This window comes from Tetrao urogallus, assembly GCF_951394365.1.
Source record: "Tetrao urogallus genome assembly, chromosome: 7".
NCBI lineage: Eukaryota > Metazoa > Chordata > Aves > Galliformes > Phasianidae > Tetrao > Tetrao urogallus.
In genome coordinates, this window is record NC_136820.1 from 5,279,629 (window position 1) to 5,330,163 (window position 50,535).

Sequence of the window (50,535 nt, forward strand, 5' to 3'; positions counted from 1 at the left end):
AACAGCATATTGTTTCAGTGCAGTCCTTCACATTTTCCAACTTAAATAATGGCATCTATAAAAACCATGCAACCATGCAATTGGAAAGCACAGGTCCCAAGCCATAATTAACAATTTGTGATCGCTTTCAACAGTGCTGTATGCTTTTACTGAAGGACTCTCATGCGGTGAGACTTATGCTGTAGGACTTACTGCCTTAATCATAACAATCCAAGATAGATTGACTGATTTAGTTTCACTGTTTGCTGGGGAAAAGGAAGAAAGAAACAGCAAAGCCATTTTTTTAAATGGTAGATGAGAGCGAGGACATTCAAGGAGGTACTGAATAGGACTCAACATCTGTGCTTCATTAAGGTGCTTCATTTTGCCTCCTCACTAAATGTTACAGTTTCCGTAATTAACAAAAGTTTGAAACCTGACTGTAATTGTGCCCACTGCGTAAAGAACTTCATACGTTCAAAGCCAGCAGATTTCAGATGCCACTGGATATAACTATATGATCAAATGGAAAGCATGTCAAGATTATTTTCAGGTACTGAAGTATTTCAGTTCTGCGCATAAATCATACCAAGGTCAGCACACACTTAAAAACTGAACTTGAATTACACATTTATTGCTCAGGATCTCGCAAACTTCAGTGAACAGTTAAGAAACTTCAAACTTCCCTTATCTGGTTCAATTTGCAGTGATAAGTGTAGCATCAACGTGGAATCATAGAATATCCTATGTTGGAAGGGACCTACAAGGGCTTCTGGCCCCACACAGGATCACTTGTGTGTAAAATGCAGAATTATTTGAACTGAAATTCTTCCCCCTGGAACTGAGACAAAAGGAGTGAGATAGCACGAAATCTCTAACATGACGGATCCAATCAATTCATTCATGTTTCTTCCTCACATCATATACTGCATTTTACCCTTTTTCCTATTAATTATGTCTTACTAGATTTTATCATCTTAATACTTGATACGAGTGTTCATTTTATAATATTTGGATTTAAGACTGGTTCAAAGAAAAGGTCAGTACAACATCCCTCAACATAGGACAAGATTTTACAAAACAAGCCAGAACATTCTTACCATTAACTCACTAAAACCAGCCATTGCATCAAATAAGGTGCATTATTATTTAAACACATCTTTGAACATCAGCTTTCAAGCGTTTCTTCAGTCTATCAGTATATGACATTCACTTTTGATTACCTGAGTTTAGAAATTTAGATAAAGAGCATCACTTTGAATTGTCTTCCAAGCTCATTTGGTGTCTAAATAGTATATGGCATTTCCTCACTGTCTTTCCATATAGACCTGCAGAGATATTCCAATCAACAAGGAGGCTGGAAAGAAGTACGTGAGTCTGTTGTAATCATCTGAAACACTTCCATGTACTGCTTAATTCAGAATTCAGCTTCAATTACATCTGCTGTGCTAACCATATTAAACTTCATTTTAATACGTAAGAGCAGAAATGTAACACCCATTAGAAACGTGAGAACAACTTCCATCTTTTTCTTTTTTATTGAACCACATATAAGTACATGTCAACAGTTGGCGTAAATTCCATAAAAATACAGTACCTTTTTGTGCTGCAACACTAGTCACAATGTTTATATAAATATTTTTTCTCCTTCCTTGAATTCAATCAACATTTTAAAAATCAACTTCCCAAAAGCCCCCCCTTTTTTTTTTTGATATTTTCCTTATATAAATTGTTCCAAAATCTATTCTGTAAAAGTTAAAAAGCTAGTGTATTTTCAGCCATTCTCCCTCACCTTTCTCAATAAGACAGATTTTAAAAAAATAAGAAGTCTTAGAATACTGATTAGCTGTTACACTACAACTCTATCATAGGTTCCCATTTAATTATTCCTTTTATACATACGATAGATGCTATTCCTATAGCATCTAATATTACCAGATGCTAGTAGGGCTGTAATAGACTAGCCATGTCAATAGACTGATGCCAGAACAAACAAAAAAAAAAAAAAAGAAAAAAGAAACATGAGACTCCAGAAGGTCTTAAACTGCAGGATAACCATTACTGTGATACTTCCCATGACAATAAATATACAGAAATTCTATGTCTATTAAAGAACTGCAGGTGTATAGCTATCTTGGGAAGCGAATGCTAAGTCCTTTACTACCCATAATGTTGGTGTGACACCAAGATGACAGAAAAAATGAAGAACCACACACCACTGTTTGACTATACTCATATCACAGTTGGGTTAAATTCAATTTTTCTTGAATGGTAATGATAAAATCCAGGCAGGATCTAATAAAAGGGGGGGGGGGGGGGGGAAGAAAACAGAGCATAAAGTTTGAAAGTCGTTTCTTATCAAGTTAGGCGCTGAAGGTCTAGTTAAGGCAGTGAAGAATTTATTTTAGTATCTTTCTAAGGCTATTAAACAGATTTTTTTTTTCCTGAATAAAGCATTTTCCCTTAAAAAATTCCATTTATATTATGCCAGCTTATTCGGAGTGCATAAGAATGCTAAAAATCCTTAGACACCAAAAAGCTAAACTATTGCTTGCTGCAAATATTACCCTTATTAGTCTTCATTTTTAAAATCAATAAGGTTCCAAGAACATGCACCTAAATAATAAAGTTTCAAATCCACCTACAAACTCTTTCATTTCAAAAGCAGGCTTAAAAGCATGTGTCAAGTGATCCAAAATGACAATGTTCTTAATTCTGTCAAAGAAAAAAAATGAACTTCTCCCCGACACGACAAGTGAGACTAAGCAACTTTCAAGAGAATTTCTACTAAGGACCACCTCGTCCAGAAGGGCGATGGCAGCAAAAGGAATGTGAGAAATGTGATGCCAGATGCAATAGCACCATCCTTTGTCTTAAGCTGCTAGCACCAAAGCTTTAAGAAAACTTGCTTTGCTAAGACATTCTGACAGTCCCATTTCACAATATCATTGGTTCTGAGAATGAAGGTACTTTCCATAGCTACTTTTAACTCCTTTTGGATCAGTGTTAAATAAGATGTGCAAACATATAATCATTTGCATAGCAAATCTCAAGGGACTGACCCTGAAATAGAAATCCAAACTGCAAGGTTAAGATATTTCTATAATCAGAATCACTTAAAATGGTAAAAAATAAAATACACACTTTTCCATTTTAAGTCTAGTAAAAAAATGTGTTTCTCCTTTAGAATCCTCATAGTAACTAGGTTTAAAAAGGTTGAAAGATCGATGCTTCACTGCATTGAAATGTTACTCGTTTGGAATCTTCAAGACTCTGTAATTGCTGTTCTCAAATACTGTGATGAAATATGGCCTGGAATCCTGGCTCATCAGGGTACATAAAGGAATTCGGCCACTATTAGCAGGATCTTCCACATCCCAAATTTCAGGCATGCTGCAACCAGGCCTAGAAGATATTTAGATACGAGAAATGAAGAAACGCCATTAGGGAAAAAAAAGAAAGAGAGAAAGAGAGAAAGAGAGAAAGAGGAGAAAGAGAGAAAGGAGAGAAGAGTAGAGAAAGAGAGAAGAGAAAGAGAGAAAGATGAGAAAGAGAGGAAAGAGAGAAAGAGAGAAAGAGAGAAAGAGAGAGAGAGAGAGAGAGAGAGAGAGAGAGAGAGAGAGAGAGAGAGAGAGAGAGAAAAGAAAGCATTTAAACTTGCTGAGTTGACTTTTTAAACCTTTCTATGAATACTTAATTGTGCCTTCTATTTGAAGTTAATGTTTATAGTAGAAATTCTTCTCAGATTACAAAGTCAATAAATATACTAGTAATTCATTAAATTTAATTGCTTTTGTGGTTACATAACAGCAATGAATTTAGAGGGAACAGCACATACAATGAAAGAATTCCTACTATATAAAATGTATTACCAGAGACCCTTAAAGCTTCCTATTAAATGGAGGGTGTTTCTTACATTCCAGACATACATAAAGAAAACTCACTAATTAAAACACTCACTAAATAAAGCATCTTAAAAAAAGTACTACATCCTTGTTTTTTGTTGTTTTTTTTTTTAATTAAGGCTCACAACCAATATAAATTCTCTGCAGTTACCTTTCAATGTTAATATTGCTACAAGCTTCCTAACCTTGCCAGTGATAACACCAAAGAAATAAAATAGACTGATTTCATTTTATCCTTAATGCAAATAAATTCAAGTGACCTTGTCACAAAGGCTCAGAAGAAAAATTAAGAAAGGTAGCATACCTTTTTCTTAGAGTCTAAATGAGACAACATTTTCAGTGACCACCACCAGTCATAAAATTCTGGTTCTCAAACCATGTTCTGCTCTGCACCTTGTAATCATTCTGGGCTTTTATTATACATTTGTGTATGTTCTTGCCATCACTGAACAATTGTTTCCTTTGTGAACTGTTGTAATTTACAGTGAAGTTTAAGAATATATAAAACACAGCTTTTCAGGTGCACACGAAGACCATGAAGTTGCTAAAGTTGATCACACTTCTCCAGCTAGGAGAAACTGGAGGAAAATGTATTATGGGCACTTTTAATAAAGCACAGATTAACATTTGAATGCTACTGCCTGATCCAAATCTCATAGGACATATTTGGATGGTGTATAATTCCTGTGAGAAAGGCAGAGATTACTCACTTCTTTCTGCTTACGCACAACGACTCTTCTAGAATGTAGTAATTCACTCCTAATTTTATTAATTCTTTTTTCACTTCTTTTGCAGGTTTCCGGCTGTACATGGAATACACTATTTTAGTTCTGGCCCTGCAGAAAGAGAAACATCATTAAAATTTAGCTAATATAGCAATAAAACATACTCTTTAATTTTAGGTTGCACAGGAAGGTTTTTTATTTCATAAAAGGGCTAAAAAAAAAAAAAATCCTAAAAAAAATCTGCTTTGATGCAATGATTTCCTCACAAATGCAATGACTCCAAAACCAGTATACAGAGCCCTCTGATGTTTCTGTAGCAGGAAACAACCACGGTTACTTTGAGTAGAAGATGTGAGAACATCAAGAGCAATGCATTTGAAACGTAATATTCAAGGCTAGATACAAAGATACAGAAACAAAATTTACTACATAAAATGATGCCATTCCTACTGCATATTACTCACATTAACAGAATTAGAATTTTATATTTTTTTTTTAATAAAAAAGATCCTCAGCTTTGATATTCACCTTAACCCTGCATCCTCATAATGCGGATGGTTTACAATAGGACGAAGTGCTGACAATTTAACACTTGCCATTGTAGGCATTGCTCCTGCAAAAACTGCATCTGAAAAACAGAGTGAAAGGCATGTTTGAAATCAAGACTGAAGCAGTAAAAGCAGAGAACTATTCTTGAAATAACTAAAATAGCAATCCTATAGAAAAGCATGAAGAGGTATGAAGTACTTAATCCTTTTGAAAAAGCCTTATACAGCATACACAGCACATGCACAAAATCATTTCTTCTTTCTAATTTTAAAACCTTGATGTCAATGTAAGTATTTAAAATAATTAAACATCTAAGATTGGAGTTTCAATATATTTTATTTTTCTTGGATTAGTAGCAGAATATATTAATTATGAGAATACTGGATTTTTTTTGTCATTTCTCACTCCGTTGTTAAACGAGCAATAAAATGTTAGACTTCTTTGGATTAAGTGCATTTTCTTGCTTTTAAATTTTTTGTTTCCAGATATTTTTATGATACTTCTTTTCTCTTTCATAAAAGAACAGAAGCAACCACAACACAGACACTTTCAATTATCCTCTAGCAAAATAATGAGCATGGACCCACATAGAGAACCAGAGTCACAAAGCAAAAACCTCCTTCAATTGGACTTTGCAAAACCAGTCTTGTTGTAGAAGCACTACACCAGCAGCCAGCACCTCTAGATTGGCAGGCTGGAGTCTAACAAAACTATTTTTTGTGGTTTTTTGTTTTGTGTTTTTTTTCTCTCCTCTATTTGAGGCAACTTCTATATGAAAGCCATATATGACTAAACCACTGTTTTTGAATAGTCCCAAGGCAAAGCCAAAGACAACAGCAATAGCTTTGCAGATCTTCATACTAAGTTCTATAGCTGCATCTCACAGTAAGCAGCAAACAACATACATTATTAAATAGTTTACCTTGTCTAGTATTGACTTGTATCCACTCTAGAAGTTCCTCCTGCGGCAAATTGCTAAATTCTCCCATGATGTTCCACTGAGTCTGAAGATTTGCTGACCCTTCTATTGCCATCAGTGCTAAAATAGCAAACACCAATGTTTTGGGCTGGATTTTAGAGAAGAGCCATCCAAACAACTGAAATACAAGAATTGATTATTTTCTTGAGAACAATTCAGTAATAATGTATGCAGCACAACTCATTTTTATTTCTCCATAAGGAACTTAATATGTATTAGAATGGAAGACACCTCTTCTTCTCTTGCTTCTCCACCACACTTTGGTGAAACCTCACAATAAGTATTTATGTTTACTGTGTATTTATCTTCAATACTACAAAAATGAAACTTGATACAAGTACAGCTTTTACAGTTCTAGTCAAAACGTCAAATTCTGCAAGGAGAATTCAGTAATGCTAACTGTATTCATACAGTATTTTATCTTCTACTTGCATCTAGAAGCAAAACCAGCGTCACAAACTTCTGAAAAATGCAAATAAAAAAGCAGAATTTGGGCTAATGTTAACTTATATCCCATTCCTCCCTTCCTTGAATTGAAAAGGCTAGCCTTTGCAATTTTCCCTACAGATTGTTTATTGTAGGCTTTAAGCAAATACTCAGACATGAAAGTGTGAGCTCTTTTTAGCTACTCTGAGAAGACTTTAGATTTCAAAACTATCAAATATTCAGTAAACATATTTCATTCCACATAACTTCACCCACTTTTTATTATTAAAATATGAAATGATAAAAGTTTCTCAGTAAGTTTATTACTAGACTATACCAATGAATACATGTGGGTTTTTTTTTATTATAAATGAGTGCTACACTACTTGAAATGATTTTGATCTCCCAAGCCACCTCTCCAAAAACGTACAATGTACTACTCTCATTCTCAAAGACTTGCTAACCACTCTAACAAGATTAGCACTATCCATGGCAATTTAATATGCCAGAAATGCCTCACTGCAGTGTAGGTCTGGATGGATGAAGCAAAATGAATTCATTTATATGTTATTCTACAAGGGTAAAGTTCATCTTTCACCAACAGTTGCAAAAATCTCAGTTCAATAATATGATAGAACTTGACTTCAATGGCTTTTTAAATCAAAGAAAACTGCTTTCCTGTCATGCTCTTGTAAAACCTCAGTAATATCAGAATTATCTGAATTCACCACTGTTATGTTTGCATAAAGAGCCCAGAAAGGTTGAACATATCTGCAATTTAGAATCAAAGAATCATAGAATAGCCTGGGTTGAAAAGGACCACAATGAGCATTGAGTTTCAAGCCCCCTGCTGTGTGCAGGTCGCCAACCAGCAGCCCCGGCTGCCCAGAGCCACATCCAGCCTGGCCTTGAATGCCTGCAGGGATGGGGCATCCACAGCCTCCTTGGGCAACCTGTTCCAGTGCCTCACCACCCTCTGGGTGAAAAACTTCCTCCTAAGACCTAAGACCACCACCACCAAAAAAAAAAATTAAAAGCAGTTGTTTTTTTTTTTAAACTAGATGCTGTTCCTCACGTTATTTTTTTATTACATAAATTTTATTTACTTATTTATGCTAAATATACACATTAAGTCTTTAAGTCTCTGCAACTATTCTTCTTTGCTCTCAGAATTTCACTTAGTATAGAAGAATTCCCCTTAACAGAAGAGGAAACAAATACATGCAAACAGTAACATCTCTATTGTCAATCAGGTGCCACAAGCCACAACACTGAGATACTGGAGAATATAAAGGCTCATGCAATGGCCTGAAAGAATGAAACAAAAAACTCCTCACGCTTACAAACTATTTCTAGTATCTTTTGCTTGTTTTTACATGCTGACTGTTCACATGTGCAAAGACATCTGTCAGACCAGAGAGAATCTAGCTCATCTTTTACAGGTATCAATCAGCACAAATGTAGGGAACATGCTGAAGAGGCAAACAACCCTCACAAACAGCAATATAAAAGAGCTATTTGTAGTTTACTTAAATCATTCACCTAAACTGTAGCACTCCTGAACATGGGTATGGACTCCTAAGGCTCAAGATAGGGCTACGATTACAGGCCTTGTCACATACAGTAGACTGTCATTTAGTTTCCTCTCTATGAAAAAAAATTGCAGCAATTTAAAGCCTTACCTTTCCTGGCATTCAACACCTATATTTTTTTCAACCTAACTATGACTTTTGGATGCTGAAAAGAAGGAAAAAAAAAAAAAAACAATGAAATCACTAGACATGAGCTATCTGGTCCAAAGGGACAGCTCTGTAGAACATTTGCATTGGTAGGTTTCTAAGAATCTTACTGTCACTTTACAGCTGTAGGGAACAACAGCACAATGACTAAGGGCCAAACTGCCGTGGAAGCAGAATATCTCACCTTGCACTCTTGTTCTCTCCCATCTCTGTTTTTAAATGCTACCCTGTCTACTAACAGACTAGATTGCAGTCAGTGGCACAAACTAAATTCTAAAGAACTGAAATAACTTGAAAACAAAATTGCAGTGAAATACTCTGAATGCATCCTTCCAAAATTCCTATGGTGACAATGCGAGGCATCCCATAAAAACCAAAACATAATGATTACTGGAAGCACCAGATATCATTAACTGTCATGATGGCCTTTATTATAGTAATAAACAAAAACCTACAATCCAGGATGAATTACTGCAGTGCAATTACAGAATCACACAATCGTAGGAGTTGGAAGGGACCTCTGGAGATCATCTAGTCCAACTCCCCTGATAAAGCAGGCTCCCTGCAGTAGGCTGCAAATTACTCAGATGCTTAAAAAAATAAATTAAAATAAAATTCATCAAAAGCAGACTTTCACTAATATGGAGAACCAATTAACTTGTGATACAGAAGAAGCAGAGGAGGAAACAAACTGATAGGGAATGATTGAATGTTTTCTGTTGCAAGGTATTTTTTCTATCTTTCAGAGATTATTTCTCCCCACACAGAAAAAAAAAAACCCACAAAAAAAACCAACAACCAAAAAGAGTAGGTCAAATTTATTGCTCTTCAGTTCTTCAGAAGATTGAGAACTGAAACTAAGATTCACACATTAGAAATTTCTGTAAGAGTTTTCAATAATAACAAGTCAGAAGAGCCCATCAATTTTCTTCTAGGAAAAAACAGAGATAAAACTAAAATAATTAAGAACAAATTAATTTTGTACTGAATTCATTTATAAAATAGACACTATCTAGAAATCACTTCAGAAGAAAATGACATTTTTCCTTTTCTGTTTTTCTGACTTTTAAAAAGAAGCTTCAAATTTCTTATTAGCACATTAACTGTCTTCCCCAGCCACTGCTAGTCTCCCCACTCATAGAATCATAGAATCATAGAATCACTAAGGTTGGAAAAGACCTAGAAGATCACCCAGTCCAACCGTTCACCTATTCCCAATAGCTCCTACTAAACCATGTCCCTCAACGCAACATCCAGTCTTTCCTTGAACACCCCCAGGGTCGGTGATTCCACCACCTCCCTGGGCAGTCCATTCCAGTGCCTGACCACCCTTTCTGAAAAGTAATACTTCCTCATGTCCAGCCTGAATTTCCCCTGGCGTAGCTTGAAACCATTCCCCCTGGTCCTATCACTAATGACACGAGAGAAGAGGCCGACCCCCAGCTCACTACAACCTCCCTTCAGGAAGTTATAGAGAGCAATAAGGTCTTCCCTGAGCCTCCTCTTCTCCAGGCTGAACATTCCCAGCTCCTTCAGCCTCTCCTCATACGGCCTGTGCTCCAGACCCCTCACCAGCTTCGTTGCCCTTCTTTGAACACGCTCCAGGGCCTCAATATCTTTCTTGCAGTGAGGGGCCCAAAACTGGACACAGTACTCGAGGTGCGGCCTGACGAGTGCTGAATATAGGGGAACAATCACCTCTCTGCTCCTGCTTGCAACACTGTTTCTGATGCAAGCCAGGATGCCATTGGCCTTCTTGGCCACCTGGGCACACTGTCGGCTCATGTTCAGCCGAGCATCAATCAATACCCCCAGGTCCATTTCCTCTACGCAGTCCTCCAGCCACACCGCCCCAAGCCTGTAGCGTCGCCTGGGGTTGTTGTGGCCGAAGTGCAGGACCCGGCATTTGGCCTTGTTGAACCTCATCCCATTGGCTCCAGCCCAGCTCTCCAGCCTGTCCAGATCCCTCTGTAGGGCGTCGCTACCCCCAGGCAGATCCACGCTTCCAGCCAATTTGGTGTCATCTGCGAATTTACTGAGGGTGCACTCGATGCCCTCATCGAGGTCATCTATAAAGATATTGAAGAGGACAGGCCCCAGCACCGACCCCTGCGGAACACCACTCACGACCGGTCGCCAGCTGGATTTGACTCCATTCACCACCACTCTCTGTCACTTCTCTCCTTTCCTTTCATCTATATTTTGTCCATAATATTTCTCAGCATCCACATTTGCTCATCTCCCTAATCTGTTCCCTTATTAAATTCAGCTCAGTATTAGTCATCACCTTTCACTCTTTCATGTTGGATACTCACTCTGTATGACGTGAATAACATTTTCCATAGAAGAAAATGACCGAGGCTGGAAGGGACCTCTGAGGATTATCTAGTCCAAATTAGCTGCACAAGCAGGACCATCTAAATCATGTTGCTGAGGACTGCATTTAAGCTACTTCTGAATAACTCCAAGAATGGAAACTCCACCATCTATCCAGGCACTCTGTGCCAGTGCTCAGTCACCCTTCAAGTGAAGAAGTTTCTCCATCATGAGACAGAGCCTGCTGTGTCTCTATTTGTGCCCGCTGCCTTTTGTATTCTAATTGGGCACCACTGAAAAGAGCAGCTTCATCCTCTTTGCACCCTCAGTACACACACACTTACTGATAAGATCCCCCCTATAGCCTATTCTTCTCCAGGCAAAACAGTCCCAGCTCTTTCAGACTTGCCTTGTAGATGCATATTGTAGTTCCTTTATCACCTTAATAGCCCTCTGTAGCCTCAGCAGTGCTTAGCAGTGCTAAGGATAGGAGATTACTTCCCTCAAAGTGCTAAAAATTCGCCTCTTCACACAGCCCAGGATACCATTTGCTTTCTCTGCAGCAAGGACACATTCCTGCCCCATGTTCAACTTGGCATCTACCAGAATCCCAAGCCCTTTTCTGCCAAGCTCTCAGCTGGTCAGCTACCAGCACATACTGCTGACTGGGGTTGTTCACTCTTAGGTACAGGAGCTTGCACTTCTTTTCTGTTAAGCTGCATGAAGTTCGCATCAGCCCACCCCTCCAGCCTGCTGAGGTCCCTCTGGATGGCAGCTCATGCACATGGTTGGTATACCAGCCACTCTTACCAGTTTTTTACCATCAGCAAATTCTGCCTTTATACCACACCTTTAATGAAGATGTTGAAGAGGACTGGACCAAATACTGACACTGAGGTATAGAGCCATTTAATAGACTCCAATCAAACTTCATATCATTAATCATGAGATCTGGGACCCAACCACTCAGCCAGATTTCCATCCACCTCCCTGCTGGCTTCCCAAATCATTGCTTAACAGTTTCCACAAATGCAAAACTTATAAAGAAACTATTTAGATACAGATTCAGTCAAACTCACATCTCAAAAATACTCATGCTGAAATACTGAAAGTCAATTCTAAGAAATTTAAACCTCAAAAAATTCCTAGTAACATTTTGTGATATTGGTACTTTGGGCAAGCAAAGTTGCAACTGAGTTAGGCACAGGACTTTTTGATTTTTAAGGCTGAAGTGTTTGCAAGGTGTAAGACCATATAAAACTGTACCTTTAAAACCCAGTCATACACACAAAGCTCTGAGCTCAAAAGGGCCATGAAAATACAGTGTAAACTAACTCCAACACTGCTTGAATAAAATCAGTAGTTGATCAAAATAGTTTCAAGAGCATATAAGCGAGCAGGCGAAATAAAATCTATAGTGTACCTCTCTACGCTCATGCTTAATACAACACATTAATTTGTATAATAATGCAGTTGGATAAGTTTAAATTTATTTGGAGAGAAGGGAGAACAGAACATCCGTAACCGTATTTTTAGACTGCAATTTAGTGTAAATGTGATACTCAGATTCAGCAATTACTCACAGAAATTTCTTTCAGAATAAATATCTAGCTACTAACATAAATACTGAGATAGCTACAGGACTACATAAAGATCTTACCTGTTTTGAACACACCAAGGAAGCCATAACACATAAATGTGGTGTCAAGAATAATTTTAGTCTCATGATTAAAATCGCTAGGACACCGTACGCCAACAGCTGCAATGCATGGAATACCACCTGCAAAAAATTAAGAAATGTTTGTATTTACATACATAAATATGCATGTATTTATGTATATGTTTTTATATGTATATATATATGTTTGTGTTTATGTATGTGTATATACACAGAGAAGCATAATATTTACATATTTGTCTCAAAAACTTCACTTTCAGTATAGCTCAAATGACAATTTTATCTGGAAAAGAGTCAAGCTGAAAGTAAAGATTTTCACATTTCAGACAGCAAACAGGACATTTTTCTGAAGTGTCTATAGGAAGTAGAGGTAAGAAGCAGGATGGAGAAGCACTAAGAATAAGAGGAGCTGGAGGGATGGCTGGCTACGAAGATTCTGAAACCGAGTGTCCTGGTTTCATCTGGGACAGAGATGATTTTCTTTACAGTGTCTGGCATGATGCTGTGTTTCTGCTTTAGGAGAAAAACATATTGATAAAACAACAGTATTTTAGCTGTCGCTGAGCTGTGCTGCACAGAGCCAAGAACAAGGGGAAGAGGGCACAAGGAGCTGGGGAGACAGAACCAGAACAGCTGACCTGAACCGGTCAAAGGGATATTCCACACCATACGACATAATGCAAAAAAAAAAAAAAGCCAACCTATAAAGCTGAAAGGAGTTGGGCAGTGGGGCAGCTGCTGCTCAGGGACTGGCTGGGCATTGGTCAGCACGTGGCTAGCAGTTGCTTTGTGCCTCATTCACTTTGTGAAATACATATATACATATATGCAATCTTTACCGATATTTCTTTCTCCCTTTTCTGTCTTACCAAATAGCTTTTATCTCAACCTATGAGTTCTATCCTTTTTTTCCTGTTTTCTCTCCGATCCCACTGGGAGGTGAGGAGTGAGAGAAAGGCTGCATGTTGCTGAGCTGCCTGTTGGGTTAAACCACAATGTAGTCAAGCAGTAAGAGGTAAAATATCTTATGTAATCTCTTTACAGAAGTGAAGAGGCCTTGCTAACACTTTGTTCTACGGCCTAAACTAATTAAATATGAAAAGAAAGAGGCAAATAGTCTTTGCTACTTACACCACTACAGGCAATTTGCTTTAGTATTCTCAAAGTTAAAAAGCAGAGGTATCACTCAACACTAATTCTACATTGCCTGTGGAAGTGGAAAACACAGAAGTGTGGAGAATGCATAGAAGCATTTTTACAATCAGTGCTTTAATTTGATTTTAATAATATTTGAATGGTGTGAGATTTTCCTCATGACACAAACCACAGTAAACTGCTCTTAAAGTTCTGCTGACTTAACCGAAAATAAAGAAATCCATTAGAAAGCTGCCACTCAACTGTAATCTTTGGGTAAGTTTATTAAAAGAATGACATCACAATGTTGTTTTTTTTTTCTATTATGGTTTCTTTTTTTAAAAAAAAATAAATATTTAAAGAGGAAATATTCATCAGCCACAAGATTATAGCATATGTATATTATACCTATTCTGGTACTCAGTCTACATAGGGAAAGCTGAAGATCAAGCACAATTTCAATGTTTTTCCATAGTGTCTAGCAAAAGCCTCAAAGCTTCTTATTTTGCATTGCCACCCCATCATTGGTATATTTTTATTCAGCATTCCACAGTTATTCTTTGGTGACATGCTGGACAAAAGTTAAGACAAGAATACAAAAACTGCAAACAAGTAGCTTAAAATAAACCACACATCAGCATCAGGATTGGAATACAGCTTGCAAATGGTTAAGTATTCATATTAACTTATGAATAAAATTATGCAGGAAAAAAAAAAACCAAAAAACTTACCTCACCCTGGATAAAACGTTCCTCTCTGAATATTAAAACAAAGAAACATCATGTGATGTGTTTATACCATACAGAAAACATTTTTACTTTATAGGTATCTGTAGTGGTTTTAAACAAATTAATTCAGTAAGCATGTGCCAGCTCCTGCACAGATTTACAAGGGCTGCTCTGAAAGTAATGCCTCCTGTTTTAGTTTGTTGGCTCACAACATCAGAGAAGGATATTTGTGGTTTGGCAGTAGAGGTTAAACTTTCCATCAATATCCCATCATATTCTGTTACCCTGTGACAGAAGGCAGCAGAGGGGCAGTCTGACCAAGCAGCATCTGACATGGAAGTAGGGATGAAGCAAAGGTGTGCCACTGAATTCCTCCACGTGGAGACATTTGCACCCACTGACATTCATTGATGCTTGCTAAATGTTTATGCAGACCAAACAGTGGATGTGAGCACAGTGAGGGGTGGGTGGTGTGTTTCAGCAGTGGCAGCAGCAACAGTGGGTCACCTCTGCTGGTGCAGATTTTTATTAGTGTGGCATGCAGGCTTTTGTTTATCTCTTATGCAAATGCATATTTAGTGGTGGTGACTGGTTTGAAAAATAGGTTTCTGTAGCAGAGAATTTTTTTTTTTTTTAATCAAATAATATCATCATGCTCTTTGTTGCAGTTACCATGAAAATAAATCAGAGGCATTACTTTCAGCATGGCGCACATGGTTTTTTGTCTTTATGACAAACTTTGAAATATTCTGCATATCATTACCTATCCTCCATCCTACATCTATATGGAAATCTGAATACTATTTTTTTCGTTACATTCAGGAATTATTTCATACTTGGAAAAGCTGATTTGGAGAATGAAATCTTGGTAATGCAAAAGAAGTAAAGCAATGGCACAAAAAAAAAAGCTAGGTATTTGTTTATTTAGGTACTATGTAGATTTTTTATTTACTTCTGAAAAAGCCAAAACCAAATGTGAATACACAGAAAATTACCTATACTTGTTTTTGTCTGTGAAGGCAAAATGGTGAAACCTGCTCACATCTGTTGAAATTTTGACAAAAGCCATTAAGATTCTGGAAAGCAGTGATGACTGAAATGATTGAGTAAAAAAATATATATAAAATACAAAAAAAAAAAAAAAAAAAGGAGAGCAAGAAGATTTGTCAGTTAGGGAAAAGACAATATTCCATTGGCCAAATTCACCCCTTTTGAGTACAAGTGATGCCAAATGCCTATAACAGACAGAACATGTAATACAGGCGTTTAGAAGATAAAGTAAAGACAGCTGGGATCCCTTCTCAAAATGAAACTTGCGTATCTTTACAACCTGGAAAAAAATAACAACAATGGGGAGGAAACAGCTTGCATTCCCTATTTACGGGCCTATTCACTTTTTTCCTACAAGTAAATACCAGCTTAGGAGCAGGGCAGAAAAATCAGTGATGAAATCAAACATTTGGTAGGATGTCTAACACTAACTTCAGCAGTTTAACGTAGACATTCTATAAAAATATCAGGAATAGCACATCAAAGATATTCAGTTAGTGACCTATACATAATCTGTGCTTGTCCTTTCGAATGGATAATGCAACATTTTAAGTTATTTAGCATATATCAAATCAGATCAACTTTCAGCAGGCAGATCAGCTTTACATTCACAAAGTACACAATATTTACCTTCCACACTGTTCTGGATGAGAAAAAGTCCACCTAAGATATTTCACTGCCTAAAGAAAACAAAACCAACAAAGATATGAATAAATTTTCAAAAGCAGAAGAAAACATTTCCAACATTTGATAAATTAAATTACACCTGAGCAATCTCATTTTAAGACAATGCTACAATAAAATGCTTCAGCAAAAAATTTTTTGAGGCTACTTCATTAGCCAAGCAGTCAACAATCATCCCATCTGTTCTTGTGTAAACTGTAACTTATTTTCACACAAACTATACATAATCAAATTTACCAAAACAGTTGTAAACTTTTGTTACAGTGCTCATCAGCTAAGTGACACAGATTTTTTTCTGGTGTTTAATATCAACTCATTGGCTCAGGACTGGAACTTTGGTAAATAACTACGCCAAGGAAATTCTGAATTGCATTCAAATATTTTTGAGAAATTCTGTTTTATTACCTCAAAATAAATAGTGGTCCCTTAAAAGCAAGGGAAAAGACTATTCAAGGAAAATGTGATTCTGTAAGTCAATCACTTACCCTTTTGACAATTACAACAAAGACCACCAGCACAACTGGTAGCAGTAGAGTCTTCGTGTATCGTATTGGAGTCTACAGTGGAAATAAACTGAATTAGTTGCTTTCTATTTGTCTAAGGTTACAACGATTGTCATTTTAAAGAAAGTATGATATAATATAAAACATTCTCCCTTAATTGAAACAAATTTAAACATGTAACAAGAACAAAGCAAGCTTTAAGAAACTCAAATTTCAACTCCAACCAGCAATCCCACTCACTAGAGGTCCTAATACAAATGTCATCTGAATATTATCACCCTTTCTTTTGCAAGCTATTCAAAGACTAGAAGCAGGTTGTATCTCAAAAGAATTTGAATACTCTGAGTAACCTATAAACGTTCTGAAAGCATAGCTAGACACCGGTGAACTAGAAAAGTCTACTAGCAGAACATTAAGAAGCTCTGATGTTCATCCACAACCTAAATCTACCACATCTTTGTAGTTCTCATCACATTTCCCCTCAGTCACTTAAAATCTTAAATGTGCAGAACTGTGACCTTCCACTTATCCGTGAACGAATGCTTCTTTTTAAGTAAAGACTTTTCTTAGACACAAAATCAAAACAATTACTTTTAGTCCAGTTCAATATTAAAACAATTTAAATTTAGCTGAAGTTCATTAAGTGTCTCTGATTTGACCAGTAACCACCTGGAACTTGAAAAGTCTTACGATGGCAGTCACAGCTCATAGGCATTTTAAGTTATGAACTGAGATAAAAAAAAAAGTTCCCTTTTCCATAATAATCTAATTTGATCAAATTACCTCTTTTTCCATGAAGTCAAACTCCGCAGCGCAGGTATACATTAATGTATCAAAATCCTTGTAGCCAATAAATTTAGCTTTTAATATATTACCTATATGAGCCTGGTAGGAAATACAGGGAAAGAAAAAAAACCTGCAGTAAGCAAAAAAAGAAAAAAAGAAAAAAAAAGAAAAAAAAGAAAAAAAAAAAAGGAGACTGTTCTCTGCAATTAAGTAGTTTAAAAGTATATGAAAGTATGTTTAATTAAAACAAAAGTTTAAGTCATTTACAATACTGTTATGAACGGACTTGAGTAGAGTAAATAATACATTTGATTGTAACATGTTGGACAAAAGAAAAAGCAGAAAGTGGAAGAGGTGATACCACTGTAGCTGGGTTCAAAAAGAATACAGTTTACATACTCATGTATCAAGATACGAGCTTCCATCATCTTGCCCCTACACCTAAGTAAGCAGCACCAGCATAGATTTTATAATAGAAGGAATAGCAGACTTTTATAATAGGACTTAAGTGCAGTTAGGAGTCCTAGTCACAAGCATTTCAGAACTGTCTTAAAAATTAGATTCAGAGGAAAGTGAACTAAGAGCCAAATAAATGAAACAAAAAAGTAGATAGAAGATATCCAAGATAAACAGATCTCAATGAAGCCATATTTAAAAGCTAACACAGTATTTATGAACTCAACAGTAAAGACACCTGTCTTCTCACAAACAGGGCAGAATTCCTCAAAGTCATCATTCATAATGAATAAAAAATAACATATGCAATCCCTATTCCATTTCTACAAAAGAAATCTCAGTATTTTAGAAAATGTATCATTAAGACACTAAAATTGAATGCATTTTTGATAAGAGACAGAGGACTTACATCATCGGCTACTCCAAATGCTAAGGATGTCAGGTATTTCAAGGTGACCGTCCCAACTAACCAGGCACATCCTTCAATGACCTTAAAAGACATTCAGAATTAAATAAACCTCTCTGCAAACTTTTAGGTAAAATCTTTGTTTTTAAGAAAGCTTATTACATTTAGTGATTAGTTGAAAGCACTCCTAAGTTATCACCACAATCTACAATTTTTTCTAATTAATTACACTTCCCAGATTAGAGGACACTGGAGCTTGTTGTGTTCTTTTTTAAATCCTACTACAGCCTCTCTGCTATTATCAGTTTATATTACTCTGCTAATCCAAACCTTTGAAGGAATCTGCCTTACAGTACCTCTTCAAGATAATCTCAAGAGAAACTGTCAAAGAAATATAGAAGAATTACATACAATCACTATTTTTAGTTGCATATCATGTTTATGTCTGTAACAGAAAAAAAGAAATTCTAGGCCATTTAGTTTTATTTAGTTCCTTTTAAGATTGTCTCAGCTAAGTAGGAAAACGTGGGTCAGCATCTTATATCTGACAGGGATCAATGGCAGATGCTTTCAGAAAGAATATAATAAAAAGATACAAGCCTATCTTTAACCTAATGTAACCAAGGTTGCATTCAGTCATCATATTTAAGGGCTGCATATGAACATGAATACCTGAGGGGCACCTAATCTTTTTCTGACTGCCTCTGCTTTTTGTTTCTTTTTTCACTTCCACAGCATAAAAATTCTCTCTCGTAAACTTACCATTGCATACAACATAAAATGCAACTATAATCTTATCCTACTCACTAGCTTTGTCATATTTACCTCAGCCTTACAAGATGCAGAATTCTAACTTACTTTAAAACCTCTACTTAGCAATTCTTTTTGAATACTTGTCACCATATTCTTTTTACTACAGTTTAACTTTGGAGAAGACCAGATTTTCCTAAACTCATTTAAGTAATTATGTAGATACTGCTTGATGTTACCAAGCTTATTCTAAAATAATGACAGTATAGGACACAGTTTTAATGACTCTGTATAGTAGTATCTTAACTGTTATTTTTGCAAGCACTGTTACTTCTTTTAACCACCTCTTTAAATGTCTTTTGTTTTAAAGAGTTTTTATACAGATGTTAGGTATTGCAAACAGATTTAAGTTGGTAGTATAAAATGGAACGTGCTGTCATTTCCAGGCTGCTTCAATTTTGTGAAATAAATGGATACTTCTACATCTTTTCTTCCTTCAGTAATTTAAAATGAATTTCTGGAAATAGGGACAATTTACTTGAAAAAGAGTAGTTTATCCGTATTTCTTGATTTTCAGCTGCTAGCAAATAAACTAGATGCTATCCCTCTATTTCACTAAATCAAAACAATAGGGCATAGTTCTTTTTCTGGAATTTAAGATGTATGAAATTCCTTACCCACAGGCACACTTGACTTCTGTTCCTTTTAAAGACTCGTGGGCTCAGTTCAAGAATTCCCTAAAAATAAAACGAATGCACATCTCCAGTTAAGATACAGCAACAACAAAGTGTTCCAATAACATCCAATGTTACAATACAAAAAATCATCCAGGATGCTAAGTGTCTATTTTAACATGCAACCATTTATTCAAAGCAAACTAACAAAACCACACACCAGACTACAGAATCAACACAACCTGAAATACAGGTGAATGCACAGTCCTGTGATTTCGCCCTGCAATGGCAAAACCCACCAAAATAAAAACTTCTACTGAAGTTATATATGTGATTAAGGAAAGACTGTTTTTCTTTTTAATAACCAAAATTCTGTATTACACTGTTCTACATCTCCTTAGATCAAATCCAACGCTCAAAAGATTTCTGAAGAAATTAATAAATTACTAGCTGAACAATAGACAATTTCCAAACAGGACAACAGAATAAGCAGGAAAATATTGGTTGTTTCTGTTTATCACTGTTTCTCATTTTACAATATACAGAAAACTTTAAGCTGACTTGATGAACAATGTAATTAAGAAAAACATAATTAACTTCAGTGCTTTTAGAAGTCCGTAAGTGGCATACACTGAGCTCCAAATTTCTAGGAGAGGCAGAAAGACTGATGAATTGAGGTATTTTTGTAGCACGCTAAAGCAGAAAGGTTCACCTGATCTTAACTCCCTTCCCCATGTACATAATTCCCTTCAGAAAAACCACTCTGAAACTGAAAATCATCAGGGGAGTTGTTTCTTGCTGGTTGTTTTTAACTTTTCAAGTCGAAATGAAAACAGTGAATCAACACGATGAGCCTTCACTGAATAATTTCACACCTGGGGAATGGCACAGCAGTTTCAGACAGTCTTAAACCACTGTAATACACATCACAGCCATCTGCACTGCATCTGCAGTTTCACAACTGATAGAAGAGCATTTGAAACAAAACTCCTCCTTGCTCATGTTTTCTTTTTGAAATTACTTTTGGTCAAATCTTATGACTGTGTTAACCAGAGCACATAATCCTGTAAAATTCAAGCTGACCTAAACAAAGAGAGCTGAGCCCTACCTCAATCTCCCTTATGAAGAGGTTTTGTTGGGGAAAAAAATGTGCAGTTTTTCAGTTCATATTTATTCATTCACCAAATATATTTAAAATCTGTTTGACATCTGAAGATTTTCTCTAATGCAACAGTTTCACATTTTACAGCAATGCTTACAAAACAGCACAGCATTACATTCTTATGTCTTATGATTTGTGGTCCTTAAACAACTTACCCAGATAACTACTAAAGATGCAGCATAATATGATGTCAATAACATTGAATTACCAAACATCAGAATAAAACACACTACGAGAGATACCTGAAAGAAGAAAAATAATTAAATTTAAAATAGAAAATTATTGCTAAATATAGAAATTAGCCCTATCACCAACAACTTGACATTTAAAGACACATCCCACCCAACAGCTGCAAGTTTGATAACTTGTTGAGAGTTATTCTGAAGAGTTGTTCTGAAAACACTGATTATAATGACTTAATTGTAGCAGACAGAAAAGTATAGAGTATTATATTAATTTATATTTAAAAGCACATATACATTAAAATATTGATCACAGGACAAACTCATCTTACATGAGATACCAGTTATGTTTTTGAAGTTATTCCTAACTTAATGCAATAACTAGAAGAAAAAAAAAAAAAGAGTACCTCTCTATTCTATTATCTAACAGAGTCCTGGACAAACAAGTTTGTTGCTTTCTTTCTTACAAACTGAGAATTGCAGTCAAATTCAATGAAACTTCATCATGGGCACAGCTATAGCACATCGAAAGTCAATACAACTTTTATGCACCACGCTGACCTCCTGCTGTGCTTTCTTATTAAGAGAAAGCAAGCTGCATTAATTTCCAAACTTAGAAAGCCATAATAACAATTAAATTAATTTGAAATAAAGCAATATAATAATATTATATGTTAATATAATAATAAAAATATCTTTAATAATTTTAATATATTATATAATTTTATAAATAAAATTATTATTATATTAATAATAAAATTTCTGCCTTCTCTTTCTGTGCACAGGAATAAGTAATAACAGCATAGTTATTAATAAAATATGCAGCCATTTGTATATTTTTTTTCACAGTTAGACTTGAATTTTCTACAAAAACTAGGGGAGTGGAGAGGTGGAATCATGAACTCTATGAACTTCATGAAGAAAGACTGGCAGCTTCCCCAATCTCAGTATATATCTCTATAATACAACACAAATACTGAATTTAGGCTTTTTATGGCACTTTGTCACCAATATTATACACTTATTGATGTAGGCCAAAAGGTACAAATATTTCATCCCAGTTCTGCAGAAAAAAATATGACTAAGCCAAGATGCTTATTTGCAAATTTCCCTTTTAAGCATGACTAGGAACACGTGCTTAGTGTCCCAGGCTTAAATTGGAATTAGGCTGTACAGAACTTATTACTGCCTTTCATTTACCAACTACCATATTTCAAAGAGTATGGAAAAAAAACACGAAACAGTTTAGCTCTAAGCTTCTTTCATGTGGTAAACATTCATTTTCCGTTCACTAAGTTTGCATAGCATAATTTTAGCAAAAATATACATCTAAAAATGGACACAACTCTTCAAAAAGTTGTTTACATCTTCCTACATATTTATGACTGTAGTCTTACATCTTCCTATATATTTATGACTGTAGTCTCTCTTCGAGGAGCAAAAATTCCTGGCAGCAGAACTCAATCATTTTCTTAACTTTAAAAACAAAGTTCAGGTATATCATGTTGAAGCTCAGTTGTCTTTTACTTACTGTCATCTCCTGCCTTTCTTGACTTTCTCATCAGTTTTACAAAAGGTTTTTTTTTCCCTCAAATTGATACCTTTTTTGTCATCCTTTCTGAACAGCTCTCCAAACAACCACAACATCTTTGTGCGATCCAGACTTCAGCAGTTTTCAAAACCCACTTTGAGCTGGGATTCTCTAATTTCGAACTGCAAACATCTCATTTATTGTTTCCACTAACCAAAGGCATGAAATGAGTGCTACCTTTTCAACTTCTTATTGCTCATGCTCTACTACTTAGTGTATTTTCTAATCTGCTGTTTGTGAATGCATCTTTGAATTCATGGAATAAGCAGAGATAGGAAATATTTTTATAGACCTTTTAGGTTGAAAATGGTTCTGGAGTTTGGAAATTCCAATGCATCAGACAGACTGTCCTTTCTGTCACTGTGATAGACACATTTAAGATCAAATATTTAAATCCAGGCCCCTCCAGCCTTTGCTGTTTCCTCCCTTGAGGCAAGGGAGGCCTTGCAAAGGGATCTAAATACATTGGCACACTGGGCAATCATCAATAGCATGAAGTTCAACAAAAGAAAATGCTGGCTTCTACATGTGAGATGGAATGATTCTCACAAGTACAGATGGGAGGTAGGTGCCAGTAGGCTCAGAAGGAGCCAGCAGTGTGCCCAGCAGCCAAGAAGGCAAAACGCATTTCAGGTGTATTAAAGACAGCATAACCTGTCGGTTAGAAAAAATGACTCTCCTGCTGTAATTAGTGTTGGTGCAGCCTCACCTTGAATACTGCATGCAGCCCTGGGCTTCACAGTATAATAAAGGACACCAAGGTCCTTGAAAGCTTCCAGAGGAGGCACCACAGTTCATGACATGGCTAGAAGGAGAAGCTGAGGACACTTGGGTTGGACTAGACTTGGGTCCTCCTGAAGAAGAGGAGGCTGAGAGGAGACCTCACCTCTCTCTGCAACTCCCTGAGAAGAGGAAGCAGAGAGTTGTCAGGCTCTGCTCCTGGGCACAGATTCCATGGTGGGAGTGGCACAAAGCCATCAACAGAGAGCCAGAGTGGATATTAAGAATAATTTCTTTACTGTGAGGGTGGTCAAACTCTGGAGAACAGCTTGTCGATGCCCCAGGCCTGGGTGCATTTGGGCAACACTCTTGTTCAGGTGCTTTAGCTTTTGATTAAATGGCTAGGCTGCTGGGCTTGATGATACTTGACAGTTCCTTCCAAATAAACGATTCTATTCTATTCTTCTATCTTTTCAATCATCTTATAACTAAGGAAAACACAATGCCTTTTGAAGTTCTGAACAGTTTGATAGGACTTAAGTTGGAGAAAAAATATATACCATATGAACAGAGAGTATCTTCTGTAATTTGCAGGAGTCAATATAACCCATAATACACACAGCAAACAATGAAGCTATCTAGAATCAAAAGAAAAAAAAAAGAAAGTTAAAACAATTTGCAGTGGTCAAGTTGCTCTAACAGATATGTATTCATACACAAATGTAAGTGTTCAAATAATCATACACAAACTTTCGTTGCTTTTTTTTTTGCTCAATAAATATGTCAACATTTTATAACTGCTTCTTTTAAGAAACATGAATTTTGCAGCTCTTAATAACAGTTATCAAACACACTTGAGCATCCAAGGAGCAAGTATTCAGCTTTACAGAAATGTAAGTCATCACAATACAGCACTGAACACATCATCTTTCACCCATGAGAAAACAGATTAAAAACAAAAACAAAACACAAACATAAGCATTAATTAACATCATCTAGCCCCACATTTTCAGCAAAGCATCCACAATTTGGTGATGAAAAAAAAAACTGGATTCACTGATTTGGTACCTTGCTAAAAACATAAGGAACAATCATGAAACTATAATATCAAATTTCAAGGGCAGCATCTAAAACTGGGTACAGCAATGCATTTCTTATATTTTACATTGTTAAATGGCTTCCTCATCTCTAGTTAGAAAATCTGCATACACAGTATATACAGATTGTTCAAAATTATCAACTCCAATCAACCAACACCTCTTCTGAGTGCAGCAGACAATTGAAAAGGTATGGAGGCATGGACAGGTTTTAAACAACAGGTTACTTTGCAGTCAATTTAAACATTAAGAAATCGTGCTGCGTGACAGTAACCTATTGCTCACATTAGCATTTACTACATTTCTTGTAGCACTTGTTTAAGTTACCTCAACTGTATGAACCCTCATGCAGTAAAATTATGCCACTGCTGTCAGGTTTTTTAAAATTAAATAGGAAACCATGTAAAATTATGCCAGCTGTCACATCCATGCAAACTTTGCTCTACTCAAAAAATTCTGAAGAGCCCAAAGCAATGCAAGATCAATGCCTTTTTTATTTTTGTATTTCAGCATACAAAGTTTTCTTATGTTCTGCGTTTGTTCTAATGTAATGATCCTATGCTGAAGGTTGCTTTTAAGGAAAAAGGAATTTGTTTAGTCCTGGTTAAAAAAATAAAAAAAGACTTTTAAATGGAGCAACTTTAAAGACTAGAAAAAACCTGGTGTGATAAATGGAGTGAATCTTCTTCCCTGACAGCAAGTCTAGCTGAAATGAAAGCATCAAGATAATTGTACACTCAATGACTGCCTGTACAAAATAGTCAATTTGGTTAAAGTAAAGAAAAAGACCATGCAGAGGTGAATATGGTCTTACCTGAGTTAAAAGAACAAACTGAGCAAACTGCCAGGGAAGCATGAAAAAGATATTAGAAACACACAGTGCAATCAAGCTTCCTTTATTAACATTCGGAATCCTTGGGAAAAAGAGACAGAATAGGTATCAGTAAGTTAAACTACACAGATATTTGCATATTATCAGAATGCATGGAATGAGAACAAAAGTTACCTTGGAAGTTAGCAAGCAATAACAGCCTTTGCAAAGTAACACTCAAGTAAATTTAGTATCATTTTCCCTCAACTTCCCAAAAACAATAGTTCTAATGTTTCTTAATGATTTGATGAGTCACCCTTTTCCAAGCATGTATTTTTCTGAGAGCATGCAATGCAGGAATTCAACCTGGAGCACTCTGCGTAGTCCACCCTCGTGTAGCAACTGCAGTCAGGTCACAACTACTTTTATTTCAGCCAGAATCACAATTATTCTCATAAAAGTCTGTATCTGACAGTGATTTCACTCTTCCAGCATTCTCTCTCATCTCTTCCGTATCTCCTCTCCACAACCTTCCGCCAGCGATCCTAGCACAGCATTTCAGGGCAATGACAAATGCACAAAACTCACCTCAGACTGAAAATAGCCTGTTTTCCATCTCCTGCTGAAAAGTTGTTGGGTTTTTTTTATTATTTATTTATTTAACTCTAGCTTAGAGATCATATCAGAAACATGCCATGATTCAAAATTCACACCAAGTGGCCTCCGAAAGATTAGGAGATCATAAACAGTCGCTGAAAAGAACCCAAACCCAACAGATTACACAAGTCTCAGCAAATTCTGTAAAATTTTCTTCAGTTTCTCCTAAAAAGTCTTTTGATTAAGTACTGGAAGTCATGCTGAGCATGATTCTAACATATTCTACACTCCGGTATAGAAAATGGTCTACCAATGGTCATTGGTAGGCACACAAGCTCCATTACTACTTCACACACCAGGATTTGAAGCAGTAGCACATCTATCTAATCAAAAGTGTCATAGTTATAGATACAGAACATATACACTGGGATCAGTGTATTTAATTTCACTGTTTTTTGTTCCATTTAACTATTCAGCCTTAAATGAACGTTTACCATTCAAATGATTTAGCAATCATTCTACAAACTACTCCTAATGATGTATTTTTAAATATTTGTGTATCTTTTATTTTGTATCTTTTTTCTTACCTAAAAAATACAAGATAGTGACAGATGAGTGATGCATTTTTGGTTTAATCACCAATAACTACAAGTCAGTATAACCTAATGAAGGAAAATCTGTGGTTATGCAAAATTCAGTTGAAACACAAATACACTGCAAATCTGATGCAAGAGAATTCAGTGGAAAACCCTCAGTATTAACAACCATGCTTGTTTTTCAAACCAAAGGCAAGACACAGTCGCACTGCAGGCCAGAAACAACCACAGAAAAGCAGGGCTAATGAACTCAAGAGCATCTCTGCATTATTATCATTAGATTGCTTGAAAGACTGAACTAATAAACACATGAACTGAAAGAACATAATAGCTTATGGGTGCTATTGCATTCACTGTTTCATAGCATAAGCTTATTCTAAGTGCAATCAACGTACCACTCTCCAAGAGGGACAAAACCAATTCCTGGAGTATAGCTTGCTTTCCATGGGATAGAAGTGACATCAACCAAAAATTCTCTTTTTTGTGTGTTTGTTTTTCTTTTTTTTTTTTTTTTTAATTCAGACATGTGTTTCCCAACATAGTAATTCTGATATTTATTTTAATCATGTCTTCAAGTTGAAAAAATTTCCTTTTAATAAATGAGTAACATGACTACAGCTCTACCAGTGCAGCATCTGCAATGTAACAGCCACAGGAAAGTTTCTATGTTAATGATATTCCTACAGCACGATAATATCTAAACAAATGCATTTAAATATGTTTCCTCCCACATTCCATTTTTTTAACTCACTTTCAGAAGCTAAATATAAATTGAGAGGTACCTGAGAATATAGGTCAAAAGCAACATCTGAAGCACAAGGAATGGGTATGAGAAACTTTCACGAAGAGGGGGAGTCCACATGACACGAGTGCACTAAAAATAAGAACTGGGTTAGCTGATAATGTTTGGTGCTGTACTTTCATAAAGCAATGCATCTGCATTTGAAAATGAAAGACCAGAAACTCTTCAGTAAAGCAAACCCCAAACTTTTTTTTATGTACAAAAAAAACTCAAAGGAAAACAAAAAGCTAACAGCACAGTAAACAAACCAAAACAAACAAAACACCCCACAAGAAGAAAACCAACAAGACAGGATGCAAAAAAGAAAAGGAGAAAGGATGCAGCTTTCAGACTTGAGGTCGATGATGCACTGTTTAACAAAAAGACAAATTACTACTCTTCCAAAACTAAGCGTGACAGATAGAGAACCTCAAAGAAAACAGCCACGAGAGCCTCTGCTCGTCTCTGCTTCTGCTGAACTTAACAAGTCATTCAGCTAACTGACATTACTCCCAACTTCAGGCAGTCACTTGCCACACCTACATGGACAATGTAGTGGGGAGAGGAAATACCAACACACTCTTCACCACACTAGACCATTCAGGTTACAAACATTTTACATTTCTAGCAGCAGCAAGACAGAAAATTTTTATAAAATCTGCTCTCCAGGATAGGCTAGTAAAACCAAACTGAAGTTTACAAAGCTATTCTAAATTGTTTCCTTCACTCTTTAGCCTACTGAACTCAAAGATAATGCAATTAAATCAACCCAATATCTTCTTCATTAACTTCTTTGGGTTTGTGACAAACAGCTCACCTGCTTCACTGATATTCTGACCCTTATACTCAGCTCTTTAGAAAATGGGACTGGTCATAAAAAAAAAAAAAATTATAACTTCAAAGTTAGGAACATTACTTAATACTAATTTACTACCTAAAATTTATGTTCCTATATGATTAAATAACATCCTTCAGATTATTTCAATTCTGCACAGTGTTCTTTCAGATGCATAAGCAGCCTACCAGCAGGAAATCATATTTTAAGTGGAATCTGCTGTTTAAAAAAACAACAAAAGAACACAACACACCAAACCACTCTGCATCTGGACAAATGAAACACAATCACATTTAAATCCAAGGTTTACAAGTGAAGGTAAGCAAAATCTTTGATTATGACTACATAGCTAGCACCTAGATGGCTTTCACCCAATAATTAGCAGAAATAGTTTGAACGAAATACATCTTCAAACTGTATTTACTTACTGTTGCAACAGAGAGAATTGTGTTCATCCTATTTAGCGTGCAAAATTTTTGCAAAACTACTAAGCATGCTTTGACAAATTATTTCTGTGGCTTTTCTTCCACAAATGTAGCTTACACAATAGTATTAGCCACTCTCCTTTGTCTTACTCCATTTCCCTTAGACAGCAATTTATCACTGTAGGACAAACAGCATTGAACCTGTGCCCAGGAAACACACAAACACAACCTACAGGAGATAGGGAGGTACTCCTATAGCCCGAAATACCATTTTGCTTTGTGGCTATCAGTTAGCATGATACAATCTGAAATAAATAGAGCAATTTCAATGCAGAAAGCACCTAAGCCCCTCTACCTATCTTCTGTTGCACACAAAACAAAGCTGACTCTGTAAGTAACAGAAGGCAAAAAAGAATTAGCATAGGCTTAATCCCCCTTCCTCTCTGCAAAAAAGAAAAATATTTTGATGGATGTTAATATATACTCCTGAGAGGACTGCTGAAAAGAGAGTTGTGTTCACAAATTGCAAGAAGAGATGCAGAAGAAGCCTGGTAACTTCCTATGTTAAGGAAAATGAAAGGGTTGGTCCATTCAGAAACCTTACATGAAGGCTTAACCAGGGGATAAAATTGTTTTGAGTACACAGCTTTGGACATAAGCATTATGGAAGAAGAAAATATTTCAAGGAGAGGACATTTTTGACATACCAATGGATAGAAAATGGCTATCAATAGATTCATACTAGAAATGAGAAAGATTCTTTATTACTGAAGGGCAAAAACTTAACACAGACAATAATGAATTTATGAAACCTTACAGCATGTTTATACAATCTTGTCCCTTCTACTTTGATTCCCAGAACCTTAAAGACATTTTTAAAAATATTTTTTTATCAAAGATATTACCACTTGATTATCTGCTTATTGTTCTGATATTCCACTAATATGTTAAATTAATAGTGTAAAACAGGTGCTTAAAAATGTAAAATAAATGAAAAGTTGTCTGCCAATTACCATCAAAATTAGTACACACAATTGTGAAAGATTTATGTCTATTTACTGTCATCTGAAGAGAGAACATGAAGTCTCTTAGATTGTGCCAAGTAGGACAGCAGAGCTCACTGTGCCATAGTGTGCCAAAACAATGTATACTCTTGTCAGCGCTTTCTAGCAAAGGATAAAATACTAATTCCAAATTATCATCCAAAAAGAAAGGCAGTAGAACAGGGGTTTATTTGCACTATGTGAATTCATGAATTTCAGATAAAATACATAGCAATCTAAAGAAAACTTCCACTGTTTCTAAGGCTTATGCACATGATGCATCTAACATCTAAGTCCAATTATGTCTGGAACAGAGAAGAAAGATTTTGATGTTCTGAAACTTGAACTTGTTGTGCTACTAAGACGTGAATCTCAGAATTACTTTACACTTCCCTTCTGATTTTTATTTATTTTTTAAATCTGAAGTGATACATTACAGTGCTATACATCATACAAATTGTAACTTATTTTGCATGCAGTAATGTCTTACTCCTATTAGCCTTTTACATTCATCCTCATTTAAATCAGCAGCATAATTGTCTTTAAGGAAATGAGATCGATCTTACTTTTCAATAAGAGGGAAGAAAAATAAGGTGGTAATCCTACCTCTCCATGGTTGAAAAAGTAACACATCACTGTAATGAGGCCTCCTAGACGGCTCCCGCTGTGAAAAGAACATGAAATATAAATACAAGAGAACTTCCTAACAGCTGATGCTTCTTCAAAAATGTGATGCATTTGCTTATAGCTAAGTTTGCTGGGGAAAGCAAAAACGCTTTTGGGCATCGCAGAAAAATAATCCACATTGCACAGAAGATATTAAAAGACTAGCTACACAGCTAGTGTTTACTCCAGAGCAGACACCTCTTCATACATCAACTCTCTTCTGCAGAGCACCAATTTTAATGTAAATTACTTGTGAAGTTGCTCTTCTGCCTGTCATAAGCTTTGGTTGTGATCATTACACCAGCAATGATGAGCTGATGTAAAAATGAGCCCTACGAATTACAGCCTTCAACTTCTGGTGTTTAATCCGCCGTACATAGAACTTGCTCCTGAGAAGTGCAGAGCATTTTTTATTCATTTTTAAATCCCAAGCAGTATAAATGAAATATTTCTTCCCTAGGACACTGATCAGAAAATTCTAGAACCTGCACGTGCAATCACTCACAGGACTTTGCAAATATCAGTCTGAACCTAAGATCTTATTAGGACAATCAAACCAAGCATGGTAGCAAACATATATAAAAATGAATTCATATGGAAGAGTCAGTATAAGACAAAGCCTAATTCTTATGTGCAGTACTGTGACATTGACGTGTAAAAGCTTTTTAAGCCCTTAAGGAATTTTTATAGGTTTCTAAATAAATCAGATCTATGTGCTGAATAACAAGCACCATGGAGCCAACACTAAAACCCAAGATAGTACTTAGTTTTTCTCACCTGAAAATAGCATAGATAACAAATCTTTTCAAACAGATAAAACCTTATTACCAATGTTCTGTGGCACAAACCAAGCAACCTCTTTGTGAGAAAAGAACTTGCATTTCTACTCTGAATTGGAAAGTACTATTTTTGCTGCTTAACAAAAGTATCAACCAGCTGTTCAAGATTAAGGGAAAAAAAAAAAAAAACAACAAAATCTTTATATCCTCTCAGATCCTTCACCCATCACTAACATGCAGACCAAACAGAATCACTGAGTCCTGGGATTAAAGATACCAGATGAGTGCTAAAGCAATCTCCAGGAAACGTGCTTTCTTACACATGAAACATAACCTTTCACTCTGCAAATACTAAAAGCATCAATATTTAAGTCCAAAATGATTAAACGAATACGCTTAATATTTAAATAAATAAATAAATTTTAGTTTTAGAAACAAAATTAAAAGTTTGCTTAAAAAAAAAAAAAAAAAAAAAAAGAAAAAGAAAAAGAAAAAGAAAAAAACCTTCAAGTTTTCCGCAAAGCTTTGACAGTGTGATGAAACATCAAAGCTTGGGTGTCCAACCTTTCAGCTTGTCTGAGTGAAGAGGAATCATTGAGTGAGTGGAGGAATCGCTGAGTGAAGGAGTTGTCTTGGGCCATGTAGGAAATACATAGCATCATTGATACATGTAAGTAACAAATCTCTTTCTTTCAAATATATACAAACGTTTTGAATTTTACTATTATCTGTTTTTGATTTTAACATAGAACATTATGGGACGAGGTTCAACAAGGCCAAGTACCGGCTCCTGCACTTTGGGCACAACAACCCCATGCAGCACTATGGGCTTGGGGATGAGTGGCTGGGTGACTGTGAAGAGGAAAGGGACCTGGGGTTGGTTGATGCTCGGCTGAACACAAGCCAGCAGTGTGACCAGGTGGCCAAGAGGGCCAACAGCATCCTGGCCTGTGTTAGAAATGGTGTGGCCAGCAGGAGCAGGGAGGTGATCATCCCCCTCTACTCAGCACTGGTGAAGCTGCACCTTGAGTATTGTGTTCAGTTTCAGTTTATGAGGAGCAGCTGAGGGAGCTGGGATTGCTCAGTCTGGAGAAGAGGAGGCTCAGGGAGACCTCACTGCACTCTACAACTGCCTGAAAGGGAGGCTGTGATGAGGAGGGGTTTGGCCTCTTCTCCCAGGCAACGAACAGGAGCCAGGGAAATGGCTACAAGTTGTACCAGAGGAGGTTTAGGTTGGACATGAGGAAAAACTTTTTCTCTCAGAGAGTGGTCAGGCACTGCAATGGGAGGTGGTGGAGTCACCGTCCCTGGCAGTGTTCAAGAGGTGCCTGGATGAGGAGCTGCGAGATCTGGTTTAGTGCTTGTGGTGGCAATGGTGATGGGAAGATGGACTAGATGATCTTGCAGGTCCTTTCCAACCTTGTGATTCTATGATTCATTTAACTTACATTACTTTCATACCAAACAAAGCAGCCATTAAATACACCATTTGTTGAATCTACATATTCTGAGAAAAAGTGAATTAATGCAAGTATAATGTGCATATTCCATAAAGCTAACTTAAGCATGCCTGGATTAGCTAATTAGTGGCCCTTCCACTAGAAGCTACATCCACCCATGTATAAAACCTTACTAACTATTTAATAAATCTAAATTATTCTGTTTTAAAGGACTCCAGATGACCTCAACAGTTAGTTCTTTGTCTAGTAGAATCAGGTGTGAAATACTAAAAGAACTTTGATTCCTACATACCATAAGCTGAAGCCTAAGGAAAGCTTTTAGGGAATTGCACTAATTCCTTCTTTATGAACATGCAAGAAACAGAATAACAAAAAAGTACTTTCAGAAGGAGATACAGGAAATTTATGGGTAGCTCCTTGAGATGCAGTATTTCACAATTGTTTTACACTTTCTGCCCTTCAACTGCAAGAGCAGAAGGAATGGGGGAGAATCTTACAATGAAATAAAGTGCTTATGTAAATACCATTCATTTGTCCATTAAAAAAAAAAAAACAAAAACAAAAAACCAACAATCTTAGAACAAGTTTTCAACAAATTCCTTCAACTGTAGTAGGAGAGAATACTCCTAAAAAACTGACAAACCATACAAAAAGATTCTGAAGTGTCTTTGACTAAGCAGTGGTTGCAGTTTCACGCTACAGCAAACCCAGCTCATCAGCTACTTCTAAAGGCTCCCCTTCTTAACATTGGCCATAGACAGTGAGTGCTAGGACAGGGACATAGGATGTCTGGTCATCTAAGCTGGGGAGAAAAACTGGCTAAGGGAGTTAAACATCAAAAACAAAAAAAACTACTCCTACAAAGCCAACTACATTTCTGCTAGCTGAAATCTTTGAACAACAGACTACAGCATGCATAGATGTGAGAACACAAGCTAGATTACAAATAAATGATAACAAAGTGGTCTTCCACTAACCTATCATCTTTCCTCACCAGCTGCAAAGAGACTGAAGGCAAATCAAGGCTGGAATAAAAAGATGACTCATCTCATGAAGACATGGGAAAAAAATAGCTACAAAAATATGTAAGCTTGAGATGTCTGTTGCTCACAAACTTAAATTATAGAATGGCTTGGGTTGGAAGGGACCTCAAAGAACATCTAGTTCAAAACCCCCCTGCAGTGGGCAGTGTTGCCAACTCCTGTAACAGATGAGGTTGTGCAGAACCCCTTCCAACCTTCTCTTTTTCAAGTTGAACAAGCCCAGCTCCCTCAGCTTTTGTCTTCACAGGAGAGGTTCTCAAGCCCTTTGATTATTTTCATGGTCCTCCTCTGGACCTGTTCTAAAACCTCCACATTTCTCCTGTGCTGGAGGCCCCAGATCTAAACACGGTATTCCAGGTGGGGCGTCACAAGGGCGGAGTAGAGGGGGACAATCACCTCCTTCACCCTGCTGGCCACTCCTGTTCTGATACAGCACAGAACATGATTGGCCTTCTAAGCTGCGAGCACATACTGCTGGCTCATGTTAAATCTTTCATTCACTGGGACCCCTAAGACCTTCTGAAGAGGACTTGTCTCATGAAGCTCCTCTCCCAGTCTGTATGTATACCTAGAATTGCCCTGACTCAAGTGCAACACCTTGCACTTGACCTTGTTGAACCTCGCTAGGTTCAAATGGGCCCAGCTTTCCTGTTTGTTCAGGACCCTCTGGATGGCATCACAAAATCGCTCAGGTTGGAAAAGACCCTCAAGATCATCAAGTCCAACCATAACCTAACCATCCTACCCTAACAACCCACTGCTAAATCATGTCCCTGAGCACCACAAATGGTTTTTAAACACATTCGGGATGGTGACTCAACCACCTCCCCAGAGAGCCTGTCCCAGTGCTTAACAACCCTTTCTGTAAAGAAGTTTTTCCCAATTTCCAACCTAAACCTCCTCTGGCACAACTTGAGGCCATTTCCCCTCATCCTGTCACCAGTGAGAAGAGACCAGCCTCACTCTCACTGTAAGCACTTTTCAGATATTTGAGGAGAGCAATAAGGTCTCCCCTCAGCCTCCTCTCTTTCCCAGACTAAACAGTTCCTTCAGTCACCCCTCACAGGGAATATTCTCCAAGCCCTTCACAAGCCTTGTTGCTCCAGCACTTTGATGTCCCTTCTGCACTGAGATGCCCAAACCTGAACATCCCTTCCTTTTGACATGTTAATTGCACCACTAAGCCTGGTGTCCTCTGCAAACTTGCCGAGGGTGCACTCAATCCCATCATTTATATCACTGATAAGAATGAGTACCAGCCCCAAGACAGACTCCTGGAGGGATACCACACATCTCCAGCCTCCACCTGGACATAGAGCCATTGACAACAACCATCCCGGCTGTGACTTTCCAAACAATTCCTTATCCACTGAACAATCCACCCTTCCAACTCATATCTCTCCAATCTAGAGATAAGGATGTGGCACAGGACCATGTCAAAGGCCTTCCACAGGTCCAGGTAGATGACATCAGTTGCCCTCGCTTTGTCCATCAGCGTTGTCACTCCATCATATAGGGCCAGTTAGACAATATTAGAGGATGGCTCCCCAACATCAAATAAGCCAGGCACTATGAGAAGATGTCTCAAGAAGCCTTCAAGTAGTCACAAAAATAAAAATAATAAAAAAATAATTAAAAAAAACCTGAAGATCACCTTAAGGGGACAGAGCTACACCAATTCATAAGATTACCTATTTCACCACAGTAGAATGGCATTGCTCTAGATTCAGTTCCTTTATTTTTTATACCCTTGAGAAAAGCCTAAAGATGGCTTTCCTTAGCTTAGAGGAACCTTTGAACCTATGCAATATCTAGGCAGCCATCTAGATCTGGTATCCAAATATAAATGTCTTGAGAATAAATAAGGACAAAATCCTACCTGCAGGAAACCGCAGAGTCAGTTGTTACTTTTCATAATCCCAGCTGAAAGTATTCTAATTTATATTCTAGTCATCTTGACTACCTAAATTGCAGATCATTTACAATTGACCTGCTTAGGATACTCAAGAATTATTTGAGAAATGCATTGCAATATTAAGATAGTACTGAGTTTTCTATACACTAATATATGTAACACTGCTTTACATACATCTTCCTTTAAAGAAACATGGCAAGTTAATGATATTAAGATTCAAAGTTTACCCACTTCCTCAAAAAGTGAGAGGTTCATTTTCCACATTAGGGAACACAAATATACATTTTTTACCACAAAATGCCTGACAGTTACACTAGGCAACTTCCTCTTTCCACTGTCAATTCAGCTCCCACTTTTCTTTATCTGAACTTTCACCACATGCTTCAGTGAGAGCAAGAGAACTCAAGGTAGTGAAGTCAGGCAAAGAAGAGGAGAAACAATCACATCTATTAGAGGAAAACGTAGCAGCTTTTTGCATTTCTCCAAAATTGGCAAATGAAAATAGAGGTACAAATATTCCTGCTTCTATTTTTCTGCTGAACATGGAGCCAATTTTACATACGAAAGAATCTTACAGTTCCTGAAATTAAAGGACAGATACTGAAAACAGAAAACCACTGAAAAAGGGAAGTATGTCTGCAAAGTAACAGATTATCTTCCAAAACATTTTATCCTTTCCATTATACTAAAATTGAAAGAAATTCAGTACTATTGGAAGAAAAGCATCGTAAAAACTCCAGTCTTGGTTAAAAGTGCAGTGTCATTCAATGTATTTTTTTAAGCATGGGTTATACTGATAACCTTAAGAGCTGAGAGATACAAAAACTGGCTTAAAAACTCCATAGTATTTAGTTTGATCCACAACCCAGTGCTATCAACATTATACACTTCACTGAAATCTCCTGTAAGTTTTTGTGGTATCATCAGCATATATTTTAATAAACAATATTGTTTGTCCTGGTAACTTTTAGTGATAATGTGGTAGTATTTTTATTGCAATGCACCATACAAACAAACTACAAATCCTCAAAATATTTTACTATCTACTTTGTTTGTCTGTTTTACTGTAAAAGCAAACTGGTAATGTCAATGAAATAACTCAGTCTCAACTGCCTTACCTGAGGTATGTGCCATATATGAAGAACAGTGACATCATCAGTCCATTCAAAAGAAAAATCACAGCAACATAAAAGGAAGCAGGGTCTCCCCACCCTAATAAACAAACAGCAAATATACGTGAATGGTCATATAGTTTAGAGAACAAAACACAATCATTATAATAAAGAACACTGCTAACTTAACATATTTAAAGAAAGGGTAAAAAAAAAAAGTCACAAAGATTACTGGAAAGATTAAATGAAAAGACTGCACTCCTAAAAATAAGTAAGTTTAGAAGGGGAGAAAAAGGCATAGTACTTGGGCAGGAGGGAAGCACTGCCTCCAAAAAACCCTGAAATGTATAGAAAGGATAAGCATAGCCATAGCAACATTCTCTAAGATGTTTTGACTTCATTAAGGCTTTTAGATCTAGTTTGTATTCCCTATACTCTCACTTCAGCATAAGCATATCTTTAAATGTATCACACATAATGCTCTTAGCTTTTTCTTCTTCCATTAGTTGCCAAGAGAAGTTCTAATAATGCATGTCTTTCAATTTACCCATTCAGAAACACTTCTGTGTTCACATGCCTACCCTTTTTTCTCTTATTCTTTCTTTAAACCTCCAGCCTCTAACAATTTCTTCACAACAGCTTAAAAAAGCCTTGTTCACTATAGAGAAACTAGCAAAACTTCAGTCTGGTACACAGAAATGTTTATTCAACACTGTCGAAACTACAGCGAGATGGTTCTCCAAAAAGAAAAAAGAAAGAAAGAAAAAAAGATGATGATATGCCCAGCAAACTTGGTAGCTTCAATAGCTGTAGGATTTGGTTGTTGGTGGCTTTTTGCGTTTTTACTGTTGCTGTGTCTTAAAAACACCAGGAACAGTAATTTAATTTTGTCACAAGCAGTAAACAACAAATAATTGTGTAAGTGAACCATTCTGAAGAGAGCTTGTACAGTTTGGTGCAAAGAAGAAAAATATTGGTATGTGACCACACAAAGGCATTTGAAATGGTAAAACGAAACAACTTTACAAACTGACTGTAGAATGTCTCGACTGCGTTTCTCAGCAAAGTACTTCCACTGCATAATGCTCAGTTCAAAAGACAACACCTTCCATGTTCAAAAAAGAATTTTTAAACAAGCTAGGAAGTGGCAGCATCCGAGCTTTGGTATCAAATCCAAGATATGAGGTCTGAATATTAGGTCACAACACAAAATACTAACCAAAAGGGAGCCTTGTAGTTATCTTTTTCCCCTCCCTCTCACATTCTGGTTATGAAAGAAAACGGAGGGTAAATTTTCGTCTTAGAACAAATTGCAGATTCTACAATAGCTACAAAAATTTCATGCATCTACAGAGCCTTCAATTGTACACAGCAGATCTTATAACAGCGCAATATAGTATAGGCTCAAACTACAGCTGTGCACATTTGAAGGGCAGTATACAAGTTCAGCCTAGATAGGGGCAATATCTAAGAAATAAAGCCCACATTCTACTTGCTGGTGTTCTTAGAAACCACAACAAAACGCTTGCAGGAAGGAAGTAAAACAAAATGCAACTCACCCTCACAACTTTCAACAGGACTAAGATCTTTTCCTCTGTTTATCGTCCAACACGTCTTTGTTGGTACACCAAGGAAATTCATAACAGCAGTATATATGCGGTACCAGCTGGCAAGGACCACCTAGGTGGGAAAAAAAGGATTACAGGTTTCCAAAAACTCAACGCCTGACATAGAAAACACCAGTATTTTACACACAGAAAATCTGTGACTCATCTCACAGCAAAGTCATTGGATAAGATTACCAAGACGTTCTGTCAGATATAACAGATTTATTGAGTTCATAAATAAATAACGTGACCATTCCAGTCAAGCTGCTCTGAAAGTTACAACCCAAAGGTCCCTAGACTGAAAAGATATTTAACCACTGCAGCATTATTGGTCCCAGTCCCGTGCCAAAAAAAAAAAAGCATGTACAGGAAGCATGATTCCACCTACTCTTTCCCTGCCCAACTAATAAAACTGTTATGTCACATCTTTAAGAAGAACAAGAAGGGAATACAATACAGGAAATAAGAACTTGATCCCTGATAAAGGGATCCCTGATCAGGCTTATGGAACAAGGTTTTGGTAGTGGGGGGCTGCAAGGGTGGCCTCTGTGGGCACAGCCGACTAGCCGCCCCATGTCAGATCACAGCCAGATCCAGACAGCTGCTAGTGCCCTGCCACTGCCCAGGGCTCAGCCAACAGCAGGTAGAAGTGGAGGAGGCACTCATTCTTACTCTGCTTTCAGTTCTCACTGAAATAGCTACATTTCATAAAATGCTTTAGTCTTCTATCATTAGGTAATAAAGTAAACATGGATCATGTTGAAAGTAATGCCTTCTATTTGTTCCCATGGAAACTAAAACAGAAAAAGCACAACAACACTAATTGATAGAGCAAATTCTCAGCTACAAAACACTGTTTTTCAGCATAGTCACCACCATTAGCTATGCATTTTCACCAGCAATGAACAAGAGCCCCACTGTAGGCAGGCTCACTGTATTCACACACACTGTTTGGTCTCCATTAATGTTCAGCAAGCAACAATGAATGTCAGTGGGTCCATTTTTTCCACATGGCAGAATTCAATTCCACATCTTTGCTTCATACACACTTCCATGTCAGGCTGCTTCACATAAAATGTCAATTTCCTTCCTGCTTGTACGCTCTCTTCAAGCAACAGAATGCTACAATGAGGTATCCCAGGTGCTTTCTCTTTTCCAAGCAAAACAGGACCAGCTTCTTCGATCTTTCTTCATAGGAGAGGTGCTCCAGCCCTTTGACCATCTTTGGGATTGTCCTGTGGACTCAACCCAACAGCATCCTTCCTGTACTGGTGGCCCCAGGTCTCACAGTGGCAGAGCAGAGGTGGAGAAATCACTTCCCTCACTCTGATGCGACTCTTCTTTTGATGAAGCCCAGTACCCTGTTCAACTTCCAGGCTGCAACAGCAGCCTCGGCTGAGGGAACTAGACTTGTTCAATCTGAAGAAGGCTCCTGGGAGATTTCATTATGGCTTTCCATTATTTAAAGAGAGATAATAAACATGATGGATATAAACTTTTTTTACAGGGGTAGATAGCAATAGGACAAGGGGAATGGTTTTAAACTAAAGGAGAGCAGGTTTAGATTAGATGCTGGGGAAAATGGTGGTGGTACAGACTGTCCAAGAGGTTGCAGACATCCCATCCCTAGAGGTGTTCAAAGTCAAGTTGGAAGGGCCTCTACACAACCTGATCTACTGCCTGTTTTAGGGCTTAGCAACCTTGTCCAAGGCAGAGGGGTCTGAACTAGATGATCTTTTGAGGTCTCTTCCAAGCAAAGCCATTCTGTGATTCTAAAGAATTCTGAGAAAGGTTTCAGTTGCACTCAGTGACAGGACAAGAGCCAATAAGCATAAGCAGAAATACAGGACCCTCCAGTTACACACAAGATTTATTTTATTTTTATTATTAAGATGGTCAAACACTGGAAGCCCAGTGAGGTGGGGACACTCCAAACCAAATCAAAGGTAGTCCTTAGCAACCTACTTCATCTCACTTAAAACAAAGTGGTGCAACTAAGTGATGTTCAGACACCCCTTCATTCAATTTTTCTGCAGTTTTATGGTTAGATTATGTTCTCAAACTAGGACTCCAGATATCATAACTCAATTTGTCCATGCTCTTCACATTCCCATAATGTAAACCTTGTATATTCAAAATACACCTACACCTTTTTGTCAAGACCCATACTCCTCGCCTTAACATCATGACCTGCAAAGTACACCACCCTGAATTCCTGAGGGTTTCCTGAACATCTGTGTCCTGGCACTGCTGATTGTGCATATGTGCATATAAATGAGACACTCACCCCTACTCCACATAAGCAATAACAGGACTTGAACCAACACCAAATCATTTCTCTTAACACTTAAGTGTGGTTGTACACTGCCAACAGAATGCAAATACAAGCTTAGAGACATCTGTCCATCATACTTGCATCACCAGCCCCGAAGCTGACTTTACAGTGAGCGAATAAAGCATTCTTGCTGAACAAATCCTGCACCAAAAAAAATTACAGCTTAATCTTTTTATGTCACAAGTGCTTATGTCAGCTGCAGATGTTATTACACATGAATACTCCCCTAACCCCAGTCTCCCCACTCCCAAGATTTTTACTTACTTCATACAAAGAACAGAAACATTCTTGCCAAAAGCTGCTTCACATGAAACATTTCAAACGTGAGCACGAAAATGGAAGCAAGCCAGTAGCCAAAATTGCTAGGTCAATTAGAACACAGTGGCATTTTTGGAATTTGCACTGTATTGTACTGGATAAACGCAGAACTTGGGAAAGAAAAGACTGGCCATTAGACCCAGGATACCTCTATGGACCAGTCCTTTGCTGTTAAAGACCATGTAGGAAAATAGATCCCTTTTACTGGTTGCCACTGATTAATACTTAACCCCAAACTACACAGAGTCTTTGAAACATTCATTTCTCCAACTCAGATTTTCATCACTACTGCCACACACAGAAATACCTCCTGTCCTGTAAAGGTGAACAGCCAGACAGCAAACTGCTATTAGCATGAAATTAACACATTAGCTCTCTGTCACTTTCCATCACTCACTATACAGCCACTGGAAGAGCCTTTACTACTATTAAAATTCAGTTTTAATGCCAGCTATTGCACCAAAAAAGCTAGAAAGCTCTTAAAAATTAAAATGGAAATGAAACACTCCCCAAAAACTTAACTGGATACTGGGTATCAGGAGGAAAAAAAATTAACTGTCAACAAATATGTCCACAAAGCACTTTCCTACCACTCATCACAAGTCAAACTAAATAAATCTGGAGAACAAGCTTTAGAAGTCAAGTTGCTCCTATCAATTACTTTTTAGAAGCAATTACATAAAAACAAGAAAATTCAAGAAACAAATTAAGAAAAGGGTGGTGAAACACTGGAACAGGTTGCCCAGTGAGGCTGCGGATGCCCCCTCCCTGGAAGCATTCAAGGCCAGGCCAGATGAAGCTTTGAACAACCTGGTCTAGAGGGAAGTGACCCTGCCTACAGCATGGGGGCTGGAACTAGATGAGCTTAAAGGTCCCTTCCAATCCAAACCATTCTGTGATTCTACAATATCGTGAAATATTTACACAGAAGCTAGATATTATGCATTAAGTGACTAAAAGGGAGCTGAGAAGACCACTGTCTGCTTTTCATGCCCACACAGGCACAGAAAAGATGAATGAACTCGTAACGTATCACCAAATTCAACGTGGCAGTAAGAACCTAGAAAACTCTAAATGAACAGACAAGCCTACATATTTTGCACAGCAATCTCCTAAATGTTTTAACAGAATGTCAGCCATCGTATTTCATTACTCTCGTTTTGCTTTCAGCATCCAACATACCATATTTCATGGTGATACTGAGGATTTTGTTAAGAGTAAGTTCGCTTGATCAGTTACCTTTGTCTTTTCCATGTCAGATTGTAGCTGAAGTCAATAAATCTTTCTCAGCTAAAGAGAATATATTATTCATATGCAGCACGCACTGTGTGTAACACTGCATTTCTATAACTGAATTGCAATCCCTTTGGAGTTAAAAACAAAACAACCAACCACAAGACACAAGAGAGGATACCAGAAGCATTAGTCTATAGCAGTTACTTCTTCCTTAGCAAGGAAATAAAAAGCAAAAGAAACTGCTAAATGAGATTTGTATACATACATGTGAGCCAGGAACTCTTACACATTTATTTCCTGGAAGCAGCTCTGCTCTCACAGAGCAGGAGAATAAATGCTAGTAACCAGGCAATTACAGCCACTTTTACTCCCTGATTGTCCAAGAAACAAGTTGTTCCTGACACACAGAATTACATAAAGGAAGATTAACCAAAGGAGTTTCCCCTTTGCAAAATGTTTGATTTTCTCTCTTAGGATGTTTTTGCCTTTGTCTCTCAAACATTTCTGTAATTACTGACATCTTCTTAGTGACCAAAAAAGCCAGACTAAAAGCTTTATCTAGTCAGGTAACAAACCCATACAAAACAACTGCAATTAGTCTTCTAAAGAGGAATTTATTTTGTTCTGGACGAAATTCACACAACTCTTGGATTTAAGGGCCACAGTAAACTGTGATTAATCATTAGCTCACTGTCCAACACAAAATGCAAGCCAAAACAACCTCTCAGTATCTTTATCCCTGCAGCCATTGTCACGTACCACTTTCACTTCATGTCCTATTTCCTGAAGTGCACAAAGTCAGCAACCTACTTCCAGAGCTAAGAAAACTACGCTAGAAGATAAAAGTGGATTGCAACTGTAGGGCACGATATATTAAAATGCTCAGATTATTCACCTTTGATATGAAGTACGTGATGACGTTTGAGAACAGTAAATAACAATGGCAATTGGCCACAGCATACAAAGTTACTTTCAGATATTAAATTTGAAATGCAATATCCCAGCTACACTTTGTTATTCAATCTATCTTTACAACTGCACTTTCCACGGTAACACTTCTTATAAACTTATAATCAAGCCTAAAGAAACCAAAGATTTCTCAAATCTTTGAGAATCTTGTTGTTAAAACACAGCTTACCTCTGGGTAAAGATTGAACCTTTGTAAGGTGTTAATCACTAAAGGATATTCAGTTAGTCTGTCATTCATAATTGTACACAGTCCATTCCAAAATGATGGTGCTTCAATAATGATCTTGAAATAGGAATAATAAAGACCCTACAAGGAGAGAAGAATGATTACAAGGGGAGAAGAATGATTATTTCTGATCTGCTTCACAGATCATCATGTACAAGGTTCATTTTTAAAAGCAATTTTGTATTTCTAAGAAGCAGGACAAATTGACCCAAGAAGACTTCCCAATTTACCAAATCCTCTCTATTAGTGTTACTGAAACAATGTGGGTTTCTTTCCATTTTGTTTCATGACACATCAGAATCTATCATTTGTTTAGTTAACTATGCACTAGCATAATACTTCATAGTTCTCAAAGTAAATAAAAGCTGCCAAAAGAAATACACATATGCAAACATTAATTAAAAATGACTTTCATACTCTTGCTATGCCACATTTTTAATCAAAGCTACACCACAAGATATTTGCAGATTTGTACTTTAGGTTCTCTACAATCATTTTTTTAATTCCTATTTTAAGCAAACTGTGAAGAGAAAAATACACAATGATCAGCAGAGAGAAATGTGAAAGCGTAAGGTATGTTAGTTACAAGACAGAAAAATGTTTTTCTTATCCAGAAGGTATTAAGAAATTCGGTAAAACCCATGATCACGAGATCATGAATTTTTCCAATCATTTCATATGTTATTAGGAGATAATCTAACCATTTCTGTACGAAAAGCCATTTCTCTTTCTAGTGTTGACAGGTGAGAAAAGTGTCGATCACTTTCAAACAGAGTTGTTATGTGCCACCTGTTTAAATAAAAACAAAAAACAATGAAAATTCAATGAAGTTTTAGAACCTGTATTAAGTCATATATACCAAATAAGAGCTGGCAAGACATTTACTGAGACCCAAAGCCTGCTTATGAACTGCTATTTTACTCAGGTGTCATATCAACATTCTCTTCTGTTCAGATAATTTTAACTGGAAAAAAAAACATGAATCCACAGACAACTCATTAAATGCTATTATGGAATTAGTTACAATACTCAAATGCATTTTAACAGAAGTGTAGACATTTAAAGACAAAAGTGCAATGCTATTCAAATTAGCAAGAATACATATTGGTAAATAAAATTCAAGTATCTGACTAATAAAAAGAAGCACAGACTAAAAACTGGTGGCACTACTACGATGCACATGTAAGCAGTGTTCATTTTTTCTATTTTTTCTATTACTTTTTAATTCAGATATCTGTGATTATATATAGAAATTATCAATGTTATTTAAGTAAGGATCAAACTACAACATTAAATGTAAAAAAACAGGAGAAATGCAAATAACTGGAGGCAAAATTTGTCCAAGTGAAGCTTCCTCATTGGAAAGGATGGATTAAAGAAAAAAAGGCAAAGCATTGCACACAATCCTCCTTTGGAATAGAAATTATCAAGAAACAGGCTACCAAAAATCAATAGGCTCTTCTTGAGCTAAGAAACAAAAATACAGTGGCAGAAATTGTTACTTTTTATCTCTACAAAAGCAGCTGGGTGAAAATCACTATAGAAGCCATTCTGTTCAAGGTCTAGAATACAAAAATTAAAGGTGAGGCTTAGGATGGAACCTGAAACGCAGTAATTACACGGACAAAAATTAGTTCAAAATCCATTTCTCTACATACAAAGAAACCATTGGCTAGACAAAGGTCAAAGAAAATATAACAAGACCGAAAAATTAAAGCGAATGTAAATAAGCAGAATGAAGGAGGAGGTTGAAAGGATTTACCTGGACCTTCAGAACCCACTCAGGTTAAAAAAAATCTGCTACAGGAAATGCAGCTGCTGAATGTGCATAGCTAAGCTACGATTCTGTCAATCTCTTCCAACTCTGGATATTCTATGAGTCTAATAATTTACCAGCTGGAAAGCAGGCTTCACTCTTAGCTGAACAAGCTTAAGAAAGCTTTCAAATCAGCTTCATAAAAACAGAATTACGCATCTTAGAGGTGACAACTTGGTTTTGAGAGGAAAGATCTAAATATAAATTGTCCAAATAGCTTGTCTAAATATAAGTCAAAATGACACTTTGAAGCATCACATTACCCTCAAACAGTAAATAGAATCTTACCAATGTAGGACTCCTGCAAAAGCAGCTGTAAAGGAAACAAAAGGTGTCAAGTTACTCAAATATTTAAATCATGTTCTTTTAAATAATTACAGTACTACTTCAGAGGTGCTCAGAAGGTACTCAGCCTCCAGAGCAGCAGCAGAATAGCACATCCGAGTTAAATTTCATGGGCAGCTCTTTGAAAATCTGAAATCATGCCAATGACATTCAGCAATACGCAGTGTTCCCACCTGTATCGTGCATCATTCAGTGTGATCCAACAGAATCTAAAATAGCCATTTCAGCAATGAAGAAACACGAGTGATAAGCACAGGTAAGTTATACATAGCGTATTTTGAACATTTTTAAGATGTCAAACCAAGTCTAATTGAGACTTTAATTGCTGAACATGGTAAACACTGCCTGTAATAATGTTCCATTTGACCCTTTTGAGACTATCTGCATTGTCACTTAGTTGCAGAATAAGGAGGTAATATGGAGGAACACTGGACGTGAAAAACACGTGATAAAGTGGTGGATGAACATCATACGAGTCTGACGTTCTGAGCACTACAAGATAGATCCAAAGAGATCAGAAATCACTCTACTTTGCATGAGCAGCACTCCCACCGCATCCAAAGTTCACAGTGCAAGAAAACCCAGCACGAGCAAGGAATAAATAACAGACATTAAGACAGAGGTACCTCTGTCTGGCACTCCTAGACTGAAGTGTCCTGGTTGCTCTCTGTGCACACAGTGCCTCTCCACCATAGAAAGGACAGGCTGACAAATGGCCTTCGGCCCAAGGCAACCTTTGTGGCTGAGAGCCCTGTTATCTACACGGCTCACATGGAGCAGGGGGCCGAGAGGTGCTGAGCCCGCGCCTCTCTCCAGGGTGCTGATCCCCACACTCCAGCAGCAGCAGGCAGGAGGGCTGGGCACGGCACAGCACCAAGGGGAGCCTTACGGCAAGTACCTCCACGCTCACACTGCAGTCAGAGAGCTACTGAAGGCACATCTCAGTTGTTCACACGGTTCAGACTGCGTGCTACACGTGTATGATGGTTTGTTTCTGGCAAGAAGCAGGAACAACAGGAAAAAAAAAGTCATCTGCAAGCACCAAAACTGATACGGACTGAATATACCCTTGGCACCCCAAGGCACACATTCCTCTAACACAGAGCCTGGAATTGCTCCTGCCGTCAGTGGCAGTGCTTGTTATTCTTGTCACTACATGTGACAGTGCAACAGGCTACGCTCACAAACTTCAATTTTAGTGCTAAAAGCTTTGTATACAGAGATAAGTGAAATGAAAATGGGTAAGACAGAAAAAAATGCTAAGATAAAAAAAAACTAAAAGGAAAAAATATATTTAAATACCTGCCTCCACAATCATAAAGGAAAACGTTTACTTCAAGCTACATATTTTTACATACTAGCTAAGGTTACACCATACCACTTTTAGACTTTCTTAAAGAGCGCTTCAACTCCACTTCAGTTGTTTTCTCAAATAGAGGCATGGATATCCATTAAAAAATGAACAGCATAAGCTTTCTTTTAGATTTGTATCTTTTTTACATATACTTTCTAGGAAAAAAAAAATGAAACAACAGAAGGATTTCTCAGTACAGTCCTCAATAAGTGGAATTCAATGTCTTAAGCTTTCAGCAGCTGTCTTTTTTTTTATACTAAGAATATCTACATTAGTTCTCGTGGAGAAGTTGTTAATTATTTTTTTCAGAAAGGCAGATGATACGTGGAATTTCAGGTAAGCACATTAGCTACAAGAGCAACAGAGCAAACCACACTTGATGAACAAGCGTGTTTTGCAACAACTATGCAGAAAGAGACAGAAGAGTCCCTACCTTTTACTTATTACCCAGAATCACATTTGCAGACAGAAGAATAAGGCATCATTTCATTTCTCAGCAACAGTTTTAAGATTCCCAATAAAATCAGATGCTGAAATAAGTTTACATATATACATATATACTCACACATACTTCAACTACTGAAAAAAAAAAACCCATCCATTTTGAAACAGATTACATGTTAAGTAAGTATGTGCAGTAGGAGTGCAATAAATGCACGTTAGCTGCTGGTACTGTTCATGACCTCAGAACTCACACAGTTCCAAATATGCCAAATACACAGTGTTTTCAGCTTACACATCCATTTACAAAGCAAATGATATTTCAAAACACAAATGTCCACTTATTTCACAGAGAAAACACCGTATTCAAACGTTATTCCTGTAAATGTTGCATTTGAAAATCAATCCAATAAGTGTAAATACATTCAATCAGAGTGATTTTCTAAGAATATCAAACATCTTTATGAAACTTCCCACTATTACCCTTTTGTATGAATAAAAAGAAGACCTTTTACAATCACTCAGCAATTCAAGTCATTACTTAAAGTCAATGCACAAAATTCATAGACTTGCATTACCAGTCCAAATCTACCCCTGTCAACAGATGGCATCCAGATGTACAATAAGCTAGTTTCTGATGGAAAGCACACAGGTCAGTTCTCTTAAAATTACCATCCTTTGATCCCATTACTGTCTGGGAAGTGAAGGGAAACTAGAGTCCTAACATTAGAAAGACATCTCAAACTACAGTGTACCTGAAGTTGCTAGTGCCATTTTCTCTCTACGTAAGAATCGTAAAAAGCAAAGCATATGATCAGATTTTTGCAGACTGAGGTTATTACGTAAAATCTGATAGTTTGGTCTTCCTGTGTTTATCTGTATCTCGTGTTTTCCGTTCTAAGAAGGGCCAACATGAAAGACATAAGAGATGCAATCAGGTTCTGAAAGTTGAATACTGAAGAAAGAAGCCATTCTTCAAAAGCTGTGATATACACAATTCGTTTACCAAGAGAACAATAAACACTAAGACACAGCAATACAAGAGGATACAAAACACAAGTTAAACTGATTAATACTGTCCGCATTTCCAAAGGGACTATGGTTGGAATAAAGGACAACAGGTAACAACAAGAACCGCGTCAGCTTGGGCTGTTTCTGCCCCTTACTCAGGATTCTGAGATTCCACGCAATCAGAATTAGGCCTCAATTCAACAGACATTTTAAAAGCATGGCAAAAGCATTGTAGAACAATGTTCTCGAAAATCTGACAACTTTAACATGGCACCTATGTTAGACTTGGTCTTTAGAGGAAAAAAATAACACTCTATAACAACACTAGCTCCAATTGCAGAAGCTTCTCTTTACAAAACCTGGACCTTGAAGTAAAAAAAAAAAAAAACAACAAATATTCAAATAGCACTAAACTTAGTATATTTACAGCCTTTACTACTGCAAATACCACGCTGCTATTCATAACAGACTCACTACTACTGGTCCATTAAAAGGAGCTATTTACAAATAGCTCCCTGAGGCATTCAGCTGGCTACCTGAGTTTTGCAGCCAAGTTCAAAGTCCAGAAATTATACAGCTCTCTACCTAATCTGGTCTCAAATTTCAAACAACTGAAAGCATTCTTCCTCTTCTGACCATCTGTTAAATGTTTCTGTGTCATACAAGTAAGTGTTAGTCTAGGAAATGCTGAATAAACAGAAGTTAGCAAAGCAATTCAGGAGCAGTTTATTCATCAATTAGTTTGTAAGCTAAGTGCTGCCTTTCTGCCATTCCTTTGCAAAGTAATTCATCAAACTGAAGAAACTCCCTCTGGCAACAAAGACCACTGGCAGTGTCATCAATACTGCCAGCACCATTGGAATTCCTTGACAGTCTTTCAGAGAACAGATAACTCTGCATCTGTTAAATACGCCATTAATAACATTTGCTGACATCAGGAACGCATTTTTTATATAATTTTGCAAGCCCTTCGGATGCTTTTTTCAAGGTTTTGGCCATTAGCCATTTTGTCATTTACTCCCAAATATTCCCAGAGATAACATTTAAATTTACATCCCCTGCCAGCTCTAGGTTCTTCCAGCCTTGCAAAACAAGCTGGTCTGACTAATTACTTACCAACAGTTTTTTTTTTCTTCGTAATTAACGACCGCATAGGGGAGATCTATAAATCTCTCGTGAACCACCATTTTCAAGCAAATGTCTTGACACCACATCAACTGCTGTACAAACTTAGAAAAAAATGACGAAGGAAGGTATTTATTTCCCTTCCCTTTTGCAGCGTAAGCCAGGTAGCCAGGTTATTTTTTTTCTTTTCAACTCACACTCTGAATATATTTTGATACAACTTACAGCTGCAGAAAAAAAGAGAGGGCATTTCTCCCCAGCATATTCCTTCTACTTACCCAGGATGAAAGTGAGCCATATCTTGCTGTCAGCTCTTATAGTGGCGCCCATTCCATCACTAACAAACGCTGTCAAAAGAAACCAAGTATTTTAAGCATCGTTTGAGAACCAGCCTCTGCGAATCGGTTCAAACTTCGCAGCGCTAGGGTACTGCAAAAAAAAAAAAAAAATCTCGACCAGACTTCAGAAGCGCCGCAAGAATTTCATACAGTGAGTATGAAATCGCTGCGCAAACATCACGGACAGCCTTCCCATCACAGGGAGACTATTCGGGAGAACACACGAACCACCGTGCTTTTAAATCCTGAGATAACTTTTACAAATTAACTGATGAAAAGGGGAGCGGGGCGCACCCGCGATTCGCTCTCGCAGGTCAGACTTTCACAGCGCGAGCCACTCTCCATCCTTCCAACCCAGAGGCAAGCAGGCAACGCGGAGGCGCTCGGCACAGCCCGTCAGCGGGACCGCCGTACGGAGTTACTCACACGGACGGCCGGAGGCGTCGCGGCAGCAAAGCGCTCCTTCCCTCCCCTCGCCCCCACTCCCGCCGACCCCCGCGTGGCTCTGCCCGCGCCAACACGCACAGGGCAGCGGCGCGGGCTGCCGGAGCCCCGAGCGCCACGGCTCAGCCCCGCCCGGGGGCGGCGGTAGGGTTCCGGGAGGGCCCGCCGCCCCGCCTCACCTCGCAGCCGCTCTCCGTCGACGCGCGGCCGCCGGAGGGGCCCTGGGCCCGGCGCGTCCCGCAGCCCGCCGCCCGCCGGCGCCGGCCCCGCCCTGCCGCCCCGCCGACCGCCGCCCGCCCGCCGCGCGGCGCGGGCCCCGCCGGGAGAGCGCGTCGGGCCCCCGCGGCCGCTCCCGGGACCGGAGCCCGGCGACCACTGCCCGGGCTTGAGCGGCGGCGACTCTTTGTTCCCGCCTCCGGTCGGGACGACCATCTCCGCATAGTCCCCGACGGGGCCGGGAGCCGCGCCGGAGGGGAGGCGGGGGGGGGGAGGGGGGGGCGGCGCTCCGCCGGGAGCTTCCCCCACCCCCGGGCAGGGCCTGGAGGCCGCGGGGCGGGGCCGCAGCCAGCGGGCTCCGCGCTCCGGGCCGAGGGGGGCGGCCGGGCGCTCCTCCGCCGCGCCGCTCCGCTCCCGCTCCGCCCGGCTGGCCACGTGGGGGCGGGGGCGGCGCTCGGCGGCGGGCGGTAAC

General features: G+C 37.8%; 1 protein-coding gene across 1 annotated transcript; it reads right to left on the minus strand.

Annotated features, from left to right (window-relative positions):
- Positions 1-3,227: 3,227 nt before the first annotated feature.
- Positions 3,228-50,279, minus strand: DPY19L1 (dpy-19 like C-mannosyltransferase 1; the record flags this gene model as incomplete). Its single annotated transcript, XM_079538682.1, has 23 exons — positions 3,228-3,384; positions 4,595-4,720; positions 5,138-5,237; positions 6,081-6,255; positions 12,279-12,398; positions 14,162-14,186; positions 15,839-15,888; positions 16,378-16,449; positions 17,179-17,280; positions 18,047-18,127; positions 19,471-19,530; positions 20,785-20,871; positions 23,683-23,760; positions 25,034-25,133; positions 27,006-27,097; positions 29,914-29,971; positions 36,289-36,382; positions 37,842-37,962; positions 42,917-43,054; positions 43,675-43,762; positions 45,078-45,102; positions 49,344-49,412; positions 50,027-50,279. 23 exons carry the CDS (start codon positions 50,277-50,279, stop codon positions 3,228-3,230), a joined length of 2,271 nt encoding a protein of 756 aa, XP_079394808.1.
- Between the last annotated feature and the right edge of the window lie 256 nt (positions 50,280-50,535).